General features: G+C 45.9%; 4 protein-coding genes and 1 pseudogene across 4 annotated transcripts; all 5 read left to right on the forward strand.

Annotated features, from left to right (window-relative positions):
- Positions 1–4,056: 4,056 nt before the first annotated feature.
- LOC131910707 (pre-mRNA-splicing factor 38A-like) lies at positions 4,057–5,985 on the forward strand. Its single transcript, XM_059262605.1, has one exon. The coding sequence runs from the start codon at positions 4,131–4,133 to the stop codon at positions 5,070–5,072; it is 942 nt and encodes a 313-aa protein (XP_059118588.1). The 5' UTR covers positions 4,057–4,130; the 3' UTR covers positions 5,073–5,985.
- Positions 5,986–16,761: 10,776 nt separating this feature from the next.
- On the forward strand, positions 16,762–18,616 carry LOC131910708 (pre-mRNA-splicing factor 38A-like; annotated as a pseudogene).
- Positions 18,617–29,326: 10,710 nt separating this feature from the next.
- LOC131910709 (pre-mRNA-splicing factor 38A-like) lies at positions 29,327–31,255 on the forward strand. The gene has a single exon (XM_059262606.1). It carries the CDS (start codon positions 29,401–29,403, stop codon positions 30,340–30,342), a length of 942 nt encoding a protein of 313 aa, XP_059118589.1. The 5' UTR covers positions 29,327–29,400; the 3' UTR covers positions 30,343–31,255.
- Positions 31,256–41,943: 10,688 nt separating this feature from the next.
- LOC131910710 (pre-mRNA-splicing factor 38A-like) lies at positions 41,944–43,869 on the forward strand. Its single transcript, XM_059262607.1, has one exon. It carries the CDS (start codon positions 42,018–42,020, stop codon positions 42,954–42,956), a length of 939 nt encoding a protein of 312 aa, XP_059118590.1. The 5' UTR covers positions 41,944–42,017; the 3' UTR covers positions 42,957–43,869.
- Positions 43,870–54,617: 10,748 nt separating this feature from the next.
- On the forward strand, positions 54,618–56,538 carry LOC131910711 (pre-mRNA-splicing factor 38A-like). The gene has a single exon (XM_059262608.1). The coding sequence runs from the start codon at positions 54,684–54,686 to the stop codon at positions 55,623–55,625; it is 942 nt and encodes a 313-aa protein (XP_059118591.1). The 5' UTR covers positions 54,618–54,683; the 3' UTR covers positions 55,626–56,538.
- Positions 56,539–64,562: the final 8,024 nt, after the last annotated feature.

Raw genomic sequence — 64,562 nt, forward strand, 5'->3', positions numbered from 1 at the left:
GGCCTCTGTATCTAGTGGCTGTCTGTTCTCTGACCCCAGATAAATTTATTAGGGTGCACAATATTTTGGAGAATACAATACCACCACAGCTGTCTAAAGAGTGCATAGCATCCAAGGCAATCCCAGTCTGAGACAGAGAGGAGTTAGCAGATTCCTCATGTTCATCATCCACCCTCACTCAAATCAGAACTTGCACAGCCCAGGTTTATTAGGGTCATTAGATGAAAATGGTGATTCTTGCATGTTCTACCCTAGATACCATGGAGTAGACAGGATACAGCACAGCCTGACTGAGGTGCTGGGAGAGGGGAGAGCAATTCCTCTGAGTGCAGGAGGATGGCTGCCTGATACTTCCACTGCAGTCTGAAGGCATTATGGAGCTCCTTTTGCAAACACCCCTGTGTGTGCTTAGGGGGCTCACAGGACACTTTAGAATTTCAAGAGCCATATTATTTTTGAAGAGCTTCAATATAAAATGATCCACAGATGATCAAATCCAGCCATTTATATGAATACCTTTGTCGTTTTGAGCAAATGTATAAGACATTGCAACCATGTCCAATTGAAGTGTGAGGATGTTTCTGTCACTCAAAACAGTTCCTTCTCACCCCTTTACACTGGCTATTGTCCTGAACCATGTTTCCTGGCAACCCCCTAGCTGCTTTCTGGTTCTGGGGTAAGAAAAGGACCACAATTTAGACATTTTAAATCTCTGTGTATGCTGTCACAGAAATGGAATTATTTGCCTGTGCCACAAGTGTGCTTGACATGTCACGTCGCCTGTGTCTCGAAGACTCTTCCACTGTGACATCAGGTAGTGTGGGAAGAATGAGATGCCCATTCTCATCTCCATCTTCCCTGAGACTGTCTGCACAGTGAGTGCCCTCTCACCCTGTCCTGACCTGCTGACTCTCTGTTCACCTTGTGAACTCCAGCAGTGTGAGGATAAGAAGGCACGGGAAAGTGCCTTGTTCCTGGGAACTACCGAGGTTCTCAAGGGACACAATTCATACCCCTCTGCCTCACATAGGTTAATGTTCTCTTTGGCCACAAATTGTACCTAATGGTTCCCATTGTCTGTAAAATCATGTGAGGAGGTGGGATGGCTCCTCTGGCTGTCGCTTTTCAGCATGGGGAAGTGGGAACAGTTTCATACTGGTCACACAGTGTACACTGCAAGATTTTCAGGGTGCACACACTCATTGAGGATGTTGAAAATCTTCTGTTCTCTTACTGGAAGAATGAGCCAGTGCCTCCCTGCCTAGTTCTTGTACAGTTGCTGTGAAACATGTCTGGATGTTGTAGCTCAAAACCTACTGTGGGATTAGAACTCAAGCTCCTTCCACACCAGCCTGTGCTCCCTCCTTCTGTAATCATCCCCATGTGAGCACAGTAACAAGTATCCAGGCAGAAGAGCATGCTTTATGTTATTATTTATTTATTTATTTATTTATTTATTTATCTATCTAATTTGAGAAAGGTTGCACTATATTATATTGATTGTCCTAAAGTTCACTTCACAACCAGCATGGCCTGAAACATCACCCAGTCCTTCAACCTAGGCCTGAGATTAAAAGAGTGGGCAACTACTCCCTGACCCAGGAAAACAAGTACCCTCCCAGTCCTTTCATTGCTGTTTTAAACCAATCAACCATCATCAGTGATGATTCCTGCAGTGCCCTTTTCAAACACCAGGGGGCAGGAGAGACATGAGGATTTTTAGCCAGTCTCTCTGGCTTGGTAGAGAGAAGAGCCCTTCCTAGGAGTAAAGATGAAATGTGACCCTTACTTCCAGGGGAGCCTGAAGGCATTACTGATCTCCTGCTATAAACACACTTCTGTGGAGGTATGCATTTCTGAGGATGAACAGGACACTCCACCAAGGAGGTTTTATACTCTCAGTAGCCCTTACCATTGGAGAATTTGTTGTCAGTTAAATATTCTTTTAACATCATGACTTGGTTAATTTGCATAAGGGTAAGAGATAAGCAACAAGCCACTTCAAGGATGAGGACAATTATTTCATTGGAAAATTCAGCTTTTGATCCTTTATGTCTCTGGTCTCTGCTCCCTACAACCACTTGACTACCTTTTGATGGAACAGTTTGGAAACTCCACAGAATTTAAAAACATCAGAGCCCTGGTCCTCCTATCACAGAAAAGGAATCATTTGTATCTCATCCTACTACTAGGTACAAGCTATTCAAGCCTGTTGTCTCTTGTTTTACAGTGTCATTCCTTATATGCAGGCAACACATTTTACCCACTACCCAGTTCAGGACCACCTGAGTGATCTAATTGAACTACTACTCTCTATCAAGTCCTTGTGAACATCTCAAACACAGGTTTTTGAGAGCAGTATTTTCTTTTCAATGGGCTAAAGACATCAGTGAAGAACTGCTGAATCTTTTAACATATGCATGTTTAACTTTTAATGCAAATGCCAAACTGTCTTCCATGACTGTCATTTTGCATCTCCTCCAGACAAGTGTGAGGGTGCCAGTGTCTTCATATCTTTTCGACCACTTGGCATTATGGCTCCTGAGGCTGATTGTATTGAATGGGTGTGAGGGAGCATCTGATTGCAGATGTTTCAATGAAAATTGAGCCTCTGTTCCCTGCTTCCACTTGCTCCTGTTCACTCCATACTTCCTTCCATAGAAATGCACCTCAGCATCTTTATTTCACATATCTGCTATGGCCTTGGAAATTACCAGCAGAGGGTCTCTGAATGAAGGTGCAGTGAATAACCAAGCACAGGGGTTCCACCCCTCCCCCAGCTGTCTTAGTTATTGTTCTAGTGCTGTGAAGAGACACCATGACCAAGAAGACATCTTGTAGTAGAAATTATTTAATTCGGAGCTTCCTTACAGTTTTCAAAGGATGAGTCCATGGCCACTATCCTGGTGGGCAGCATGGCAGCAGGCAGGCATGGTGCTGTGGGCTCTTGCTGCAGCTGAGAGATTGCACCCTGATCCACCAGCAGGAGCCAGAGAGTTAGACTGGGCCTGGCATGGGTTTTTTGAAACCTTAAACCCCATCCCCATTGAAATACCTTCTCCAAAAAGACCATGCCTCCTAAAGAGTCCACCAACCGGGAACCAAACACTCAAATATATGAGTCTATAGGGGTCATTGACATTCTAACCAGCACACCAGCTGAGCTGTGAAAAAGTCTCCTATCAACAAGAAGCAACAGGAAGCCCAGGATACATGGAGAAACTACTGAGAGTAGGGAGAATAGCCGCCATTAATGGCTGGGACAAGAGACTGGGCAGGAATGCATTGGAGCTGCTACAGAGTAACAGTAGGAAGTTTGAATTATTAGAGGAGGCTGGGAAAGGCATGGCTGTGTCATGCTAGGAAAAACACAAAAGAACTAAGGAGGGAGTGCCCGCCACTGAACAGGCTCTGGGTGCATGTGTGTGGAACATGGAAATCAGTGAGTCTGTGGAGAATGCCCAGCGGGCCTGGAGCCGCACTCACCACGCGGAAGATTGCCAGGGCTGGCAAAATCCCCACGCTTCCCACCGATTCCAGTCCAGGCACTCGGGGAGTTCCTGCACAGTGCTCCAATGTCTGAGCTAGACCCCTCCCGGGTCCCCCAGCCACACCACAGACCGCCAGCATGCTGCTGGCCCCAGCAGGAATAGAAGTCAGAGGAGAAAACTTTTCCCACCCCCAGCCGTGACCCCGCCCACAGCTTGGTTCCGATTGGCTTTCTCAACCGCCTCACCACGCCCACCGAGGGCTCCTGAAGTACTTCAGCCGTCTCTGAGACCAGTCTTGGGTAGTCCCGGGAAAGGGTTCAGCTCCGCAATTTCCGGTTCCAAGCTGGTGGCCTCAGGTCTTAGAAGGGTTTCCTCTGCCTCTAGACGTCTTTTTTTTTTTTTTTTTTTTTTGGTTTTTTTGAGACAGGGTTTCTCTGTGTAGCTTTGAGCCTTTCCTGGAACTCACTTGGTAGCCCAGGCTGGCCTTGAACTCACAGAGATCCGCCTGGCTCTGCCTCCCGAGTGCTGGGATTAAAGGCGTGCGCCACCACCGCCTGGCCTAGACGTCTTTTTTTAAAACCTGGATGTGACGATTTGTATTGAAGAAGCCGAGAGAAATAGAATCGAAAGCGTTTTAAGATGGCGAACCGTACGGTCAAGGATGCCCACAGCATCCATGGCACCAACCCTCAGTATCTGGTGGAGAAGATCATTCGCACGCGGATCTATGAATCAAAGTACTGGAAAGAAGAGTGCTTTGGACTTACCGCTGAACTTGTAGTGGACAAAGCCATGGAGTTAAGGTTTGTGGGTGGTGTCTACGGTGGAAACATAAAGCCAACTCCTTTTCTGTGTTTAACCTTGAAGATGCTTCAGATTCAACCTGAGAAGGATATCATTGTTGAGTTCATAAAAAATGAAGATTTCAAGTATGTCCGGATGTTGGGGGCACTTTACATGAGGCTGACAGGAACTGCAATGGATTGCTACAAGTACTTGGAGCCTTTGTACAATGACTATCGAAAAATCAAGAGCCAGAACCGGAATGGGGAGTTTGAACTGATGCACGTAGATGAGTTCATTGATGAACTTCTGCACAGTGAGAGAGTCTGTGATATCATTTTGCCCCGGCTGCAGAGACGCTCTGTGCTGGAGGAAGCTGAACAACTGGAGCCCCGAGTTAGTGCTCTAGAAGAGGACATGGATGATGTGGAATCCAGTGAGGAGGAGGAAGAAGAAGATGAGAAGCTGGAAAGAGTCCCATCACCTGACCATCGACGACGAAGAAGCTACCGAGACCTGGACAAGCCACGGCGTTCTCCTGCACTGCGCTACAGGAGGAGTCGGAGTCGGTCTCCCAGGAGGCGAAGTAGATCCCCCAAAAGAAGAAGCCCTTCTCCACGCCGAGAAAGGCATAGGAGCAAGAGTCCACGACGCCATCGAAGCAGGTCCCGAGACAGACGACACAGATCCCGCTCTAAATCCCCAGGTCACCACCGTAGTCACAGACATAGGAGTCACTCCAAGTCTCCTGAAAGGTCTAAGAAAAGCCACAAGAAGAGCCGGAGAGGAAATGAGTAATGGATTCATTTTGACTTCTGCCCAGATGGCCTCCTGTGGATAGGAGAAGAATAGGTTTAGTGAAAGGATCAAGATCTCCTCTTCAGGCAGCTATGCGTATTTTGGGTTTTTAAAACATCAAGTCGTTTGGTTGGTTTCTGTTTTGTTTTTATTTTAATATTACAGAGGTGGTGCTAAGTTTTGTATCTCTTTGAATTATAATCAACATCTTTGAAGGATGTTTTTGACCAAATCAAGGTCAGGTTTTGACCTAACCAACTATGGTTATTCATACTTAAAAAGGGTCAAGAGGATCTGGGAGTTGGGGAGATTCATGAGAATGAAGAGATATAGCCACGTGGTGATCCTTTTCTTATTTGTAATTAAACCAGACACAGTTGTCATTTTTCTTTAGTTTCTGCTTTCTCTATGAAATCCTGAGAGTTCTGTGGTTGATACTGCTGCGACCCAGCTAGTAAAGCGTAGTAATTCCTAACTTCTCATTAACTACTATGGTGGTATTTTGTTTGTACTGAAATGTGATTTTAATTGTATGTTAATAAATAAAGTTGCCTGGGGGTTCAGAGCTATTAGAGCCATAGCAAGAGCGTGGCGGTGGTGGCGCACACCTTTAATCCCAGCACTTGGTAGACAGAGCTAGGTAGATCTCTGTGTGTAAAAGGAGACAGCCAACATTGGAGACACACGCCTTTAATCTCAATACCATAGAGGACCTGGAGGGCTGTACATACAGGCAGTGATGACGCAGTCATGTGTTTGGGTTTACAACCAATGAGAAGGCAGAACAGAAAGATTATATAAGACAAACACAGAGGAAGTAGGTCCCTTTCGGAGAGCTCTTTTGACTGAAGAGGATCGCTGAAGCAGGAAGGTTGAGGCTCTTAGCTCTGACCTCTTGGCTTTCTTCTCTGAATCGGCTCTGTGTTTCTTATTTAATAAGATGGTTGGTTACATCTACATTTGGCGCCCAACGTGACAAGAATCCATTAAAAACCACTTAACTTGGCTTGACAGCAGGTCTGGTTTCCCGCCTGGGCGGCCGGCTCCCTAGCCCAGGCCCGGGTCGGCTTGGCCTCAGGCCAGACTGACAGTAGCCCCAAGCGGTTAGCTTAAAGCCAGTGCTACAAACAACTCAGGCCTGCCCTTTCGAACAGGGCCCCTGCCTGTAAAGCTACCGCACGTGGTTGGAGCTTAAGGAAGCCAGAGCCAAGCCTTGACTAGGCTCAAGCGGGAACACGTGGCTGGATTCAAGCTCTTAGGAAGAACTTGTGCTATTCTCTCTCTCTCTCTCTCTCTCTCTCTCTCTCTCTCTCTCTCTCTCTCTCCCCTTCTCTCTCTCTCTCTGTCATGTATGAATATGTACACACAACTGTCCAATATACACAGATTTGAGACTCTTTTTTCATTCTACATATTTACTATGGTCTTCCTCATCATCCACAAAAGGCTTCTGAGTGATGCCTCACTGGGTGACAGAGCACATGGGGACCTTCCCTCAAGTCATGCTACATAGCTTCCCAGGATTAGGAGAACACACCAGGTTGTCCAGGTAACATAAATAAACTGCTTCTGTAATTTTGAACATGAGGGATCTTACATAGCCCAGTCATTCCTTCGGTTGGAGAGAGAAAGAGAGAGAGAAAGGGAGAGAGAGAGAGAGAGAACGTCTTTTCCTAGTATGGGCTAAAAACACAAAAATACTGTCTGGAACAGAGAAAGTATTGGATGGAGACACTGAATCTGTAGATTTCTTTACTGATTAGGTGAGGCAAGTGAAACCATGGCTGCACCATGCCAGTGTGAATCTGCAAACCATTAAAGAGAAAAGTCTACTGTTCTGGGCTGTGGGTGCACTAGACCTCAGGGCTAGACAGAAGGAGCCAAGAGTAGCCAGTCCTCAGGTGTCCCTAAAGTCTGAGGTTGCTTACTGCCTCATCCAGGAATTCCTAGTGAGCTGCTTCAGAATCTTTACCCTGTACTCTTTCTGTATCCAGGCAGAGTTCCCTAGGGCTTTGAAACTCCTGTTCATAGGCCAGTATCTCAGCTTTATCATTGGCTCTGAGAGCCCAGAGAGTCCCTGTGTTAGAAAAAACAGGGCCTAAAAATGTTGCTCAGGTGGATATACATGTCTCTAAATGTCTCCAAATTTGATCTCAGTGAACTTGCTACTAGTGTGGGTACAGAGTGGCAGAGAGATGAATAGGAGATGGGCACTTAAGGAAATTACAGAAAAATAAACAGAAAAATATGATGAAAATGATATCATAGAACAAATGGACTTAACAGACACCTATATAAAATTCCATCTGAACACTACAGAGCACACATTCTTTTCAGCAACTCCTGGAACTTTCTACAAAATAGGTCATATATTAGGATACGAAGCGTATTTTGACAAATATAGAAAACTGAAATAATTTGTCCTATTTTATTACAATGGAATAAAATTTTCTACCCAGAGCAAAAGAAAGTATAGAATACACACAGTCTCATGGAGATTGAACAATAAACCTTTGAATGATGAATGTGTCCTTGAAGAAATAAAAAAGGACAGTGAATATTATAAAAATGAGTGGTTGGGGATTTAGCTCAGTGGTAGAGTGCTTGCCTAGCAAGCACAAAGCCCAGGGTTCGATCATCAGCTCTGAATAAAAGATTTTAAGAATGAAATGTAACTGAAAAGGAAACAAATGAAAACAAAAGACAGCAGACAAAGTCTCGAGGGAGACATAGCAGTCCATGGGGTGGGCATCTGCAGGCCTAAGTGCCAGGGTATAAATTTCCAATGTCCCAGCCCTTCTCCATCTGTGGGATCCTCTGCTCACACCTGCTTAGAGATCCAGAATCTCCAGTACACCCTTCTGCTTCCTGCTCCCCACTCCTTCACCCATGCTGGATCTGTGACAAGGGAGTTACCATGATTTGGGGTGAGGTTTGGGGTGAGGGTGACTGATATTCAGAATGACTTCAGAGTCCACGCTGTGCCTTCTGGAGGGGAGAGCAATAAAAAAGCAAAATGATAGGTGGCTTTATCAGCCTGATAAGCACAGACTCTCTCACCTCTGTCTGGTCAGTACAGGTCTCCTGTGACAATATCTTCCTCGGCCCCATAGAGATCCCACCTACACCTTTTGGGTACAAATTCCTACCTGGAGGAGGTTCACAACTGCTCCTGTTGTGTTGGGGACCGATTCCGGACAGCAGTGTCCTTACTTTATCAAACCTTACAAAGGCAGGAAGTTCCTGGCCTAACCCGCGGGCTGTACAACTTCCTGGAGTACCTGCTAATCAGCCAGCTGCAGGGGCCTGGGACCAAAGTGACCTCACCCTCCCTTAGGAATTTTCCATCCTTCTCTCCTTGCTTCCCCTGTTCCCCCTCCCTGCCTGAAGCCCTGTTTATAAGCCTCAACACCCAGTCAATAAACGGAGACCTCGACGCAACTCAGACTGACTTTGTCTTCCTTTACGCGCCTGGTCTCCTTTCTCTCTCGCCCCCATTGATCTTTCAGGAGGTGCCTCCTCGGGTCTCATCAAATAACCTGGCCCGTGGGACCGGGCACTGTTGGGAAACACAGTGCATCCCACAGCAGCACAAACTCAGGCTAAGGAGCTAGCTGAGCCGTTCTCAATCTGACCCTTTGTGGTGGGGAAGGGCATGTGATCCTTGCACATGGGTCCCATATCTCATATCCCACACATCAGATATGTACATTACAACTCATGACAGTAGAAAAATTACATTTATAAAGTAGCACTACAATCATTTTTGTTTTTTTTAATCCTAACCAAAACTTTCCTTCCCTCCCCTCTCCCCTGTTCCTCCCCACCTACTCTACCCTCCACTCCATGCATTCCTCCACCTTTTCTCTTCAAACACCAGCTGGCATCCCATGGATTTCAGTCAGCCCTGGTATATCACACTGCAGTGAGACCAGGAATCCCCTCCTCCCCCAAGCTTAGATGAAGCATTCCTGCAGGAGGAATGGGTCTTCAATGCAGGCAACAGAGTCAGACACCCCCTGCTCTCACTGCTAGGAGCCCCACAGGAAGACCAAGTCACACAACTGTAACATATATGTAGAGTGCCTAGGTCAGTCCCATGAAAGCTCTCTGCTTGTCAGCAACACAATAATTTTATGGTTGGGGGTCACCACAACAGCCTTAAAGGGTCACAGCATTAGGAAGGGTGAGAACCACTGAGCTAGCTGATCATGCCCCTGGATTAACTTCCTGACTTCCTGAAGGCCGTAGCCTGTGGGCTTCTGCTTCTCCTCCTGTGTTCAGTGTGAGACTCTGAAAGGGGAAGATGGGAACAGGGTCAGAGCTGCAAACCTTTGCAGAGTCAGAGACTGAGAGGGCAGGAGGCAATGGATCAGGGAGGGAGGAGCATATGAGTAATGACAGACAGCTGTGAGGGAGAATGCCTGAACTAAAGCCCACAGGTGGTCCTGCAGCACACACAGGTCAGTGATGCCCAAGGACACTCAGCGTCGAGGAGTAGAACAGTGTGAGGGACTCTGATGAATGCTGGGCCTGGAGGTCAGATAGACAAGGCAGATGGTCAGGAACAGAGGGACAAATGGGACATTTCCCTTCTCTATGTGTGGCTGTGGTTAGACTGTGGTGGTTGGTGCTGAGAACCCTTGGATAACAATGAAATTACTAACACCTTTAAGACATCATTTGGATCTTATGACTTATCACATTGGTCAGAGAATTACCCGGGTGCCCTCAAAAGGATTCTGAAAAGTTTCCTGTCCCAAAACAGAACTAGAGCCCTCCAGCCTCACAGCACAGTGCTGAAATGAGAGGCCCAGAGTCCCGTCAATGTGTCTGACCTTGGGCAAAGATGCATCTTGGCTTGTAAGGCAAAGAGTATGTGGTCTGGGCCTGTAGCATAGTCTTCAGGCCCTTCCAGAAACTGAGCCAAGAGAGTACCAGGGCAGAGTGTGTGAGCAAACCTTCATGCCTCTTCTTCCTAGATATTTTACTGTGAACTCACAAATTCCTGCCTCATCCCCCGCCTAGTCAGAGACACTCTAAGGAAGCCATACTTCCCTCAGCCTGAGACCCTTACCTGTAGATTTCTGGGTTCTAAGAGTCACTTGGCATTATAGTCAACAAGATCTAGTGCAATCATTCATGATTGCTCTTCTGTACAGTTTTGGTTCAGGTACCTGGACTCTGAACCACAGACAACTGTAAGAAGACACAGAGTTGTATCACATCCTCTTCTATCACACCCAGATCTGACTCATCCACAGGGCCATCAAGGTGACAGTATCTTTCTTACACATGCTCCCTAGGATTACTTTAAAAGATAGGTATGAACAGGGTGTAGTGGAACAAGTCTGATAATGCAGCACTCCTGTTGAGGCAGAAGAAATAGGAGACTCTCCAACTGACGTCTGGCAATCTGGCAAGAATCTGTTCATACAACAAAATCCTGAGGATGTTCAGGCAATGAAGGGTTGCTGGGGCAATAGGCTCAGGAAGTCCATCCCTTCCTCAGCATCTCTGGGTGGGTAATGGATACTGGGGAGGAAAGAGACATTTCCTTTAGTGATGTTGCTACCGGCAAACCACCCATACTCCTGTAAATAAACCCTCATCCAATTAGTTACTCTAATCAAACTGATTGGATGATCAACAACTATTTAAAAGACAATAAAGTAGAAGAGTGACCAGTTGACAGCAAAAAGGAGAAGATGAACAGTAAGAGTAGTAGAGGAATGAAAAGGAACTAAAACCTCATTCACACGTTTGAAAATGTCATCATGAAACCCATTATTATGGATCATTAGTATATACTAAGAGAAAACTTAGAGAAAAAAAGAATTCCAACACAATAATGTCTTTGCAGATTATCTACATCAAGACACCATTACTTTTGTAGAGAGATGTTTTTAAAAGGGAGTATTATAAGATCTTCCATTGTGCTGCAGGCCTAAGCATACTCAGCTTTATTCCTCTGCCAGGTGTAATAATACAAGGCTCTAGGAACCCCACTACGAAGACAGTGAACCTTGTTTACATTCCTGGTGGACTTCTATCCAGTGCACATCAGCAACCACACGTGATCCCATTCACCAACAGAGAAGGGGTTCTTAGCATGTAACTCCAGATGCCTCCCAAACCAGATGCATGGCAACTGTAAAGGGAAGACTTCTTGCCTGACTGTGTCTTGTCCTCTCCTTGGGTGCCTCTCTTTAACACTGTGCTGCAAACATCTGTTCTTTCAAATGCCCAATCTGAAAGTGGACTGCTGGGAAGAGGAGACTCTTGGATCTATTGAGCTGTGTGAAAACCACACATACATCTCTTGGGATTCAGCTCTTCTGAGTCATCACTCAGGTTGGGGTTGACTTTGGGATTTTCATGCTGCTGTAAGCAACATCTGTTACCCTCACACCATACCCCAATAAACTCATTGGTCACCCAAGAAATGAAAAAGATTGCCAGCTCTGCTTCAAAAAAAAAAAAAAAAAAAAAAAAACAACCAAAAAGAGGATAAACGTGCGCACAAATCTTCGGTTTTCACGTATTGGTCACAATCTAACCCCTTCTTGGGCTGGGCTTATCCACCCTCAGACTGAAAGGACACCATTCCACTAAATGTCATTTCAGAGACAGCTGCTCTTTGTGAATGAATTGTCATGATTGTGCCATGCCCCAAGTAGGGCCATATCTTCAAGTTTTATCTAAAGCTGTAACAGTGCCAGACATCAATGGTGGATTCAGTGAGCTTCATATTCTGAGAATCCATATGTCAAGGTGTGTCATGTAGGCAGTAATTCACTGAGGATAGAGGGTTGAGCTTTTGACCTTGGAAAGATGTAGGCAAAATCCTCTGATGCATGTATATGGCACTGCTCTGGCCTTTTTCACATCAGTTGTCACAAAAGGTGATGTGGATCAGATGGAGGAAGCACTCTCAGAAACACCATGCTGATTTGAAACTTTGGTCTGTCAAATTCTACAGTGTCCAAACATGATACTCTCTGTGAGGTGAGGTGCCAGGGAGATGGGAGCTTGTGGACATGACAAACCCAGAAGAGCCAGAAGGGCTTAGCTGGACACTTCCCTTCACCTTTGGTGGTGGAAAGAATCGAGGCTGTCTGTAGCATGAATCTTAAAAGTTCTTATTAATAAAATCAAACCCGAGGCCAGTTATTGGGGTCAGTGCTGGTAGATCAGAGAGACAGAACAAGTCACAGCTATCTCACCTCGCCAGATCCTCAGCTGGTCTTGTCTCCTCAGACTGGAAGCCTCTGTGTCCTCATCCCAAAGGCTCTCAGCTGAAATGTGCTTCTCGAAAGCCTGAATCCTTAACCAGCCAAATGCTTAACCAGCCAAATGCTTCTAGTTTCTGGTCTCCACGCATTACATATCTTTCTGTTTTTGCCATCACTCCCTGGGATTCAAGGCTCACTTCTCGGGATTAAAGGTGTGTGTCACCATGCCTGGCTCTTTCCAATGTGGCCTTGAACTCACAGAGATCCCAGATGGATTTCTCCCTCTGGAATGCTAGGATTAAAGGCGGTGAGTGCTACTATTTTCTGGCCTCTGTATCTAGTGGCTGTCTGTTCTCTGACCCCAGATAAATTTATTAGGGTGCACAATATTTTGGAGAATACAATACCACCACAGCTGTCTAAAGAGTGCATAGCATCCAAGGCAATCCCAGTCTGAGACAGAGAGGAGTTAGCAGATTCCTCATGTTCATCATCCACCCTCACTCAAATCAGAACTTGCACAGCCCAGGTTTATTAGGGTCATTAGATGAAAATGGTGATTCTTGCATGTTCTACCCTAGATACCATGGAGTAGACAGGATACAGCACAGCCTGACTGAGGTGCTGGGAGAGGGGAGAGCAATTCCTCTGAGTGCAGGAGGATGGCTGCCTGATACTTCCACTGCAGTCTGAAGGCATTATGGAGCTCCTTTTGCAAACACCCCTGTGTGTGCTTAGGGGGCTCACAGGACACTTTAGAATTTCAAGAGCCATATTATTTTTGAAGAGCTTCAATATAAAATGATCCACAGATGATCAAATCCAGCCATTTATATGAATACCTTTGTCGTTTTGAGCAAATGTATAAGACATTGCAACCATGTCCAATTGAAGTGTGAGGATGTTTCTGTCACTCAAAACAGTTCCTTCTCACCCCTTTACACTGGCTATTGTCCTGAACCATGTTTCCTGCCAACCCCCTAGCTGCTTTCTGGTTCTGGGGTAAGAAAAGGACCACAATTTAGACATTTTAAATCTCTGTGTATGCTGTCACAGAAATGGAATTATTTGCCTGTGCCACAAGTGTGCTTGACATGTCACGTCGCCTGTGTCTCGAAGACTCTTCCACTGTGACATCAGGTAGTGTGGGAAGAATCAGATGCCCATTCTCATCTCCATCTTCCCTGAGACTGTCTGCACAGTGAGTGCCCTCTCACCCTGTCCTGACCTGCTGACTCTCTGTTCACCTTGTGAACTCCAGCAGTGTGAGGATAAGAAGGCACGGGAAAGTGCCTTGTTCCTGGGAACTACTGAGGTTCTCAAGGGACACAATTCATACCCCTCTGCCTCACATAGGTTAATGTTCTCTTTGGCCACAAATTGTACCTAATGGTTCCCATTGTCTGTAAAATCATGTGAGTAGGTGGGATGGCTCCTCTGGCTGTTGCTTTTCAGCATGGGGAAGTGGGAACAGTTTCATACTGGTCACACAGTGTACACTGCAAGATTTTCAGGGTGCACACACTCATTGAGGATGTTGAAAATCTTCTGTTCTCTTACTGGAAGAATGAGCCAGTGCCTCCCTGCCTAGTTCTTGTACAGTTGCTGTGAAACATGTCTGGATGTTGTAGCTCAAAACCTACTGTGGGATTAGAACTCAAGCTCCTTCCACACCAGCCTGTGCTCCCTCCTTCTGTAATCATCCCCATGTGAGCACAGTAACAAGTATCCAGGCAGAAGAGCATGCTTTATGTTATTATTTATTTATTTATTTATTTATTTATCTAATTTGAGAAAGGTTGCACTATATTATATTGATTGTCCTAAAGTTCACTTCACAACCAGCATGGCCTGAAACATCACCCAGTCCTTCAACCTAGGCCTGAGATTAAAAGAGTGGGCAACTACTCCCTGACCCAGGAAAACAAGTACCCTCCCAGTCCTTTCATTGCTGTTTTAAACCAATCAACCATCATCAGTGATGATTCCTGCAGTGCCCTTTTCAAACACCAGGGGGCAGGAGAGTCATGAGGATTTTTAGCCAGTCTCTCTGGCTTGGTAGAGAGAAGAGCCCTTCCTAGGAGTAAAGATGAAATGTGACCCTTACTTCCATGGGAGCCTGAAGGCATTACTGATCTCCTGCTATAAACACACTTCTGTGGAGGTATGCATTTCTGAGGATGAACAGGACACTCCACCAAGGAGGTTTTATACTCTCAGTAGCCCTTACCATTGGAGAATTTGTTGTCAGTTAAATATTCTTTTAACATCATGACTTGGTTAATTTGCATAAGGGTAAGAGATAAGCAACAAGCCACTTCAAGGATGAGGACAATTATTTCATTGGAAAATTCAGCTTTTGATCCTTTATGTCTCTGGTCTCTGCTCCCTACAACCACTTGACTACCTTTTGATGGAACAGTTTGGAAACTCCACAGAATTTAAAAACATTAGAGCCCTGGTCCTCCTATCACAGAAAAGGAATCATTTGTATCTCATCCTACTACTAGGTACAAGCTATTCAAGCCTGTTGTCTCTTGTTTTACAGTGTCATTCCTTATATGCAGGCAACACATTTTACCCACTACCCAGTTCAGGACCACCTGAGTGATCTAATTGAACTACTACTCTCTATCAAGTCCTTGTGAACATCTCAAACACAGGTTTTTGAGAGCAGTATTTTCTTTTCAATGGGCTAAAGACATCAGTGAAGAACTGCTGAATCTTTTAACATATGCATGTTTAACTTTTAATGCAAATGCCAAACTGTCTTCCATGACTGTCATTTTGCATCTCCTCCAGACAAGTGTGAGGGTGCCAGTGTCTTCATATCTTTTCGACCACTTGGCATTATGGCTCCTGAGGCTGATTGTATTGAATGGGTGTGAGGGAGCATCTGATTGCAGATGTTTCAATGAAAATTGAGCCTCTGTTCCCTGCTTCCACTTGCTCCTGTTCACTCCATACTTCCTTCCATAGAAATGCACCTCAGCATCTTTATTTCACATATCTGCTATGGCCTTGGAAATTACCAGCAGAGGGTCTCTGAATGAAGGTGCAGTGAATAACCAAGCACAGGGGTTCCACCCCTCCCCCAGCTGTCTTAGTTATTGTTCTAGTGCTGTGAAGAGACACCATGACCAAGAAGACATCTTGTAGTAGAAATTATTTAATTCGGAGCTTCCTTACAGTTTTCAAAGGATGAGTCCATGGCCACTATCCTGGTGGGCAGCATGGCAGCAGGCAGGCATGGTGCTGTGGGCTCTTGCTGCAGCTGAGAGATTGCACCCTGATCCACCAGCAGGAGCCAGAGAGTTAGACTGGGCCTGGCATGGGTTTTTTGAAACCTTAAACCCCATCCCCATTGAAATACCTTCTCCAAAAAGACCATGCCTCCTAAAGAGTCCACCAACCGGGAACCAAACACTCAAATATATGAGTCTATAGGGGTCATTGACATTCTAACCAGCACACCAGCTGAGCTGTGAAAAAGTCTCCTATCAACAAGAAGCAACAGGAAGCCCAGGATACATGGAGAAACTACTGAGAGTAGGGAGAATAGCCGCCATTAATGGCTGGGACAAGAGACTGGGCAGGAATGCATTGGAGCTGCTACAGAGTAACAGTAGGAAGTTTGAATTATTAGAGGAGGCTGGGAAAGGCATGGCTGTGTCATGCTAGGAAAAACACAAAAGAACTAAGGAGGGAGTGCCCGCCACTGAACAGGCTCTGGGTGCATGTGTGTGGAACATGGAAATCAGTGAGTCTGTGGAGAATGCCCAGCGGGCCTGGAGCCGCACTCACCACGCGGAAGATTGCCAGGGCTGGCAAAATCCCCGCGCTTCCCACCGATTCCAGTCCAGGCACTCGGGGAGTTCCTGCACAGTGCTCCAATGTCTGAGCTAGACCCCTCCCGGGTCCCCCAGCCACACCACAGACCGCCAGCATGCTGCTGGCCCCAGCAGGAATAGAAGTCAGAGGAGAAAACTTTTCCCACCCCCAGCCGTGACCCCGCCCACAGCTTGGTTCCGATTGGCTTTCTCAACCGCCTCACCACGCCCACCGAGGGCTCCTGAAGTACTTCAGCCGTCTCTGAGACCAGTCTTGGGTAGTCCCGGGAAAGGGTTCAGCTCCGCAATTTCCGGTTCCAAGCTGGTGGCCTCAGGTCTTAGAAGGGTTTCCTCTGCCTCTAGACGTCTTTTTTTTTTTTTTTTTTTTTTTTTTTTGGTTTTTTTGAGACAGGGTTTCTCTGTGTAGCTTTGAGCCTTTCCTGGAACTCACTTGGTAGCCCAGGCTGGCCTTGAACTCACAGAGATCCGCCTGGCTCTGCCTCCCGAGTGCTGGGATTAAAGGCGTGCGCCACCACCGCCTGGCCTAGACGTCTTTTTTTAAAACCTGGATGTGACGATTTGTATTGAAGAAGCCGAGAGAAATAGAATCGAAGGCGTTTTAAGATGGCGAACCGTACGGTCAAGGATGCCCACAGCATCCATGGCACCAACCCTCAGTATCTGGTGGAGAAGATCATTCGCACGCGGATCTATGAATCAAAGTACTGGAAAGAAGAGTGCTTTGGACTTACCGCTGAACTTGTAGTGGACAAAGCCATGGAGTTAAGGTTTGTGGGTGGTGTCTACGGTGGAAACATAAAGCCAACTCCTTTTCTGTGTTTAACCTTGAAGATGCTTCAGATTCAACCTGAGAAGGATATCATTGTTGAGTTCATAAAAAATGAAGATTTCAAGTATGTCCGGATGTTGGGGGCACTTTACATGAGGCTGACAGGAACTGCAATGGATTGCTACAAGTACTTGGAGCCTTTGTACAATGACTATCGAAAAATCAAGAGCCAGAACCGGAATGGGGAGTTTGAACTGATGCACGTAGATGAGTTCATTGATGAACTTCTGCACAGTGAGAGAGTCTGTGATATCACTTTGCCCCGGCTGCAGAGACGCTCTGTGCTGGAGGAAGCTGAACAACTGGAGCCCTGAGTTAGTGCTCTAGAAGAGGACATGGATGATGTGGAATCCAGTGAGGAGGAGGAAGAAGAAGATGAGAAGCTGGAAAGAGTCCCATCACCTGACCATCGACGACGAAGAAGCTACCGAGACCTGGACAAGCCACGGCGTTCTCCTGCACTGCGCTACAGGAGGAGTCGGAGTCGGTCTCCCAGGAGGCGAAGTAGATCCCCCAAAAGAAGAAGCCCTTCTCCACGCCGAGAAAGGCATAGGAGCAAGAGTCCACGACGCCATCGAAGCAGGTCCCGAGACAGACGACACAGATCCCGCTCTAAATCCCCAGGTCACCACCGTAGTCACAGACATAGGAGTCACTCCAAGTCTCCTGAAAGGTCTAAGAAAAGCCACAAGAAGAGCCGGAGAGGAAATGAGTAATGGATTCATTTTGACTTCTGCCCAGATGGCCTCCTGTGGATAGGAGAAGAATAGGTTTAGTGAAAGGATCAAGATCTCCTCTTCAGGCAGCTATGCGTATTTTGGGTTTTTAAAACATCAAGTCGTTTGGTTGGTTTCTGTTTTGTTTTTATTTTAATATTACAGAGGTGGTGCTAAGTTTTGTATCTCTTTGAATTATAATCAACATCTTTGAAGGATGTTTTTGACCAAATCAAGGTCAGGTTTTGACCTAACCAACTATGGTTATTCATACTTAAAAAGGGTCAAGAGGATCTGGGAGTTGGGGAGATTCATGAGAATGAAGAGATATAGCCACGTGGTGATCCTTTTCTTATTTGTAATTAAACCAGACACAGTTGTCATTTTTCTTTAGTTTCTGCTTTCTCTATGAAATCCTGAGAGTTCTGTGGTTGATACTGCTGCGACCCAGCTAGTAAAGCGTAGTAATTCCTAACTTCTCATTAACTACTATGGTGGTATTTTGTTTGTACTGAAATGTGATTTTAATTGTATGTTAATAAATAAAGTTGCCTGGGGGTTCAGAGCTATTAGAGCCATAGCAAGAGCGTGGCGGTGGTGGCGCACACCTTTAATCCCAGCACTTGGTAGACAGAGCTAGGTAGATCTCTGTGTGTAAAAGGAGACAGCCAACATTGGAGACACACGCCTTTAATCTCAATACCATAGAGGACCTGGAGGGCTGTACATACAGGCAGTGATGACGCAGTCATGTGTTTGGGTTTACAACCAATGAGAAGGCAGAACAGAAAGATTATATAAGACAAACACAGAGGAAGTAGGTCCCTTTCGGAGAGCTCTTTTGACTGAAGAGGATCGCTGAAGCAGGAAGGTTGAGGCTCTTAGCTCTGACCTCTTGGCTTTCTTCTCTGAATCGGCTCTGTGTTTCTTATTTAATAAGATGGTTGGTTACATCTACATTTGGCGCCCAACGTGACAAGAATCCATTAAAAACCACTTAACTTGGCTTGACAGCAGGTCTGGTTTCCCGCCTGGGCGGCCGGCTCCCTAGCCCAGGCCCGGGTCGGCTTGGCCTCAGGCCAGACTGACAGTAGCCCCAAGCGGTTAGCTTAAAGCCAGTGCTACAAACAACTCAGGCCTGCCCTTTCGAACAGGGCCCCTGCCTGTAAAGCTACCGCACGTGGTTGGAGCTTAAGGAAGCCAGAGCCAAGCCTTGACTAGGCTCAAGCGGGAACACGTGGCTGGATTCAAGCTCTTAGGAAGAACTTGTGCTATTCTCTCTCTCTCTCTCTCTCTCTCTCTCTCTCTCTCTCTCTCTCTCCCTTCTCTCTCTCTCTCTGTCATGTATGAATATGTACACACAACTGTCCAATATACACAGATTTGAGACTCTTTTTTCATTCTACATATTTACTATGGTCTTCCTCATCATCCACAAAAGGCTTCTGAGTGATGCCTCACTGGGTGACAGAGCACATGGGGACCTTCCCTCAAGTCATGCTACATAGCTTCCCAGGATTAGGAGAACACACCAGGTTGTCCAGGTAACATAAATAAACTGCTTCTGTAATTTTGAACATGAGGGATCTTACATAGCCCAGTCATTCCTTCGGTTGGAGAGAGAAAGAGAGAGAGAAAGGGAGAGAGAGAGAGAGAGAACGTCTTTTCCTAGTATGGGCTAAAAACACAAAAATACTGTCTGGAACAGAGAAAGTATTGGATGGAGACACTGAATCTGTAGATTTCTTTACTGATTAGGTGAGGCAAGTGAAACCATGGCTGCACCATGCCAGTGTGAATCTGCAAACCATTAAAGAGAAAAGTCTACTGTTCTGGGCTGTGGGTGCACTAGACCTCAGGGCTAGACAGAAGGAGCCAAGAGTAGCCAGTCCTCAGGTGTCCCTAAAGTCTGAGGTTGCTTACTGCCTCATCCAGGAATTCCTAGTGAGCTGCTTCAGAATCTTTACCCTGTACTCTTTCTGTATCCAGGCAGAGTTCCCTAGGGCTTTGAAACTCCTGTTCATAGGCCAGTATCTCAGCTTTATCATTGGCTCTGAGAGCCCAGAGAGTCCCTGTGTTAGAAAAAACAGGGCCTAAAAATGTTGCTCAGGTGGATATACATGTCTCTAAATGTCTCCAAATTTGATCTCAGTGAACTTGCTACTAGTGTGGGTACAGAGTGGCAGAGAGATGAATAGGAGATGGGCACTTAAGGAAATTACAGAAAAATAAACAGAAAAATATGATGAAAATGATATCATAGAACAAATGGACTTAACAGACACCTATATAAAATTCCATCTGAACACTACAGAGCACACATTCTTTTCAGCAACTCCTGGAACTTTCTACAAAATAGGTCATATATTAGGATACGAAGCGTATTTTGACAAATATAGAAAACTGAAATAATTTGTCCTATTTTATTACAATGGAATAAAATTTTCTACCCAGAGCAAAAGAAAGTATAGAATACACACAGTCTCATGGAGATTGAACAATAAACCTTTGAATGATGAATGTGTCCTTGAAGAAATAAAAAAGGACAGTGAATATTATAAAAATGAGTGGTTGGGGATTTAGCTCAGTGGTAGAGTGCTTGCCTAGCAAGCACAAAGCCCAGGGTTCGATCATCAGCTCTGAATAAAAGATTTTAAGAATGAAATGTAACTGAAAAGGAAACAAATGAAAACAAAAGACAGCAGACAAAGTCTCGAGGGAGACATAGCAGTCCATGGGGTGGGCATCTGCAGGCCTAAGTGCCAGGGTATAAATTTCCAATGTCCCAGCCCTTCTCCATCTGTGGGATCCTCTGCTCACACCTGCTTAGAGATCCAGAATCTCCAGTACACCCTTCTGCTTCCTGCTCCCCACTCCTTCACCCATGCTGGATCTGTGACAAGGGAGTTACCATGATTTGGGGTGAGGTTTGGGGTGAGGGTGACTGATATTCAGAATGACTTCAGAGTCCACGCTGTGCCTTCTGGAGGGGAGAGCAATAAAAAAGCAAAATGATAGGTGGCTTTATCAGCCTGATAAGCACAGACTCTCTCACCTCTGTCTGGTCAGTACAGGTCTCCTGTGACAATATCTTCCTCGGCCCCATAGAGATCCCACCTACACCTTTTGGGTACAAATTCCTACCTGGATGAGGTTCACAACTGCTCCTGTTGTGTTGGGGACCGATTCCGGACAGCAGTGTCCTTACTTTATCAAACCTTACAAAGGCAGGAAGTTCCTGGCCTAACCCGCGGGCTGTACAACTTCCTGGAGTACCTGCTAATCAGCCAGCTGCAGGGGCCTGGGACCAAAGTGACCTCACCCTCCCTTAGGAATTTTCCATCCTTCTCTCCTTGCTTCCCCTGTTCCCCCTCCCTGCCTGAAGCCCTGTTTATAAGCCTCAACACCCAGTCAATAAACGGAGACCTCGACGCAACTCAGAATGTCTCTGTCTTCCTTTACGCGCCTGGTCTCCTTTCTCTCTCGCCCCCATTGATCTTTCAGGAGGTGCCTCCTCGGGTCTCATCAAATAACCTGGCCCGTGGGACCGGGCACTGTTGGGAAACACAGTGCATCCCACAGCAGCACAAACTCAGGCTAAGGAGCTAGCTGAGCCGTTCTCAATCTGACCCTTTGTGGTGGGGAAGGGCATGTGATCCTTGCACATGGGTCCCATATCTCATATCCCACACATCAGATATGTACATTACAACTCATGACAGTAGAAAAATTACATTTATAAAGTAGCACTACAATCATTTTTGTTTTTTTTAATCCTAACCAAAACTTTCCTTCCCTCCCCTCTCCCCTGTTCCTCCCCACCTACTCTACCCTCCACTCCATGCATTCCTCCACCTTTTCTCTTCAAACACCAGCTGGCATCCCATGGATTTCAGTCAGCCCTGGTATATCACACTGCAGTGAGACCAGGAATCCCCTCCTCCCCCAAGCTTAGATGAAGCATTCCTGCAGGAGGAATGGGTCTTCAATGCAGGCAACAGAGTCAGACACCCCCTGCTCTCACTGCTAGGAGCCCCACAGGAAGACCAAGTCACACAACTGTAACATATATGTAGAGTGCCTAGGTCAGTCCCATGAAAGCTCTCTGCTTGTCAGCAACACAATAATTTTATGGTTGGGGGTCACCACAACAGCCTTAAAGGGTCACAGCATTAGGAAGGGTGAGAACCACTGAGCTAGCTGATCATGCCCCTGGATTAACTTCCTGACTTCCTGAAGGCCGTAGCCTGTGGGCTTCTGCTTCTCCTCCTGTGTTCAGTGTGAGACTCTGAAAGGGGAAGATGGGAACAGGGTCAGAGCTGCAAACCTTTGCAGAGTCAGAGACTGAGAGGGCAGGAGGCAATGGATCAGGGAGGGAGGAGCATATGAGTAATGACAGACAGCTGTGAGGGAGAATGCCTGAACTAAAGCCCACAGGTGGTCCTGCAGCACACACAGGTCAGTGATGCCCAAGGACACTCAGCGTCGAGGAGTAGAACAGTGTGAGGGACTCTGATGAATGCTGGGCCTGGAGGTCAGATAGACAAGGCAGATGGTCAGGAACAGAGGGACAAATGGGACATTTCCCTTCTCTATGTGTGGCTGTGGTTAGACTGTGGTGGTTGGTGCTGAGAACCCTTGGATAACAATGAAATTACTAACACCTTTAAGACATCATTTGGATCTTATGACTTATCACATTGGTCAGAGAATTACCCGGGTGCCCTCAAAAGGATTCTGAAAAGTTTCCTGTCCCAAAACAGAACTAGAGCCCTCCAGCCTCACAGCACAGTGCTGAAATGAGAGGCCCAGAGTCCCGTCAATGTGTCTGACCTTGGGCAAAGATGCATCTTGGCTTGTAAGGCAAAGAGTATGTGGTCTGGGCCTGTAGCATAGTCTTCAGGCCCTTCCAGAAACTGAGCCAAGAGAGTACCAGGGCAGAGTGTGTGAGCAAACCTTCATGCCTCTTCTTCCTAGATATTTTACTGTGAACTCACAAATTCCTGCCTCATCCCCCGCCTAGTCAGAGACACTCTAAGGAAGCCATACTTCCCTCAGCCTGAGACCCTTACCTGTAGATTTCTGGGTTCTAAGAGTCACTTGGCATTATAGTCAACAAGATCTAGTGCAATCATTCATGATTGCTCTTCTGTACAGTTTTGGTTCAGGTACCTGGACTCTGAACCACAGACAACTGTAAGAAGACACAGAGTTGTATCACATCCTCTTCTATCACACCCAGATCTGACTCATCCACAGGGCCATCAAGGTGACAGTATCTTTCTTACACATGCTCCCTAGGATTACTTTAAAAGATAGGTGTGAACAGGGTGTAGTGGAACAAGTCTGATAATGCAGCACTCCTGTTGAGGCAGAAGAAATAGGAGACTCTCCAACTGACGTCTGGCAATCTGGCAAGAATCTGTTCATACAACAAAATCCTGAGGATGTTCAGGCAATGAAGGGTTGCTGGGGCAATAGGCTCAGGAAGTCCATCCCTTCCTCAGCATCTCTGGGTGGGTAATGGATACTGGGGAGGAAAGAGACATTTCCTTTAGTGATGTTGCTACCGGCAAACCACCCATACTCCTGTAAATAAACCCTCATCCAATTAGTTACTCTAATCAAACTGATTGGATGATCAACAACTATTTAAAAGACAATAAAGTAGAAGAGTGACCAGTTGACAGCAAAAAGGAGAAGATGAACAGTAAGAGTAGTAGAGGAATGAAAAGGAACTAAAACCTCATTCACACGTTTGAAAATGTCATCATGAAACCCATTATTATGGATCATTAGTATATACTAAGAGAAAACTTAGAGAAAAAAAGAATTCCAACACAATAATGTCTTTGCAGATTATCTACATCAAGACACCATTACTTTTGTAGAGAGATGTTTTTAAAAGGGAGTATTATAAGATCTTCCATTGTGCTGCAGGCCTAAGCATACTCAGCTTTATTCCTCTGCCAGGTGTAATAATACAAGGCTCTAGGAACCCCACTACGAAGACAGTGAACCTTGTTTACATTCCTGGTGGACTTCTATCCAGTGCACATCAGCAACCACACGTGATCCCATTCACCAACAGAGAAGGGGTTCTTAGCATGTAACTCCAGATGCCTCCCAAACCAGATGCATGGCAACTGTAAAGGGAAGACTTCTTGCCTGACTGTGTCTTGTCCTCTCCTTGGGTGCCTCTCTTTAACACTGTGCTGCAAACATCTGTTCTTTCAAATGCCCAATCTGAAAGTGGACTGCTGGGAAGAGGAGACTCTTGGATCTATTGAGCTGTGTGAAAACCACACATACATCTCTTGGGATTCAGCTCTTCTGAGTCATCACTCAGGTTGGGGTTGACTTTGGGATTTTCATGCTGCTGTAAGCAACATCTGTTACCCTCACACCATACCCCAATAAACTCATTGGTCACCCAAGAAATGAAAAAGATTGCCAGCTCTGCTTCAAAAAAAAAAAAAAAAAAAAACAACCAAAAAGAGGATAAACGTGCGCACAAATCTTCGGTTTTCACGTATTGGTCACAATCTAACCCCTTCTTGGGCTGGGCTTATCCACCCTCAGACTGAAAGGACACCATTCCACTAAATGTCATTTCAGAGACAGCTGCTCTTTGTGAATGAATTGTCATGATTGTGCCATGCCCCAAGTAGGGCCATATCTTCAAGTTTTATCTAAAGCTGTAACAGTGCCAGACATCAATGGTGGATTCAGTGAGCTTCATATTCTGAGAATCCATATGTCAAGGTGTGTCATGTAGGCAGTAATTCACTGAGGATAGAGGGTTGAGCTTTTGACCTTGGAAAGATGTAGGCAAAATCCTCTGATGCATGTATATGGCACTGCTCTGGCCTTTTTCACATCAGTTGTCACAAAAGGTGATGTGGATCAGATGGAGGAAGCACTCTCAGAAACACCATGCTGATTTGAAACTTTGGTCTGTCAAATTCTACAGTGTCCAAACATGATACTCTCTGTGAGGTGAGGTGCCAGGGAGATGGGAGCTTGTGGACATGACAAACCCAGAAGAGCCAGAAGGGCTTAGCTGGACACTTCCCTTCACCTTTGGTGGTGGAAAGAATCGAGGCTGTCTGTAGCATGAATCTTAAAAGTTCTTATTAATAAAATCAAAACCGAGGCCAGTTATTGGGGTCAGTGCTGGTAGATCAGAGAGACAGAACAAGTCACAGCTATCTCACCTCGCCAGATCCTCAGCTGGTCTTGTCTCCTCAGACTGGAAGCCTCTGTGTCCTCATCCCAAAGGCTCTCAGCTGAAATGTGCTTCTCGAAAGCCTGAATCCTTAACCAGCCAAATGCTTAACCAGCCAAATGCTTCTAGTTTCTGGTCTCCACGCATTACATATCTTTCTGTTTTTGCCATCACTCCCTGGGATTCAAGGCTCACTTCTCGGGATTAAAGGTGTGTGTCACCATGCCTGGCTCTTTCCAATGTGGCCTTGAACTCACAGAGATCCCAGATGGATTTCTCCCTCTGGAATGCTAGGATTAAAGGCGGTGAGTGCTACTATTTTCTGGCCTCTGTATCTAGTGGCTGTCTGTTCTCTGACCCCAGATAAATTTATTAGGGTGCACAATATTTTGGAGAATACAATACCACCACAGCTGTCTAAAGAGTGCATAGCATCCAAGGCAATCCCAGTCTGAGACAGAGAGGAGTTAGCAGATTCCTCATGTTCATCATCCACCCTCACTCAAATCAGAACTTGCACAGCCCAGGTTTATTAGGGTCATTAGATGAAAATGGTGATTCTTGCATGTTCTACCCTAGATACCATGGAGTAGACAGGATACAGCACAGCCTGACTGAGGTGCTGGGAGAGGGGAGAGCAATTCCTCTGAGTGCAGGAGGATGGCTGCCTGATACTTCCACTGCAGTCTGAAGGCATTATGGAGCTCCTTTTGCAAACACCCCTGTGTGTGCTTAGGGGGCTCACAGGACACTTTAGAATTTCAAGAGCCATATTATTTTTGAAGAGCTTCAATATAAAATGATCCACAGATGATCAAATCCAGCCATTTATATGAATACCTTTGTCGTTTTGAGCAAATGTATAAGACATTGCAACCATGTCCAATTGAAGTGTGAGGATGTTTCTGTCACTCAAAACAGTTCCTTCTCACCCCTTTACACTGGCTATTGTCCTGAACCATGTTTCCTGCCAACCCCCTAGCTGCTTTCTGGTTCTGGGGTAAGAAAAGGACCACAATTTAGACATTTTAAATCTCTGTGTATGCTGTCACAGAAATGGAATTATTTGCCTGTGCCACAAGTGTGCTTGACATGTCACGTCGCCTGTGTCTCGAAGACTCTTCCACTGTGACATCAGGTAGTGTGGGAAGAATGAGATGCCCATTCTCATCTCCATCTTCCCTGAGACTGTCTGCACAGTGAGTGCCCTCTCACCCTGTCCTGACCTGCTGACTCTCTGTTCACCTTGTGAACTCCAGCAGTGTGAGGATAAGAAGGCACGGGAAAGTGCCTTGTTCCTGGGAACTACTGAGGTTCTCAAGGGACACAATTCATACCCCTCTGCCTCACATAGGTTAATGTTCTCTTTGGCCACAAATTGTACCTAATGGTTCCCATTGTCTGTAAAATCATGTGAGGAGGTGGGATGGCTCCTCTGGCTGTTGCTTTTCAGCATGGGGAAGTGGGAACAGTTTCATACTGGTCACACAGTGTACACTGCAAGATTTTCAGGGTGCACACACTCATTGAGGATGTTGAAAATCTTCTGTTCTCTTACTGGAAGAATGAGCCAGTGCCTCCCTGCCTAGTTCTTGTACAGTTGCTGTGAAACATGTCTGGATGTTGTAGCTCAAAACCTACTGTGGGATTAGAACTCAAGCTCCTTCCACACCAGCCTGTGCTCCCTCCTTCTGTAATCATCCCCATGTGAGCACAGTAACAAGTATCCAGGCAGAAGAGCATGCTTTATGTTATTATTTATTTATTTATTTATTTATTTATTTATTTATTTATTTATCTAATTTGAGAAAGGTTGCACTATATTATATTGATTGTCCTAAAGTTCACTTCACAACCAGCATGGCCTGAAACATCACCCAGTCCTTCAACCTAGGCCTGAGATTAAAAGAGTGGGCAACTACTCCCTGACCCAGGAAAACAAGTACCCTCCCAGTCCTTTCATTGCTGTTTTAAACCAATCAACCATCATCAGTGATGATTCCTGCAGTGCCCTTTTCAAACACCAGGGGGCAGGAGAGTCATGAGGATTTTTAGCCAGTCTCTCTGGCTTGGTAGAGAGAAGAGCCCTTCCTAGGAGTAAAGATGAAATGTGACCCTTACTTCCAGGGGAGCCTGAAGGCATTACTGATCTCCTGCTATAAACACACTTCTGTGGAGGTATGCATTTCTGAGGATGAACAGGACACTCCACCAAGGAGGTTTTATACTCTCAGTAGCCCTTACCATTGGAAAATTTGTTGTCAGTTAAATATTCTTTTAACATCATGACTTGGTTAATTTGCATAAGGGTAAGAGATAAGCAACAAGCCACTTCAAGGATGAGAACAATTATTTCATTGGAAAATTCAGCTTTTGATCCTTTATGTCTCTGGTCTCTGCTCCCTACAACCACTTGACTACTTTCTGATGGAACAGTTTGAAAACTCCACAGAATTTAAAAACATCAGAGCCCTGGTCCTCCTATCACAGAAAAGGAATCATTTGTATCTCATCCTACTACTAGGTACAAGCTATTCAAGCCTGTTGTCTCTTGTTTTACAGTGTCATTCCTTATATGCAGGCAACACATTTTACCCACTACCCAGTTCAGGACCACCTGAGTGATCTAATTGAACTACTACTCTCTATCAAGTCCTTGTGAACATCTCAAACACAGGTTTTTGAGAGCAGTATTTTCTTTTCAATGGGCTAAAGACATCAGCGAAGAACTGCTGAATCTTTTAACATACGCATGTTTAACTTTTAATGCAAATGCCAAACTGTCTTCCATGACTGTCATTTTGCATCTCCTCCAGACAAATGTGAGGGTGCCAGTGTCTCCATATCTTTTCGACCACTTGGCATTATGGCTCCTGAGGCTGATTGTATTGAATGGGTGTGAAGGAACGTCTCATTGCAGATGTTTCAATGAAAATTGAGCCTCTGTTCCCTGCTTCCACTTGCTCCTGTTCACTCCATACTTCCTTCCATAGAAATGCACCTCAGCATCTTTATTTCACATGTCTGCTATGGCCTTGGAAATTACCAGCAGAGGGTCTCTGAATGAAGGTGCAGTGAATAACCAAGCACATGGGTTCCACCCCTCCCCCAGCTGTCTTAGTTATTGTTCTAGTGCTGTGAAGAGACACCATGACCAAGAAGACATCTTGTAGTAGAAATTATTTAATTCGGAGCTTCCTTACAGTTTTCAAAGGATGAGTCCATGGCCACTATCCTGGTGGGCAGCATGGCAGCAGGCAGGCATGGTGCTGTGGGCTCTTGCTGCAGCTGAGAGATTGCACCCTGATCCACCAGCAGGAGCCAGAGAGTTAGACTGGGCCTGGCATGGGTTTTTTGAAACCTTAAACCCCATCCCCATTGAAATACCTTCTCCAAAAAGACCATGCCTCCTAAAGAGTCCACCAACCGGGAACCAAACACTCAAATATATGAGTCTATAGGGGTCATTGACATTCTAACCAGCACACCAGCTGAGCTGTGAAAAAGTCTCCTATCAACAAGAAGCAACAGGAAGCCCAGGATACATGGAGAAACTACTGAGAGTAGGGAGAATAGCCGCCATTAATGGCTGGGACAAGAGACTGGGCAGGAATGCATTGGAGCTGCTACAGAGTAACAGTAGGAAGTTTGAATTATTAGAGGAGGCTGGGAAAGGCATGGCTGTGTCATGCTAGGAAAAACACAAAAGAACTAAGGAGGGAGTGCCCGCCACTGAACAGGCTCTGGGTGCATGTGTGTGGAACATGGAAATCAGTGAGTCTGTGGAGAATGCTCAGCGGGCCTGGAGCCGCACTCACCACGCGGAAGATTGCCAGGGCTGGCAAAATCCCCACGCTTCCCACCGATTCCAGTCCAGGCACTCGGGGAGTTCCTGCACAGTGCTCCAATGTCTGAGCTAGACCCCTCCCGGGTCCCCCAGCCACACCACAGACCGCCAGCATGCTGCTGGCCCCAGCAGGAATAGAAGTCAGAGGAGAAAACTTTTCCCACCCCCAGCCGTGACCCCGCCCACAGCTTGGTTCCGATTGGCTTTCTCAACCGCCTCACCACGCCCACCGAGGGCTCCTGAAGTACTTCAGCCGTCTCTGAGACCAGTCTTGGGTAGTCCCGGGAAAGGGTTCAGCTCCGCAATTTCCGGTTCCAAGCTGGTGGCCTCAGGTCTTAGAAGGGTTTCCTCTGCCTCTAGACGTCTTTTTTTTTTTTTTTTTTTTTTTTTTTTTGGTTTTTTTGAGACAGGGTTTCTCTGTGTAGCTTTGAGCCTTTCCTGGAACTCACTTGGTAGCCCAGGCTGGCCTTGAACTCACAGAGATCCGCCTGGCTCTGCCTCCCGAGTGCTGGGATTAAAGGCGTGCGCCACCACCGCCTGGCCTAGACGTCTTTTTTTAAAACCTGGATGTGACGATTTGTATTGAAGAAGCCGAGAGAAATAGAATCGAAAGCGTTTTAAGATGGCGAACCGTACGGTCAAGGATGCCCACAGCATCCATGGCACCAACCCTCAGTATCTGGTGGAGAAGATCATTCGCACGCGGATCTATGAATCAAAGTACTGGAAAGAAGAGTGCTTTGGACTTACCGCTGAACTTGTAGTGGACAAAGCCATGGAGTTAAGGTTTGTGGGTGGTGTCTACGGTGGAAACATAAAGCCAACTCCTTTTCTGTGTTTAACCTTGAAGATGCTTCAGATTCAACCTGAGAAGGATATCATTGTTGAGTTCATAAAAAATGAAGATTTCAAGTATGTCCGGATGTTGGGGGCACTTTACATGAGGCTGACAGGAACTGCAATGGATTGCTACAAGTACTTGGAGCCTTTGTACAATGACTATCGAAAAATCAAGAGCCAGAACCGGAATGGGGAGTTTGAACTGATGCACGTAGATGAGTTCATTGATGAACTTCTGCACAGTGAGAGAGTCTGTGATATCATTTTGCCCCGGCTGCAGAGACGCTCTGTGCTGGAGGAAGCTGAACAACTGGAGCCCCGAGTTAGTGCTCTAGAAGAGGACATGGATGATGTGGAATCCAGTGAGGAGGAGGAAGAAGAAGATGAGAAGCTGGAAAGAGTCCCATCACCTGACCATCGACGACGAAGAAGCTACCGAGACCTGGACAAGCCACGGCGTTCTCCTGCACTGCGCTACAGGAGGAGTCGGAGTCGGTCTCCCAGGAGGCGAAGTAGATCCCCCAAAAGAAGAAGCCCTTCTCCACGCCGAGAAAGGCATAGGAGCAAGAGTCCACGACGCCATCGAAGCAGGTCCCGAGACAGACGACACAGATCCCGCTCTAAATCCCCAGGTCACCACCGTAGTCACAGACATAGGAGTCACTCCAAGTCTCCTGAAAGGTCTAAGAAAAGCCACAAGAAGAGCCGGAGAGGAAATGAGTAATGGATTCATTTTGACTTCTGCCCAGATGGCCTCCTGTGGATATGAGAAGAATAGGTTTAGTGAAAGGATCAAGATCTCCTCTTCAGGCAGCTATGCGTATTTTGGGTTTTTAAAACATCAAGTCGTTTGGTTGGTTTCTGTTTTGTTTTTATTTTAATATTACAGAGGTGGTGCTAAGTTTTGTATCTCTTTGAATTATAATCAACATCTTTGAAGGATGTTTTTGACCAAATCAAGGTCAGGTTTTGACCTAACCAACTATGGTTATTCATACTTAAAAAGGGTCAAGAGGATCTGGGAGTTGGGGAGATTCATGAGAATGAAGAGATATAGCCACGTGGTGATCCTTTTCTTATTTGTAATTAAACCAGACACAGTTGTCATTTTTCTTTAGTTTCTGCTTTCTCTATGAAATCCTGAGAGTTCTGTGGTTGATACTGCTGCGACCCAGCTAGTAAAGCGTAGTAATTCCTAACTTCTCATTAACTACTATGGTGGTATTTTGTTTGTACTGAAATGTGATTTTAATTGTATGTTAATAAATAAAGTTGCCTGGGGGTTCAGAGCTATTAGAGCCATAGCAAGAGCGTGGCGGTGGTGGCGCACACCTTTAATCCCAGCACTTGGTAGACAGAGCTAGGTAGATCTCTGTGTGTAAAAGGAGACAGCCAACATTGGAGACACACGCCTTTAATCTCAATACCATAGAGGACCTGGAGGGCTGTACATACAGGCAGTGATGACGCAGTCATGTGTTTGGGTTTACAACCAATGAGAAGGCAGAACAGAAAGATTATATAAGACAAACACAGAGGAAGTAGGTCCCTTTCGGAGAGCTCTTTTGACTGAAGAGGATCGCTGAAGCAGGAAGGTTGAGGCTCTTAGCTCTGACCTCTTGGCTTTCTTCTCTGAATCGGCTCTGTGTTTCTTATTTAATAAGATGGTTGGTTACATCTACATTTGGCGCCCAACGTGACAAGAATCCATTAAAAACCACTTAACTTGGCTTGACAGCAGGTCTGGTTTCCCGCCTGGGCGGCCGGCTCCCTAGCCCAGGCCCGGGTCGGCTTGGCCTCAGGCCAGACTGACAGTAGCCCCAAGCGGTTAGCTTAAAGCCAGTGCTACAAACAACTCAGGCCTGCCCTTTCGAACAGGGCCCCTGCCTGTAAAGCTACCGCACGTGGTTGGAGCTTAAGGAAGCCAGAGCCAAGCCTTGACTAGGCTCAAGCGGGAACACGTGGCTGGATTCAAGCTCTTAGGAAGAACTTGTGCTATTCTCTCTCTCTCTCTCTCTCTCTCTCTCTCTCTCTCTCCCCTTCTCTCTCTCTCTCTGTCATGTATGAATATGTACACACAACTGTCCAATATACACAGATTTGAGACTCTTTTTTCATTCTACATATTTACTATGGTCTTCCTCATCATCCACAAAAGGCTTCTGAGTGATGCCTCACTGGGTGACAGAGCACATGGGGACCTTCCCTCAAGTCATGCTACATAGCTTCCCAGGATTAGGAGAACACACCAGGTTGTCCAGGTAACATAAATAAACTGCTTCTGTAATTTTGAACATGAGGGATCTTACATAGCCCAGTCATTCCTTCGGTTGGAGAGAGAAAGAGAGAGAAAGGGAGAGAGAGAGAGAGAGAACGTCTTTTCCTAGTATGGGCTAAAAACACAAAAATACTGTCTGGAACAGAGAAAGTATTGGATGGAGACACTGAATCTGTAGATTTCTTTACTGATTAGGTGAGGCAAGTGAAACCATGGCTGCACCATGCCAGTGTGAATCTGCAAACCATTAAAGAGAAAAGTCTACTGTTCTGGGCTGTGGGTGCACTAGACCTCAGGGCTAGACAGAAGGAGCCAAGAGTAGCCAGTCCTCAGGTGTCCCTAAAGTCTGAGGTTGCTTACTGCCTCATCCAGGAATTCCTAGTGAGCTGCTTCAGAATCTTTACCCTGTACTCTTTCTGTATCCAGGCAGAGTTCCCTAGGGCTTTGAAACTCCTGTTCATAGGCCAGTATCTCAGCTTTATCATTGGCTCTGAGAGCCCAGAGAGTCCCTGTGTTAGAAAAAACAGGGCCTAAAAATGTTGCTCAGGTGGATATACATGTCTCTAAATGTCTCCAAATTTGATCTCAGTGAACTTGCTACTAGTGTGGGTACAGAGTGGCAGAGAGATGAATAGGAGATGGGCACTTAAGGAAATTACAGAAAAATAAACAGAAAAATATGATGAAAATGATATTATAGAACAAATGGACTTAACAGACACCTATATAAAATTCCATCTGAACACTACAGAGCACACATTCTTTTCAGCAACTCCTGGAACTTTCTACAAAATAGGTCATATATTAGGATACGAAGCGTATTTTGACAAATATAGAAAACTGAAATAATTTGTCCTATTTTATTACAATGGAATAAAATTTTCTACCCAGAGCAAAAGAAAGTATAGAATACACACAGTCTCATGGAGATTGAACAATAAACCTTTGAATGATGAATGTGTCCTTGAAGAAATAAAAAAGGACAGTGAATATTATAAAAATGAGTGGTTGGGGATTTAGCTCAGTGGTAGAGTGCTTGCCTAGCAAGCACAAAGCCCAGGGTTCGATCATCAGCTCTGAATAAAAGATTTTAAGAATGAAATGTAACTGAAAAGGAAACAAATGAAAACAAAAGACAGCAGACAAAGTCTCGAGGGAGACATAGCAGTCCATGGGGTGGGCATCTGCAGGCCTAAGTGCCAGGGTATAAATTTCCAATGTCCCAGCCCTTCTCCATCTGTGGGATCCTCTGCTCACACCTGCTTAGAGATCCAGAATCTCCAGTACACCCTTCTGCTTCCTGCTCCCCACTCCTTCACCCATGCTGGATCTGTGACAAGGGAGTTACCATGATTTGGGGTGAGGTTTGGGGTGAGGGTGACTGATATTCAGAATGACTTCAGAGTCCACGCTGTGCCTTCTGGAGGGGAGAGCAATAAAAAAGCAAAATGATAGGTGGCTTTATCAGCCTGATAAGCACAGACTCTCTCACCTCTGTCTGGTCAGTACAGGTCTCCTGTGACAATATCTTCCTCGGCCCCATAGAGATCCCACCTACACCTTTTGGGTACAAATTCCTACCTGGATGAGGTTCACAACTGCTCCTGTTGTGTTGGGGACCGATTCCGGACAGCAGTGTCCTTACTTTATCAAACCTTACAAAGGCAGGAAGTTCCTGGCCTAACCCGCGGGCTGTACAACTTCCTGGAGTACCTGCTAATCAGCCAGCTGCAGGGGCCTGGGACCAAAGTGACCTCACCCTCCCTTAGGAATTTTCCATCCTTCTCTCCTTGCTTCCCCTGTTCCCCCTCCCTGCCTGAAGCCCTGTTTATAAGCCTCAACACCCAGTCAATAAACGGAGACCTCGACGCAACTCAGACTGACTTTGTCTTCCTTTACGCGCCTGGTCTCCTTTCTCTCTCGCCCCCATTGATCTTTCAGGAGGTGCCTCCTCGGGTCTCATCAAATAACCTGGCCCGTGGGACCGGGCACTGTTGGGAAACACAGTGCATCCCACAGCAGCACAAACTCAGGCTAAGGAGCTAGCTGAGCCGTTCTCAATCTGACCCTTTGTGGTGGGGAAGGGCATGTGATCCTTGCACATGGGTCCCATATCTCATATCCCACACATCAGATATGTACATTACAACTCATGACAGTAGAAAAATTACATTTATAAAGTAGCACTACAATCATTTTTGTTTTTTTTAATCCTAACCAAAACTTTCCTTCCCTCCCCTCTCCCCTGTTCCTCCCCACCTACTCTACCCTCCACTCCATGCATTCCTCCACCTTTTCTCTTCAAACACCAGCTGGCATCCCATGGATTTCAGTCAGCCCTGGTATATCACACTGCAGTGAGACCAGGAATCCCCTCCTCCCCCAAGCTTAGATGAAGCATTCCTGCAGGAGGAATGGGTCTTCAATGCAGGCAACAGAGTCAGACACCCCCTGCTCTCACTGCTAGGAGCCCCACAGGAAGACCAAGTCACACAACTGTAACATATATGTAGAGTGCCTAGGTCAGTCCCATGAAAGCTCTCTGCTTGTCAGCAACACAATAATTTTATGGTTGGGGGTCACCACAACAGCCTTAAAGGGTCACAGCATTAGGAAGGGTGAGAACCACTGAGCTAGCTGATCATGCCCCTGGATTAACTTCCTGACTTCCTGAAGGCCGTAGCCTGTGGGCTTCTGCTTCTCCTCCTGTGTTCAGTGTGAGACTCTGAAAGGGGAAGATGGGAACAGGGTCAGAGCTGCAAACCTTTGCAGAGTCAGAGACTGAGAGGGCAGGAGGCAATGGATCAGGGAGGGAGGAGCATATGAGTAATGACAGACAGCTGTGAGGGAGAATGCCTGAACTAAAGCCCACAGGTGGTCCTGCAGCACACACAGGTCAGTGATGCCCAAGGACACTCAGCGTCGAGGAGTAGAACAGTGTGAGGGACTCTGATGAATGCTGGGCCTGGAGGTCAGATAGACAAGGCAGATGGTCAGGAACAGAGGGACAAATGGGACATTTCCCTTCTCTATGTGTGGCTGTGGTTAGACTGTGGTGGTTGGTGCTGAGAACCCTTGGATAACAATGAAATTACTAACACCTTTAAGACATCATTTGGATCTTATGACTTATCACATTGGTCAGAGAATTACCCGGGTGCCCTCAAAAGGATTCTGAAAAGTTTCCTGTCCCAAAACAGAACTAGAGCCCTCCAGCCTCACAGCACAGTGCTGAAATGAGAGGCCCAGAGTCCCGTCAATGTGTCTGACCTTGGGCAAAGATGCATCTTGGCTTGTAAGGCAAAGAGTATGTGGTCTGGGCCTGTAGCATAGTCTTCAGGCCCTTCCAGAAACTGAGCCAAGAGAGTACCAGGGCAGAGTGTGTGAGCAAACCTTCATGCCTCTTCTTCCTAGATATTTTACTGTGAACTCACAAATTCCTGCCTCATCCCCCGCCTAGTCAGAGACACTCTAAGGAAGCCATACTTCCCTCAGCCTGAGACCCTTACCTGTAGATTTCTGGGTTCTAAGAGTCACTTGGCATTATAGTCAACAAGATCTAGTGCAATCATTCATGATTGCTCTTCTGTACAGTTTTGGTTCAGGTACCTGGACTCTGAACCACAGACAACTGTAAGAAGACACAGAGTTGTATCACATCCTCTTCTATCACACCCAGATCTGACTCATCCACAGGGCCATCAAGGTGACAGTATCTTTCTTACACATGCTCCCTAGGATTACTTTAAAAGATAGGTGTGAACAGGGTGTAGTGGAACAAGTCTGATAATGCAGCACTCCTGTTGAGGCAGAAGAAATAGGAGACTCTCCAACTGACGTCTGGCAATCTGGCAAGAATCTGTTCATACAACAAAATCCTGAGGATGTTCAGGCAATGAAGGGTTGCTGGGGCAATAGGCTCAGGAAGTCCATCCCTTCCTCAGCATCTCTGGGTGGGTAATGGATACTGGGGAGGAAAGAGACATTTCCTTTAGTGATGTTGCTACCGGCAAACCACCCATACTCCTGTAAATAAACCCTCATCCAATTAGTTACTCTAATCAAACTGATTGGATGATCAACAACTATTTAAAAGACAATAAAGTAGAAGAGTGACCAGTTGACAGCAAAAAGGAGAAGATGAACAGTAAGAGTAGTAGAGGAATGAAAAGGAACTAAAACCTCATTCACACGTTTGAAAATGTCATCATGAAACCCATTATTATGGATCATTAGTATATACTAAGAGAAAACTTAGAGAAAAAAAGAATTCCAACACAATAATGTCTTTGCAGATTATCTACATCAAGACACCATTACTTTTGTAGAGAGATGTTTTTAAAAGGGAGTATTATAAGATCTTCCATTGTGCTGCAGGCCTAAGCATACTCAGCTTTATTCCTCTGCCAGGTGTAATAATACAAGGCTCTAGGAACCCCACTACGAAGACAGTGAACCTTGTTTACATTCCTGGTGGACTTCTATCCAGTGCACATCAGCAACCACACGTGATCCCATTCACCAACAGAGAAGGGGTTCTTAGCATGTAACTCCAGATGCCTCCCAAACCAGATGCATGGCAACTGTAAAGGGAAGACTTCTTGCCTGACTGTGTCTTGTCCTCTCCTTGGGTGCCTCTCTTTAACACTGTGCTGCAAACATCTGTTCTTTCAAATGCCCAATCTGAAAGTGGACTGCTGGGAAGAGGAGACTCTTGGATCTATTGAGCTGTGTGAAAACCACACATACATCTCTTGGGATTCAGCTCTTCTGAGTCATCACTCAGGTTGGGGTTGACTTTGGGATTTTCATGCTGCTGTAAGCAACATCTGTTACCCTCACACCATACCCCAATAAACTCATTGGTCACCCAAGAAATGAAAAAGATTGCCAGCTCTGCTTCAAAAAAAAAAAAAAAAAAAAACAACCAAAAAGAGGATAAACGTGCGCACAAATCTTCGGTTTTCACGTATTGGTCACAATCTAACCCTTCTTGGGCTGGGCTTATCCACCCTCAGACTGAAAGGACACCATTCCACTAAATGTCATTTCAGAGACAGCTGCTCTTTGTGAATGAATTGTCATGATTGTGCCATGCCCCAAGTAGGGCCATATCTTCAAGTTTTATCTAAAGCTGTAACAGTGCCAGACATCAATGGTGGATTCAGTGAGCTTCATATTCTGAGAATCCATATGTCAAGGTGTGTCATGTAGGCAGTAATTCACTGAGGATAGAGGGTTGAGCTTTTGACCTTGGAAAGATGTAGGCAAAATCCTCTGATGCATGTATATGGCACTGCTCTGGCCTTTTTCACATCAGTTGTCACAAAAGGTGATGTGGATCAGATGGAGGAAGCACTCTCAGAAACACCATGCTGATTTGAAACTTTGGTCTGTCAAATTCTACAGTGTCCAAACATGATACTCTCTGTGAGGTGAGGTGCCAGGGAGATGGGAGCTTGTGGACATGACAAACCCAGAAGAGCCAGAAGGGCTTAGCTGGACACTTCCCTTCACCTTTGGTGGTGGAAAGAATCGAGGCTGTCTGTAGCATGAATCTTAAAAGTTCTTATTAATAAAATCAAAACCGAGGCCAGTTATTGGGGTCAGTGCTGGTAGATCAGAGAGACAGAACAAGTCACAGCTATCTCACCTCGCCAGATCCTCAGCTGGTCTTGTCTCCTCAGACTGGAAGCCTCCGTGTCCTCATCCCAAAGGCTCTCAGCTGAAATGTGCTTCTCGAAAGCCTGAATCCTTAACCAGCCAAATGCTTAACCAGCCAAATGCTTCTAGTTTCTGGTCTCCACGCATTACATATCTTTCTGTTTTTGCCATCACTCCCTGGGATTCAAGGCTCACTTCTCGGGATTAAAGGTGTGTGTCACCATGCCTGGCTCTTTCCAATGTGGCCTTGAACTCACAGAGATCCCAGATGGATTTCTCCCTCTGGAATGCTAGGATTAAAGGCGGTGAGTGCTACTATTTTCTGGCCTCTGTATCTAGTGGCTGTCTGTTCTCTGACCCCAGATAAATTTATTAGGGTGCACAATATTTTGGAGAATACAATACCACCACAGCTGTCTAAAGAGTGCATAGCATCCAAGGCAATCCCAGTCTGAGACAGAGAGGAGTTAGCAGATTCCTCATGTTCATCATCCACCCTCACTCAAATCAGAACTTGCACAGCCCAGGTTTATTAGGGTCATTAGATGAAAATGGTGATTCTTGCATGTTCTACCCTAGATACCATGGAGTAGACAGGATACAGCACAGCCTGACTGAGGTGCTGGGAGAGGGGAGAGCAATTCCTCTGAGTGCAGGAGGATGGCTGCCTGATACTTCCACTGCAGTCTGAAGGCATTATGGAGCTCCTTTTGCAAACACCCCTGTGTGTGCTTAGGGGGCTCACAGGACACTTTAGAATTTCAAGAGCCATATTATTTTTGAAGAGCTTCAATATAAAATGATCCACAGATGATCAAATCCAGCCATTTATATGAATACCTTTGTCGTTTTGAGCAAATGTATAAGACATTGCAACCATGTCCAATTGAAGTGTGAGGATGTTTCTGTCACTCAAAACAGTTCCTTCTCACCCCTTTACACTGGCTATTGTCCTGAACCATGTTTCCTGCCAACCCCCTAGCTGCTTTCTGGTTCTGGGGTAAGAAAAGGACCACAATTTAGACATTTTAAATCTCTGTGTATGCTGTCACAGAAATGGAATTATTTGCCTGTGCCACAAGTGTGCTTGACATGTCACGTCGCCTGTGTCTCGAAGACTCTTCCACTGTGACATCAGGTAGTGTGGGAAGAATGAGATGCCCATTCTCATCTCCATCTTCCCTGAGACTGTCTGCACAGTGAGTGCCCTCTCACCCTGTCCTGACCTGCTGACTCTCTGTTCACCTTGTGAACTCCAGCAGTGTGAGGATAAGAAGGCACGGGAAAGTGCCTTGTTCCTGGGAACTACTGAGGTTCTCAAGGGACACAATTCATACCCCTCTGCCTCACATAGGTTAATGTTCTCTTTGGCCACAAATTGTACCTAATGGTTCCCATTGTCTGTAAAATCATGTGAGTAGGTGGGATGGCTCCTCTGGCTGTTGCTTTTCAGCATGGGGAAGTGGGAACAGTTTCATACTGGTCACACAGTGTACACTGCAAGATTTTCAGGGTGCACACACTCATTGAGGATGTTGAAAATCTTCTGTTCTCTTACTGGAAGAATGAGCCAGTGCCTCCCTGCCTAGTTCTTGTACAGTTGCTGTGAAACATGTCTGGATGTTGTAGCTCAAAACCTACTGTGGGATTAGAACTCAAGCTCCTTCCACACCAGCCTGTGCTCCCTCCTTCTGTAATCATCCCCATGTGAGCAAAGTAACAAGTATCCAGGCAGAAGAGCATGCTTTATGTTATTATTTATTTATTTATTTATTTATTTATTTATTTATCTAATTTGAGAAAGGTTGCACTATATTATATTGATTGTCCTAAAGTTCACTTCACAACCAGCATGGCCTGAAACATCACCCAGTCCTTCAACCTAGGCCTGAGATTAAAAGAGTGGGCAACTACTCCCTGACCCAGGAAAACAAGTACCCTCCCAGTCCTTTCATTGCTGTTTTAAACCAATCAACCATCATCAGTGATGATTCCTGCAGTGCCCTTTTCAAACACCAGGGGGCAGGAGAGTCATGAGGATTTTTAGCCAGTCTCTCTGGCTTGGTAGAGAGAAGAGCCCTTCCTAGGAGTAAAGATGAAATGTGACCCTTACTTCCAGGGGAGCCTGAAGGCATTACTGATCTCCTGCTATAAACACACTTCTGTGGAGGTATGCATTTCTGAGGATGAACAGGACACTCCACCAAGGAGGTTTTATACTCTCAGTAGCCCTTACCATTGGAAAATTTGTTGTCAGTTAAATATTCTTTTAACATCATGACTTGGTTAATTTGCATAAGGGTAAGAGATAAGCAACAAGCCACTTCAAGGATGAGAACAATTATTTCATTGGAAAATTCAGCTTTTGATCCTTTATGTCTCTGGTCTCTGCTCCCTACAACCACTTGACTACTTTCTGATGGAACAGTTTGAAAACTCCACAGAATTTAAAAACATCAGAGCCCTGGTCCTCCTATCACAGAAAAGGAATCATTTGTATCTCATCCTACTACTAGGTACAAGCTATTCAAGCCTGTTGTCTCTTGTTTTACAGTGTCATTCCTTATATGCAGGCAACACATTTTACCCACTACCCAGTTCAGGACCACCTGAGTGATCTAATTGAACTACTACTCTCTATCAAGTTCTTGTGAACATCTCAAACACAGGTTTTTGAGAGCAGTATTTTCTTTTCAATGGGCTAAAGACATCAGCGAAGAACTGCTGAATCTTTTAACATATGCATGTTTAACTTTTAATGCAAATGCCAAACTGTCTTCCATGACTGTCATTTTGCATCTCCTCCAGACAAATGTGAGGGTGCCAGTGTCTCCATATCTTTTCGACCACTTGGCATTATGGCTCCTGAGGCTGATTGTATTGAATGGGTGTGAAGGAACGTCTCATTGCAGATGTTTCAATGAAAATTGAGCCTCTGTTCCCTGCTTCCACTTGCTCCTGTTCACTCCATACTTCCTTCCATAGAAATGCACCTCAGCATCTTTATTTCACATGTCTGCTATGGCCTTGGAAATTACCAGCAGAGGGTCTCTGAATGAAGGTGCAGTGAATAACCAAGCACATGGGTTCCACCCCTCCCCCAGCTGTCTTAGTTATTGTTCTAGTGCTGTGAAGAGACACCATGACCAAGAAGACATCTTGTAGTAGAAATTATTTAATTCGGAGCTTCCTTACAGTTTTCAAAGGATGAGTCCATGGCCACTATCCTGGTGGGCAGCATGGCAGCAGGCAGGCATGGTGCTGTGGGCTCTTGCTGCAGCTGAGAGATTGCACCCTGATCCACCAGCAGGAGCCAGAGAGTTAGACTGGGCCTGGCATGGGTTTTTTGAAACCTTAAACCCCATCCCCATTGAAATACCTTCTCCAAAAAGACCATGCCTCCTAAAGAGTCCACCAACCGGGAACCAAACACTCAAATATATGAGTCTATAGGGGTCATTGACATTCTAACCAGCACACCAGCTGAGCTGTGAAAAAGTCTCCTATCAACAAGAAGCAACAGGAAGCCCAGGATACATGGAGAAACTACTGAGAGTAGGGAGAATAGCCGCCATTAATGGCTGGGACAAGAGACTGGGCAGGAATGCATTGGAGCTGCTACAGAGTAACAGTAGGAAGTTTGAATTATTAGAGGAGGCTGGGAAAGGCATGGCTGTGTCATGCTAGGAAAAACACAAAAGAACTAAGGAGGGAGTGCCCGCCACTGAACAGGCTCTGGGTGCATGTGTGTGGAACATGGAAATCAGTGAGTCTGTGGAGAATGCCCAGCGGGCCTGGAGCCGCACTCACCACGCGGAAGATTGCCAGGGCTGGCAAAATCCCCGCGCTTCCCACCGATTCCAGTCCAGGCACTCGGGGAGTTCCTGCACAGTGCTCCAATGTCTGAGCTAGACCCCTCCCGGGTCCCCCAGCCACACCACAGACCGCCAGCATGCGCAGGCCCCAGCAGGAATAGAAGTCAGAGGAGAAAACTTTTCCCACCCCCAGCCGTGACCCCGCCCACAGCTTGGTTCCGATTGGCTTTCTCAACCGCCTCGCCACGCCCACCGAGGGCTCCTGAAGTACTTCAGCCATCTCTGAGACCAGTCTTGGGTAGTCCCGGGAAAGGGTTCAGCTCCGCAATTTCCGGTTCCAAGCTGGTGGCCTCAGGTCTTAGAAGGGTTTCCTCCCCCTCTAGACGTCTTTTTTTTTTTTTTTTTTTTTTTTTTGGTTTTTTTGAGACAGGGTTTCTCTGTGTAGCTTTGAGCCTTTCCTGGAACTCACTTGGTAGCCCAGGCTGGCCTTGAACTCACAGAGATCCGCCTGGCTCTGCCTCCCGAGTGCTGGGATTAAAGGCGTGCGCCACCACCGCCTGGCCTAGACGTCTTTTTTTAAAACCTGGATGTGACGATTTGTATTGAAGAAGCCGAGAGAAATAGAATCGAAAGCGTTTTAAGATGGCGAACCGTACGGTCAAGGATGCCCACAGCATCCATGGCACCAACCCTCAGTATCTGGTGGAGAAGATCATTCGCACGCGGATCTATGAATCAAAGTACTGGAAAGAAGAGTGCTTTGGACTTACCGCTGAACTTGTAGTGGACAAAGCCATGGAGTTAAGGTTTGTGGGTGGTGTCTACGGTGGAAACATAAAGCCAACTCCTTTTCTGTGTTTAACCTTGAAGATGCTTCAGATTCAACCTGAGAAGGATATCATTGTTGAGTTCATAAAAAATGAAGATTTCAAGTATGTCCGGATGTTGGGGGCACTTTACATGAGGCTGACAGGAACTGCAATGGATTGCTACAAGTACTTGGAGCCTTTGTACAATGACTATCGAAAAATCAAGAGCCAGAACCGGAATGGGGAGTTTGAACTGATGCACGTAGATGAGTTCATTGATGAACTTCTGCACAGTGAGAGAGTCTGTGATATCATTTTGCCCCGGCTGCAGAGACGCTCTGTGCTGGAGGAAGCTGAACAACTGGAGCCCCGAGTTAGTGCTCTAGAAGAGGACATGGATGATGTGGAATCCAGTGAAGAGGAGGAAGAAGTTGAGAAGCTGGAAAGAGTCCCATCACCTGACCATCGACGACGAAGAAGCTACCGAGACCTGGACAAGCCACGGCGTTCTCCTGCACTGCGCTACAGGAGGAGTCGGAGTCGGTCTCCCAGGAGGCGAAGTAGATCCCCCAAAAGAAGAAGCCCTTCTCCACGCCGAGAAAGGCATAGGAGCAAGAGTCCACGACGCCATCGAAGCAGGTCCCGAGACAGACGACACAGATCCCGCTCTAAATCCCCAGGTCACCACCGTAGTCACAGACATAGGAGTCACTCCAAGTCTCCTGAAAGGTCTAAGAAAAGCCACAAGAAGAGCCGGAGAGGAAATGAGTAATGGATTCATTTTGACTTCTGCCCAGATGGCCTCCTGTGGATATGAGAAGAATAGGTTTAGTGAAAGGATCAAGATCTCCTCTTCAGGCAGCTATGCGTATTTTGGGTTTTTAAAACATCAAGTCGTTTGGTTGGTTTCTGTTTTGTTTTTATTTTAATATTACAGAGGTGGTGCTAAGTTTTGTATCTCTTTGAATTATAATCAACATCTTTGAAGGATGTTTTTGACCAAATCAAGGTCAGGTTTTGACCTAACCAACTATGGTTATTCATACTTAAAAAGGGTCAAGAGGATCTGGGAGTTGGGGAGATTCATGAGAATGAAGAGATATAGCCACGTGGTGATCCTTTTCTTATTTGTAATTAAACCAGACACAGTTGTCATTTTTCTTTAGTTTCTGCTTTCTCTATGAAATCCTGAGAGTTCTGTGGTTGATACTGCTGCGACCCAGCTAGTAAAGCGTAGTAATTCCTAACTTCTCATTAACTACTATGGTGGTATTTTGTTTGTACTGAAATGTGATTTTAATTGTATGTTAATAAATAAAGTTGCCTGGGGGTTCAGAGCTATTAGAGCCATAGCAAGAGCGTGGCGGTGGTGGCGCACACCTTTAATCCCAGCACTTGGTAGACAGAGCTAGGTAGATCTCTGTGTGTAAAAGGAGACAGCCAACATTGGAGACACACGCCTTTAATCTCAATACCATAGAGGACCTGGAGGGCTGTACATACAGGCAGTGATGACGCAGTCATGTGTTTGGGTTTACAACCAATGAGAAGGCAGAACAGAAAGATTATATAAGACAAACACAGAGGAAGTAGGTCCCTTTCGGAGAGCTCTTTTGACTGAAGAGGATCGCTGAAGCAGGAAGGTTGAGGCTCTTAGCTCTGACCTCTTGGCTTTCTTCTCTGAATCGGCTCTGTGTTTCTTATTTAATAAGATGGTTGGTTACATCTACATTTGGCGCCCAACGTGACAAGAATCCATTAAAAACCACTTAACTTGGCTTGACAGCAGGTCTGGTTTCCCGCCTGGGCGGCCGGCTCCCTAGCCCAGGCCCGGGTCGGCTTGGCCTCAGGCCAGACTGACAGTAGCCCCAAGCGGTTAGCTTAAAGCCAGTGCTACAAACAACTCAGGCCTGCCCTTTCGAACAGGGCCCCTGCCTGTAAAGCTACCGCACGTGGTTGGAGCTTAAGGAAGCCAGAGCCAAGCCTTGACTAGGCTCAAGCGGGAACACGTGGCTGGATTCAAGCTCTTAGGAAGAACTTGTGCTATTCTCTCTCTCTCTCTCTCTCTCTCTCTCTCTCTCTCTCTCTCTCTCTCTCTCTCTCTCCCTTCTCTCTCTCTCTCTCCCCTTCTCTCTCTCTCTCTGTCATGTATGAATATGTACACACAACTGTCCAATATACACAGATTTGAGACTCTTTTTTCATTCTACATATTTACTATGGTCTTCCTCATCATCCACAAAAGGCTTCTGAGTGATGCCTCACTGGGTGACAGAGCACATGGGGACCTTCCCTCAAGTCATGCTACATAGCTTCCCAGGATTAGGAGAACACACCAGGTTGTCCAGGTAACATAAATAAACTGCTTCTGTAATTTTGAACATGAGGGATCTTACATAGCCCAGTCATTCCTTCGGTTGGAGAGAGAAAGAGAGAGAGAAAGGGAGAGAGAGAGAGAGAGAACGTCTTTTCCTAGTATGGGCTAAAAACACAAAAATACTGTCTGGAACAGAGAAAGTATTGGATGGAGACACTGAATCTGTAGATTTCTTTACTGATTAAGTGAGGCAAGTGAAACCATGGCTGCACCATGCCAGTGTGAATCTGCAAACCATTAAAGAGAAAAGTCTACTGTTCTGGGCTGTGGGTGCACTAGACCTCAGGGCTAGACAGAAGGAGCCAAGAGTAGCCAGTCCTCAGGTGTCCCTAAAGTCTGAGGTTGCTTACTGCCTCATCCAGGAATTCCTAGTGAGCTGCTTCAGAATCTTTACCCTGTACTCTTTCTGTATCCAGGCAGAGTTCCCTAGGGCTTTGAAACTCCTGTTCATAGGCCAGTATCTCAGCTTTATCATTGGCTCTGAGAGCCCAGAGAGTCCCTGTGTTAGAAAAAACAGGGCCTAAAAATGTTGCTCAGGTGGATATACATGTCTCTAAATGTCTCCAAATTTGATCTCAGTGAACTTGCTACTAGTGTGGGTACAGAGTGGCAGAGAGATGAATAGGAGATGGGCACTTAAGGAAATTACAGAAAAATAAACAGAAAAATATGATGAAAATGATATCATAGAACAAATGGACTTAACAGACACCTATATAAAATTCCATCTGAACACTACAGAGCACACATTCTTTTCAGCAACTCCTGGAACTTTCTACAAAATAGGTCATATATTAGGATACGAAGCATATTTTGACAAATATAGAAAACTGAAATAATTTGTCCTATTTTATTACAATGGAATAAAATTTTCTACCCAGAGCAAAAGAAAGTATAGAATACACACAGTCTCATGGAGATTGAACAATAAACCTTTGAATGATGAATGTGTCCTTGAAGAAATAAAAAAGGACAGTGAATATTATAAAAATGAGTGGTTGGGGATTTAGCTCAGTGGTAGAGTGCTTGCCTAGCAAGCACAAAGCCCAGGGTTCGATCATCAGCTCTGAATAAAAGATTTTAAGAATGAAATGAAACTGAAAAGGAAACAAATGAAAACAAAAGACAGCAGACAAAGTCTCGAGGGAGACATAGCAGTCCATGGGGTGGGCATCTGCAGGCCTAAGTGCCAGGGTATAAATTTCCAATGTCCCAGCCCTTCTCCATCTGTGGGATCCTCTGCTCACACCTGCTTAGAGATCCAGAATCTCCAGTACACCCTTCTGCTTCCTGCTCCCCACTCCTTCACCCATGCTGGATCTGTGACAAGGGAGTTACCATGATTTGGGGTGAGGTTTGGGGTGAGGGTGACTGATATTCAGAATGACTTCAGAGTCCACGCTGTGCCTTCTGGAGGGGAGAGCAATAAAAAAGCAAAATGATAGGTGGCTTTATCAGCCTGATAAGCACAGACTCTCTCACCTCTGTCTGGTCAGTACAGGTCTCCTGTGACAATATCTTCCTCGGCCCCATAGAGATCCCACCTACACCTTTTGGGTACAAATTCCTACCTGGATGAGGTTCACAACTGCTCCTGTTGTGTTGGGGACCGATTCCGGACAGCAGTGTCCTTACTTTATCAAACCTTACAAAGGCAGGAAGTTCCTGGCCTAACCCGCGGGCTGTACAACTTCCTGGAGTACCTGCTAATCAGCCAGCTGCAGGGGCCTGGGACCAAAGTGACCTCACCCTCCCTTAGGAATTTTCCATCCTTCTCTCCTTGCTTCCCCTGTTCCCCCTCCCTGCCTGAAGCCCTGTTTATAAGCCTCAACACCCAGTCAATAAACGGAGACCTCGACGCAACTCAGAATGTCTCTGTCTTCCTTTACGCGCCTGGTCTCCTTTCTCTCTCGCCCCCATTGATCTTTCAGGAGGTGCCTCCTCGGGTCTCATCAAATAACCTGGCCCGCGGGACCGGGCACTGTTGGGAAACACAGTGCATCCCACAGCAGCACAAACTCAGGCTAAGGAGCTAGCTGAGCCGTTCTCAATCTGACCCTTTGTGGTGGGGAAGGGCATGTGATCCTTGCACATGGGTCCCATATCTCATATCCCACACATCAGATATGTACATTACAACTCATGACAGTAGAAAAATTACATTTATAAAGTAGCACTACAATCATTTTTGTTTTTTTTAATCCTAACCAAAACTTTCCTTCCCTCCCCTCTCCCCTGTTCCTCCCCACCTACTCTACCCTCCACTCCATGCATTCCTCCACCTTTTCTCTTCAAACACCAGCTGGCATCCCATGGATTTCAGTCAGCCCTGGTATATCACACTGCAGTGAGACCAGGAATCCCCTCCTCCCCCAAGCTTAGATGAAGCATTCCTGCAGGAGGAATGGGTCTTCAATGCAGGCAACAGAGTCAGACACCCCCTGCTCTCACTGCTAGGAGCCCCACAGGAAGACCAAGTCACACAACTGTAACATATATGTAGAGTGCCTAGGTCAGTCCCATGAAAGCTCTCTGCTTGTCAGCAACACAATAATTTTATGGTTGGGGGTCACCACAACAGCCTTAAAGGGTCACAGCATTAGGAAGGGTGAGAACCACTGAGCTAGCTGATCATGCCCCTGGATTAACTTCCTGACTTCCTGAAGGCCGTAGCCTGTGGGCTTCTGCTTCTCCTCCTGTGTTCAGTGTGAGACTCTGAAAGGGGAAGATGGGAACAGGGTCAGAGCTGCAAACCTTTGCAGAGTCAGAGACTGAGAGGGCAGGAGGCAATGGATCAGGGAGGGAGGAGCATATGAGTAATGACAGACAGCTGTGAGGGAGAATGCCTGAACTAAAGCCCACAGGTGGTCCTGCAGCACACACAGGTCAGTGATGCCCAAGGACACTCAGCGTCGAGGAGTAGAACAGTGTGAGGGACTCTGATGAATGCTGGGCCTGGAGGTCAGATAGACAAGGCAGATGGTCAGGAACAGAGGGACAAATGGGACATTTCCCTTCTCTATGTGTGGCTGTGGTTAGACTGTGGTGGTTGGTGCTGAGAACCCTTGGATAACAATGAAATTACTAACACCTTTAAGACATCATTTGGATCTTATGACTTATCACATTGGTCAGAGAATTACCCGGGTGCCCTCAAAAGGATTCTGAAAAGTTTCCTGTCCCAAAACAGAACTAGAGCCCTCCAGCCTCACAGCACAGTGCTGAAATGAGAGGCCCAGAGTCCCGTCAATGTGTCTGACCTTGGGCAAAGATGCATCTTGGCTTGTAAGGCAAAGAGTATGTGGTCTGGGCCTGTAGCATAGTCTTCAGGCCCTTCCAGAAACTGAGCCAAGAGAGTACCAGGGCAGAGTGTGTGAGCAAACCTTCATGCCTCTTCTTCCTAGATATTTTACTGTGAACTCACAAATTCCTGCCTCATCCCCCACCTAGTCAGAGACACTCTAAGGAAGCCATACTTCCCTCAGCCTGAGACCCTTACCTGTAGATTTCTGGGTTCTAAGAGTCACTTGGCATTATAGTCAACAAGATCTAGTGCAATCATTCATGATTGCTCTTCTGTACAGTTTTGGTTCAGGTACCTGGACTCTGAACCACAGACAACTGTAAGAAGACACAGAGTTGTATCACATCCTCTTCTATCACACCCAGATCTGACTCATCCACAGGGCCATCAAGGTGACAGTATCTTTCTTACACATGCTCCCTAGGATTACTTTAAAAGATAGGTGTGAACAGGGTGTAGTGGAACAAGTCTGATAATGCAGCACTCCTGTTGAGGCAGAAGAAATAGGAGACTCTCCAACTGACGTCTGGCAATCTGGCAAGAATCTGTTCATACAACAAAATCCTGAGGATGTTCAGGCAATGAAGGGTTGCTGGGGCAATAGGCTCAGGAAGTCCATCCCTTCCTCAGCATCTCTGGGTGGGTAATGGATACTGGGGAGGAAAGAGACATTTCCTTTAGTGATGTTGCTACCGGCAAACCACCCATACTCCTGTAAATAAACCCTCATCCAATTAGTTACTCTAATCAAACTGATTGGATGATCAACAACTTTTTAAAAGACAATAAAGTAGAAGAGTGACCAGTTGACAGCAAAAAGGAGAAGATGAACAGTAAGAGTAGTAGAGGAATGAAAAGGAACTAAAACCTCATTCACACGTTTGAAAATGTCATCATGAAACCCATTATTATGGATCATTAGTATATACTAAGAGAAAACTTAGAGAAAAAAAGAATTCCAACACAATAATGTCTTTGCAGATTATCTACATCAAGACACCATTACTTTTGTAGAGAGATGTTTTTAAAAGGGAGTATTATAAGATCTTCCATTGTGCTGCAGGCCTAAGCATACTCAGCTTTATTCCTCTGCCAGGTGTAATAATACAAGGCTCTAGGAACCCCACTACGAAGACAGTGAACCTTGTTTACATTCCTGGTGGACTTCTATCCAGTGCACATCAGCAACCACACGTGATCCCATTCACCAACAGAGAAGGGGTTCTTAGCATGTAACTCCAGATGCCTCCCAAACCAGATGCATGGCAACTGTAAAGGGAAGACTTCTTGCCTGACTGTGTCTTGTCCTCTCCTTGGGTGCCTCTCTTTAACACTGTGCTGCAAACATCTGTTCTTTCAAATGCCCAATCTGAAAGTGGACTGCTGGGAAGAGGAGACTCTTGGATCTATTGAGCTGTGTGAAAACCACACATACATCTCTTGGGATTCAGCTCTTCTGAGTCATCACTCAGGTTGGGGTTGACTTTGGGATTTTCATGCTGCTGTAAGCAACATCTGTTACCCTCACACCATACCCCAATAAACTCATTGGTCACCCAAGAAATGAAAAAGATTGCCAGCTCTGCTTCAAAAAAAAAAAAAAAAAAAAAACAACCAAAAAGAGGATAAACGTGCGCACAAATCTTCGGTTTTCACGTATTGGTCACAATCTAACCCCTTCTTGGGCTGGGCTTATCCACCCTCAGACTGAAAGGACACCATTCCACTAAATGTCATTTCAGAGACAGCTGCTCTTTGTGAATGAATTGTCATGATTGTGCCATGCCCCAAGTAGGGCCATATCTTCAAGTTTTATCTAAAGCTGTAACAGTGCCAGACATCAATGGTGGATTCAGTGAGCTTCATATTCTGAGAATCCATATGTCAAGGTGTGTCATGTAGGCAGTAATTCACTGAGGATAGAGGGTTGAGCTTTTGACCTTGGAAAGATGTAGGCAAAATCCTCTGATGCATGTATATGGCACTGCTCTGGCCTTTTTCACATCAGTTGTCACAAAAGGTGATGTGGATCAGATGGAGGAAGCACTCTCAGAAACACCATGCTGATTTGAAACTTTGGTCTGTCAAATTCTACAGTGTCCAAACATGATACTCTCTGTGAGGTGAGGTGCCAGGGAGATGGGAGCTTGTGGACATGACAAACCCAGAAGAGCCAGAAGGGCTTAGCTGGACACTTCCCTTCACCTTTGGTGGTGGAAAGAATCGAGGCTGTCTGTAGCATGAATCTTAAAAGTTCTTATTAATAAAATCAAAACCGAGGCCAGTTATTGGGGTCAGTGCTGGTAGATCAGAGAGACAGAACAAGTCACAGCTATCTCACCTCGCCAGATCCTCAGCTGGTCTTGTCTCCTCAGACTGGAAGCCTCTGTGTCCTCATCCCAAAGGCTCTCAGCTGAAATGTGCTTCTCGAAAGCCTGAATCCTTAACCAGCCAAATGCTTAACCAGCCAAATGCTTCTAGTTTCTGGTCTCCACGCATTACATATCTTTCTGTTTTTGCCATCACTCCCTGGGATTCAAGGCTCACTTCTCGGGATTAAAGGTGTGTGTCACCATGCCTGGCTCTTTCCAATGTGGCCTTGAACTCACAGAGATCCCAGATGGATTTCTCCCTCTGGAATGCTAGGATTAAAGGCGGTGAGTGCTACTATTTTCTGGCCTCTGTATCTAGTGGCTGTCTGTTCTCTGACCCCAGATAAATTTATTAGGGTGCACAATATTTTGGAGAATACAATACCACCACAGCTGTCTAAAGAGTGCATAGCATCCAAGGCAATCCCAGTCTGAGACAGAGAGGAGTTAGCAGATTCCTCATGTTCATCATCCACCCTCACTCAAATCAGAACTTGCACAGCCCAGGTTTATTAGGGTCATTAGATGAAAATGGTGATTCTTGCATGTTCTACCCTAGATACCATGGAGTAGACAGGATACAGCACAGCCTGACTGAGGTGCTGGGAGAGGGGAGAGCAATTCCTCTGAGTGCAGGAGGATGGCTGCCTGATACTTCCACTGCAGTCTGAAGGCATTATGGAGCTCCTTTTGCAAACACCCCTGTGTGTGCTTAGGGGGCTCACAGGACACTTTAGAATTTCAAGAGCCATATTATTTTTGAAGAGCTTCAATATAAAATGATCCACAGATGATCAAATCCAGCCATTTATATGAATACCTTTGTCGTTTTGAGCAAATGTATAAGACATTGCAACCATGTCCAATTGAAGTGTGAGGATGTTTCTGTCACTCAAAACAGTTCCTTCTCACCCCTTTACACTGGCTATTGTCCTGAACCATGTTTCCTGCCAACCCCCTAGCTGCTTTCTGGTTCTGGGGTAAGAAAAGGACCACAATTTAGACATTTTAAATCTCTGTGTATGCTGTCACAGAAATGGAATTATTTGCCTGTGCCACAAGTGTGCTTGACATGTCACGTCGCCTGTGTCTCGAAGACTCTTCCACTGTGACATCAGGTAGTGTGGGAAGAATCAGATGCCCATTCTCATCTCCATCTTCCCTGAGACTGTCTGCACAGTGAGTGCCCTCTCACCCTGTCCTGACCTGCTGACTCTCTGTTCACCTTGTGAACTCCAGCAGTGTGAGGATAAGAAGGCACGGGAAAGTGCCTTGTTCCTGGGAACTACTGAGGTTCTCAAGGGACACAATTCATACCCCTCTGCCTCACATAGGTTAATGTTCTCTTTGGCCACAAATTGTACCTAATGGTTCCCATTGTCTGTAAAATCATGTGAGGAGGTGGGATGGCTCCTCTGGCTGTCGCTTTTCAGCATGGGGAAGTGGGAACAGTTTCATACTGGTCACACAGTGTACACTGCAAGATTTTCAGGGTGCACACACTCATTGAGGATGTTGAAAATCTTCTGTTCTCTTACTGGAAGAATGAGCCAGTGCCTCCCTGCCTAGTTCTTGTACAGTTGCTGTGAAACATGTCTGGATGTTGTAGCTCAAAACCTACTGTGGGATTAGAACTCAAGCTCCTTCCACACCAGCCTGTGCTCCCTCCTTCTGTAATCATCCCCATGTGAGCACAGTAACAAGTATCCAGGCAGAAGAGCATGCTTTATGTTATTATTTATTTATTTATTTATTTATTTATTTATTTATTTATCTAATTTGAGAAAGGTTGCACTATATTATATTGATTGTCCTAAAGTTCACTTCACAACCAGCATGGCCTGAAACATCACCCAGTCCTTCAACCTAGGCCTGAGATTAAAAGAGTGGGCAACTACTCCCTGACCCAGGAAAACAAGTACCCTCCCAGTCCTTTCATTGCTGTTTTAAACCAATCAACCATCATCAGTGATGATTCCTGCAGTGCCCTTTTCAAACACCAGGGGGCAGGAGAGTCATGAGGATTTTTAGCCAGTCTCTCTGGCTTGGTAGAGAGAAGAGCCCTTCCTAGGAGTAAAGATGAAATGTGACCCTTACTTCCAGGGGAGCCTGAAGGCATTACTGAGTTCCTGCTATAAACACACTTCTGTGGAGGTATGCATTTCTGAGGATGAACAGGACACTTCACCAAGGAGGTTTTATACTCTCAGTAGCCCTTACCATTGGAAAATTTGTTGTCAGTTAAATATTCTTTTAACATCATGACTTGGTTAATTTGCATAAGGGTAAGAGATAAGCAACAAGCCACTTCAAGGATGAGAACAATTATTTCATTGGAAAATTCAGCTTTTGATCCTTTATGTCTCTGGTCTCTGCTCCCTACAACCACTTGACTACTTTCTGATGGAACAGTTTGAAAACTCCACAGAATTTAAAAACATCAGAGCCCTGGTCCTCCTATCACAGAAAAGGAATCATTTGTATCTCATCCTACTACTAGGTACAAGCTATTCAAGCCTGTTGTCTCTTGTTTTACAGTGTCATTCCTTATATGCAGGCAACACATTTTACCCACTACCCAGTTCAGGACCACCTGAGTGATCTAATTGAACTACTACTCTCTATCAAGTCCTTGTGAACATCTCAAACACAGGTTTTTGAGAGCAGTATTTTCTTTTCAATGGGCTAAAGACATCAGCGAAGAACTGCTGAATCTTTTAACATACGCATGTTTAACTTTTAATGCAAATGCCAAACTGTCTTCCATGACTGTCATTTTGCATCTCCTCCAGACAAATGTGAGGGTGCCAGTGTCTCCATATCTTTTCGACCACTTGGCATTATGGCTCCTGAGGCTGATTGTATTGAATGGGTGTGAAGGAGCATCTCATTGCAGATGTTTCAATGAAAATTGAGCCTCTGTTCCCTGCTTCCACTTGCTCCTGTTCACTCCATACTTCCTTCCATAGAAATGCACCTCAGCATCTTTATTTCACATGTCTGCTATGGCCTTGGAAATTACCAGCAGAGGGTCTCTGAATGAAGGTGCAGTGAATAACCAAGCACATGGGTTCCACCCCTCCCCCAGCTGTCTTAGTTATTGTTCTAGTGCTGTGAAGAGACACCATGACCAAGAAGACATCTTGTAGTAGAAATTATTTAATTCGGAGCTTCCTTACAGTTTTCAAAGGATGAGTCCATGGCCACTATCCTGGTGGGCAGCATGGCAGCAGGCAGGCATGGTGCTGTGGGCTCTTGCTGCAGCTGAGAGATTGCACCCTGATCCACCAGCAGGAGCCAGAGAGTTAGACTGGGCCTGGCATGGGTTTTTTGAAACCTTAAACCCCATCCCCATTGAAATACCTTCTCCAAAAAGACCATGCCTCCTAAAGAGTCCACCAACCGGGAACCAAACACTCAAATATATGAGTCTATAGGGGTCATTGACATTCTAACCAGCACACCAGCTGAGCTGTGAAAAAGTCTCCTATCAACAAGAAGCAACAGGAAGCCCAGGATACATGGAGAAACTACTGAGAGTAGGGAGAATAGCCGCCATTAATGGCTGGGACAAGAGACTGGGCAGGAATGCATTGGAGCTGCTACAGAGTAACAGTAGGAAGTTTGAATTATTAGAGGAGGCTGGGAAAGGCATGGCTGTGTCATGCTAGGAAAAACACAAAAGAACTAAGGAGGGAGTGCCCGCCACTGAACAGGCTCTGGGTGCATGTGTGTGGAACATGGAAATCAGTGAGTCTGTGGAGAATGCCCAGCGGGCCTGGAGCCGCACTCACCACGCGGAAGATTGCCAGGGCTGGCAAAATCCCCGCGCTTCCCACCGATTCCAGTCCAGGCACTCGGGGAGTTCCTGCACAGTGCTCCAATGTCTGAGCTAGACCCCTCCCGGGTCCCCCAGCCACACCACAGACCGCCAGCATGCTGCTGGCCCCAGCAGGAATAGAAGTCAGAGGAGAAAACTTTTCCCACCCCCAGCCGTGACCCCGCCCACAGCTTGGTTCCGATTGGCTTTCTCAACCGCCTCGCCACGCCCACCGAGGGCTCCTGAAGTACTTCAGCCGTCTCTGAGACCAGTCTTGGGTAGTCCCGGGAAAGGGTTCAGCTCCGCAATTTCAGGTTCCAAGCTGGTGGCCTCAGGTCTTAGAAGGGTTTCCTCTGCCTCTAGACGTCTTTTTTTTTTTTTTTTTTTTTTTTTTTTTTGGTTTTTTTGAGACAGGGTTTCTCTGTGTAGCTTTGAGCCTTTCCTGGAACTCACTTGGTAGCCCAGGCTGGCCTTGAACTCACAGAGATCCGCCTGGCTCTGCCTCCCGAGTGCTGGGATTAAAGGCGTGCGCCACCACCGCCTGGCCTAGACGTCTTTTTTTAAAACCTGGATGTGACGATTTGTATTGAAGAAGCCGAGAGAAATAGAATCGAAAGCGTTTTAAGATGGCGAACCGTACGGTCAAGGATGCCCACAGCATCCATGGCACCAACCCTCAGTATCTGGTGGAGAAGATCATTCGCACGCGGATCTATGAATCAAAGTACTGGAAAGAAGAGTGCTTTGGACTTACCGCTGAACTTGTAGTGGACAAAGCCATGGAGTTAAGGTTTGTGGGTGGTGTCTACGGTGGAAACATAAAGCCAACTCCTTTTCTGTGTTTAACCTTGAAGATGCTTCAGATTCAACCTGAGAAGGATATCATTGTTGAGTTCATAAAAAATGAAGATTTCAAGTATGTCCGGATGTTGGGGGCACTTTACATGAGGCTGACAGGAACTGCAATGGATTGCTACAAGTACTTGGAGCCTTTGTACAATGACTATCGAAAAATCAAGAGCCAGAACCGGAATGGGGAGTTTGAACTGATGCACGTAGATGAGTTCATTGATGAACTTCTGCACAGTGAGAGAGTCTGTGATATCATTTTGCCCCGGCTGCAGAGACGCTCTGTGCTGGAGGAAGCTGAACAACTGGAGCCCCGAGTTAGTGCTCTAGAAGAGGACATGGATGATGTGGAATCCAGTGAGGAGGAGGAAGAAGAAGATGAGAAGCTGGAAAGAGTCCCATCACCTGACCATCGACGACGAAGAAGCTACCGAGACCTGGACAAGCCACGGCGTTCTCCTGCACTGCGCTACAGGAGGAGTCGGAGTCGGTCTCCCAGGAGGCGAAGTAGATCCCCCAAAAGAAGAAGCCCTTCTCCACGCCGAGAAAGGCATAGGAGCAAGAGTCCACGACGCCATCGAAGCAGGTCCCGAGACAGACGACACAGATCCCGCTCTAAATCCCCAGGTCACCACCGTAGTCACAGACATAGGAGTCACTCCAAGTCTCCTGAAAGGTCTAAGAAAAGCCACAAGAAGAGCCGGAGAGGAAATGAGTAATGGATTCATTTTGACTTCTGCCCAGATGGCCTCCTGTGGATATGAGAAGAATAGGTTTAGTGAAAGGATCAAGATCTCCTCTTCAGGCAGCTATGCGTATTTTGGGTTTTTAAAACATCAAGTCGTTTGGTTGGTTTCTGTTTTGTTTTTATTTTAATATTACAGAGGTGGTGCTAAGTTTTGTATCTCTTTGAATTATAATCAACATCTTTGAAGGATGTTTTTGACCAAATCAAGGTCAGGTTTTGACCTAACCAACTATGGTTATTCATACTTAAAAAGGGTCAAGAGGATCTGGGAGTTGGGGAGATTCATGAGAATGAAGAGATATAGCCACGTGGTGATCCTTTTCTTATTTGTAATTAAACCAGACACAGTTGTCATTTTTCTTTAGTTTCTGCTTTCTCTATGAAATCCTGAGAGTTCTGTGGTTGATACTGCTGCGACCCAGCTAGTAAAGCGTAGTAATTCCTAACTTCTCATTAACTACTATGGTGGTATTTTGTTTGTACTGAAATGTGATTTTAATTGTATGTTAATAAATAAAGTTGCCTGGGGGTTCAGAGCTATTAGAGCCATAGCAAGAGCGTGGCGGTGGTGGCGCACACCTTTAATCCCAGCACTTGGTAGACAGAGCTAGGTAGATCTCTGTGTGTAAAAGGAGACAGCCAACATTGGAGACACACGCCTTTAATCTCAATACCATAGAGGACCTGGAGGGCTGTACATACAGGCAGTGATGACGCAGTCATGTGTTTGGGTTTACAACCAATGAGAAGGCAGAACAGAAAGATTATATAAGACAAACACAGAGGAAGTAGGTCCCTTTCGGAGAGCTCTTTTGACTGAAGAGGATCGCTGAAGCAGGAAGGTTGAGGCTCTTAGCTCTGACCTCTTGGCTTTCTTCTCTGAATCGGCTCTGTGTTTCTTATTTAATAAGATGGTTGGTTACATCTACATTTGGCGCCCAACGTGACAAGAATCCATTAAAAACCACTTAACTTGGCTTGACAGCAGGTCTGGTTTCCCGCCTGGGCGGCCGGCTCCCTAGCCCAGGCCCGGGTCGGCTTGGCCTCAGGCCAGACTGACAGTAGCCCCAAGCGGTTAGCTTAAAGCCAGTGCTACAAACAACTCAGGCCTGCCCTTTCGAACAGGGCCCCTGCCTGTAAAGCTACCGCACGTGGTTGGAGCTTAAGGAAGCCAGAGCCAAGCCTTGACTAGGCTCAAGCGGGAACACGTGGCTGGATTCAAGCTCTTAGGAAGAACTTGTGCTATTCTCTCTCTCTCTCTCTCTCTCTCTCTCTCTCTCTCTCTCTCTCTCTCTCTCTCTCCCCTTCTCTCTCTCTCTCTCCCCTTCTCTCTCTCTCTCTGTCATGTATGAATATGTACACACAACTGTCCAATATACACAGATTTGAGACTCTTTTTTCATTCTACATATTTACTATGGTCTTCCTCATCATCCACAAAAGGCTTCTGAGTGATGCCTCACTGGGTGACAGAGCACATGGGGACCTTCCCTCAAGTCATGCTACATAGCTTCCCAGGATTAGGAGAACACACCAGGTTGTCCAGGTAACATAAATAAACTGCTTCTGTAATTTTGAACATGAGGGATCTTACATAGCCCAGTCATTCCTTCGGTTGGAGAGAGAAAGAGAGAGAGAAAGGGAGAGAGAGAGAGAGAGAACGTCTTTTCCTAGTATGGGCTAAAAACACAAAAATACTGTCTGGAACAGAGAAAGTATTGGATGGAGACACTGAATCTGTAGATTTCTTTACTGATTAAGTGAGGCAAGTGAAACCATGGCTGCACCATGCCAGTGTGAATCTGCAAACCATTAAAGAGAAAAGTCTACTGTTCTGGGCTGTGGGTGCACTAGACCTCAGGGCTAGACAGAAGGAGCCAAGAGTAGCCAGTCCTCAGGTGTCCCTAAAGTCTGAGGTTGCTTACTGCCTCATCCAGGAATTCCTAGTGAGCTGCTTCAGAATCTTTACCCTGTACTCTTTCTGTATCCAGGCAGAGTTCCCTAGGGCTTTGAAACTCCTGTTCATAGGCCAGTATCTCAGCTTTATCATTGGCTCTGAGAGCCCAGAGAGTCCCTGTGTTAGAAAAAACAGGGCCTAAAAATGTTGCTCAGGTGGATATACATGTCTCTAAATGTCTCCAAATTTGATCTCAGTGAACTTGCTACTAGTGTGGGTACAGAGTGGCAGAGAGATGAATAGGAGATGGGCACTTAAGGAAATTACAGAAAAATAAACAGAAAAATATGATGAAAATGATATCATAGAACAAATGGACTTAACAGACACCTATATAAAATTCCATCTGAACACTACAGAGCACACATTCTTTTCAGCAACTCCTGGAACTTTCTACAAAATAGGTCATATATTAGGATACGAAGCATATTTTGACAAATATAGAAAACTGAAATAATTTGTCCTATTTTATTACAATGGAATAAAATTTTCTACCCAGAGCAAAAGAAAGTATAGAATACACACAGTCTCATGGAGATTGAACAATAAACCTTTGAATGATGAATGTGTCCTTGAAGAAATAAAAAAGGACAGTGAATATTATAAAAATGAGTGGTTGGGGATTTAGCTCAGTGGTAGAGTGCTTGCCTAGCAAGCACAAAGCCCAGGGTTCGATCATCAGCTCTGAATAAAAGATTTTAAGAATGAAATGAAACTGAAAAGGAAACAAATGAAAACAAAAGACAGCAGACAAAGTCTCGAGGGAGACATAGCAGTCCATGGGGTGGGCATCTGCAGGCCTAAGTGCCAGGGTATAAATTTCCAATGTCCCAGCCCTTCTCCATCTGTGGGATCCTCTGCTCACACCTGCTTAGAGATCCAGAATCTCCAGTACACCCTTCTGCTTCCTGCTCCCCACTCCTTCACCCATGCTGGATCTGTGACAAGGGAGTTACCATGATTTGGGGTGAGGTTTGGGGTGAGGGTGACTGATATTCAGAATGACTTCAGAGTCCACGCTGTGCCTTCTGGAGGGGAGAGCAATAAAAAAGCAAAATGATAGGTGGCTTTATCAGCCTGATAAGCACAGACTCTCTCACCTCTGTCTGGTCAGTACAGGTCTCCTGTGACAATATCTTCCTCGGCCCCATAGAGATCCCACCTACACCTTTTGGGTACAAATTCCTACCTGGATGAGGTTCACAACTGCTCCTGTTGTGTTGGGGACCGATTCCGGACAGCAGTGTCCTTACTTTATCAAACCTTACAAAGGCAGGAAGTTCCTGGCCTAACCCGCGGGCTGTACAACTTCCTGGAGTACCTGCTAATCAGCCAGCTGCAGGGGCCTGGGACCAAAGTGACCTCACCCTCCCTTAGGAATTTTCCATCCTTCTCTCCTTGCTTCCCCTGTTCCCCCTCCCTGCCTGAAGCCCTGTTTATAAGCCTCAACACCCAGTCAATAAACGGAGACCTCGACGCAACTCAGAATGTCTCTGTCTTCCTTTACGCGCCTGGTCTCCTTTCTCTCTCGCCCCCATTGATCTTTCAGGAGGTGCCTCCTCGGGTCTCATCAAATAACCTGGCCCGCGGGACCGGGCACTGTTGGGAAACACAGTGCATCCCACAGCAGCACAAACTCAGGCTAAGGAGCTAGCTGAGCCGTTCTCAATCTGACCCTTTGTGGTGGGGAAGGGCATGTGATCCTTGCACATGGGTCCCATATCTCATATCCCACACATCAGATATGTACATTACAACTCATGACAGTAGAAAAATTACATTTATAAAGTAGCACTACAATCATTTTTGTTTTTTTTAATCCTAACCAAAACTTTCCTTCCCTCCCCTCTCCCCTGTTCCTCCCCACCTACTCTACCCTCCACTCCATGCATTCCTCCACCTTTTCTCTTCAAACACCAGCTGGCATCCCATGGATTTCAGTCAGCCCTGGTATATCACACTGCAGTGAGACCAGGAATCCCCTCCTCCCCCAAGCTTAGATGAAGCATTCCTGCAGGAGGAATGGGTCTTCAATGCAGGCAACAGAGTCAGACACCCCCTGCTCTCACTGCTAGGAGCCCCACAGGAAGACCAAGTCACACAACTGTAACATATATGTAGAGTGCCTAGGTCAGTCCCATGAAAGCTCTCTGCTTGTCAGCAACACAATAATTTTATGGTTGGGGGTCACCACAACAGCCTTAAAGGGTCACAGCATTAGGAAGGGTGAGAACCACTGAGCTAGCTGATCATGCCCCTGGATTAACTTCCTGACTTCCTGAAGGCCGTAGCCTGTGGGCTTCTGCTTCTCCTCCTGTGTTCAGTGTGAGACTCTGAAAGGGGAAGATGGGAACAGGGTCAGAGCTGCAAACCTTTGCAGAGTCAGAGACTGAGAGGGCAGGAGGCAATGGATCAGGGAGGGAGGAGCATATGAGTAATGACAGACAGCTGTGAGGGAGAATGCCTGAACTAAAGCCCACAGGTGGTCCTGCAGCACACACAGGTCAGTGATGCCCAAGGACACTCAGCGTCGAGGAGTAGAACAGTGTGAGGGACTCTGATGAATGCTGGGCCTGGAGGTCAGATAGACAAGGCAGATGGTCAGGAACAGAGGGACAAATGGGACATTTCCCTTCTCTATGTGTGGCTGTGGTTAGACTGTGGTGGTTGGTGCTGAGAACCCTTGGATAACAATGAAATTACTAACACCTTTAAGACATCATTTGGATCTTATGACTTATCACATTGGTCAGAGAATTACCCGGGTGCCCTCAAAAGGATTCTGAAAAGTTTCCTGTCCCAAAACAGAACTAGAGCCCTCCAGCCTCACAGCACAGTGCTGAAATGAGAGGCCCAGAGTCCCGTCAATGTGTCTGACCTTGGGCAAAGATGCATCTTGGCTTGTAAGGCAAAGAGTATGTGGTCTGGGCCTGTAGCATAGTCTTCAGGCCCTTCCAGAAACTGAGCCAAGAGAGTACCAGGGCAGAGTGTGTGAGCAAACCTTCATGCCTCTTCTTCCTAGATATTTTACTGTGAACTCACAAATTCCTGCCTCATCCCCCACCTAGTCAGAGACACTCTAAGGAAGCCATACTTCCCTCAGCCTGAGACCCTTACCTGTAGATTTCTGGGTTCTAAGAGTCACTTGGCATTATAGTCAACAAGATCTAGTGCAATCATTCATGATTGCTCTTCTGTACAGTTTTGGTTCAGGTACCTGGACTCTGAACCACAGACAACTGTAAGAAGACACAGAGTTGTATCACATCCTCTTCTATCACACCCAGATCTGACTCATCCACAGGGCCATCAAGGTGACAGTATCTTTCTTACACATGCTCCCTAGGATTACTTTAAAAGATAGGTGTGAACAGGGTGTAGTGGAACAAGTCTGATAATGCAGCACTCCTGTTGAGGCAGAAGAAATAGGAGACTCTCCAACTGACGTCTGGCAATCTGGCAAGAATCTGTTCATACAACAAAATCCTGAGGATGTTCAGGCAATGAAGGGTTGCTGGGGCAATAGGCTCAGGAAGTCCATCCCTTCCTCAGCATCTCTGGGTGGGTAATGGATACTGGGGAGGAAAGAGACATTTCCTTTAGTGATGTTGCTACCGGCAAACCACCCATACTCCTGTAAATAAACCCTCATCCAATTAGTTACTCTAATCAAACTGATTGGATGATCAACAACTTTTTAAAAGACAATAAAGTAGAAGAGTGACCAGTTGACAGCAAAAAGGAGAAGATGAACAGTAAGAGTAGTAGAGGAATGAAAAGGAACTAAAACCTCATTCACACGTTTGAAAATGTCATCATGAAACCCATTATTATGGATCATTAGTATATACTAAGAGAAAACTTAGAGAAAAAAAGAATTCCAACACAATAATGTCTTTGCAGATTATCTACATCAAGACACCATTACTTTTGTAGAGAGATGTTTTTAAAAGGGAGTATTATAAGATCTTCCATTGTGCTGCAGGCCTAAGCATACTCAGCTTTATTCCTCTGCCAGGTGTAATAATACAAGGCTCTAGGAACCCCACTACGAAGACAGTGAACCTTGTTTACATTCCTGGTGGACTTCTATCCAGTGCACATCAGCAACCACACGTGATCCCATTCACCAACAGAGAAGGGGTTCTTAGCATGTAACTCCAGATGCCTCCCAAACCAGATGCATGGCAACTGTAAAGGGAAGACTTCTTGCCTGACTGTGTCTTGTCCTCTCCTTGGGTGCCTCTCTTTAACACTGTGCTGCAAACATCTGTTCTTTCAAATGCCCAATCTGAAAGTGGACTGCTGGGAAGAGGAGACTCTTGGATCTATTGAGCTGTGTGAAAACCACACATACATCTCTTGGGATTCAGCTCTTCTGAGTCATCACTCAGGTTGGGGTTGACTTTGGGATTTTCATGCTGCTGTAAGCAACATCTGTTACCCTCACACCATACCCCAATAAACTCATTGGTCACCCAAGAAATGAAAAAGATTGCCAGCTCTGCTTCAAAAAAAAAAAACAAAAAAAAAACAACCAAAAAGAGGATAAACGTGCGCACAAATCTTCGGTTTTCACGTATTGGTCACAATCTAACCCCTTCTTGGGCTGGGCTTATCCACCCTCAGACTGAAAGGACACCATTCCACTAAATGTCATTTCAGAGACAGCTGCTCTTTGTGAATGAATTGTCATGATTGTGCCATGCCCCAAGTAGGGCCATATCTTCAAGTTTTATCTAAAGCTGTAACAGTGCCAGACATCAATGGTGGATTCAGTGAGCTTCATATTCTGAGAATCCATATGTCAAGGTGTGTCATGTAGGCAGTAATTCACTGAGGATAGAGGGTTGAGCTTTTGACCTTGGAAAGATGTAGGCAAAATCCTCTGATGCATGTATATGGCACTGCTCTGGCCTTTTTCACATCAGTTGTCACAAAAGGTGATGTGGATCAGATGGAGGAAGCACTCTCAGAAACACCATGCTGATTTGAAACTTTGGTCTGTCAAATTCTACAGTGTCCAAACATGATACTCTCTGTGAGGTGAGGTGCCAGGGAGATGGGAGCTTGTGGACATGACAAACCCAGAAGAGCCAGAAGGGCTTAGCTGGACACTTCCCTTCACCTTTGGTGGTGGAAAGAATCGAGGCTGTCTGTAGCATGAATCTTAAAAGTTCTTATTAATAAAATCAAAACCGAGGCCAGTTATTGGGGTCAGTGCTGGTAGATCAGAGAGACAGAACAAGTCACAGCTATCTCACCTCGCCAGATCCTCAGCTGGTCTTGTCTCCTCAGACTGGAAGCCTCTGTGTCCTCATCCCAAAGGCTCTCAGCTGAAATGTGCTTCTCGAAAGCCTGAATCCTTAACCAGCCAAATGCTTAACCAGCCAAATGCTTCTAGTTTCTGGTCTCCACGCATTACATATCTTTCTGTTTTTGCCATCACTCCCTGGGATTCAAGGCTCACTTCTCGGGATTAAAGGTGTGTGTCACCATGCCTGGCTCTTTCCAATGTGGCCTTGAACTCACAGAGATCCCAGATGGATTTCTCCCTCTGGAATGCTAGGATTAAAGGCGGTGAGTGCTACTATTTTCTGGCCTCTGTATCTAGTGGCTGTCTGTTCTCTGACCCCAGATAAATTTATTAGGGTGCACAATATTTTGGAGAATACAATACCACCACAGCTGTCTAAAGAGTGCATAGCATCCAAGGCAATCCCAGTCTGAGACAGAGAGGAGTTAGCAGATTCCTCATGTTCATCATCCACCCTCACTCAAATCAGAACTTGCACAGCCCAGGTTTATTAGGGTCATTAGATGAAAATGGTGATTCTTGCATGTTCTACCCTAGATACCATGGAGTAGACAGGATACAGCACAGCCTGACTGAGGTGCTGGGAGAGGGGAGAGCAATTCCTCTGAGTGCAGGAGGATGGCTGCCTGATACTTCCACTGCAGTCTGAAGGCATTATGGAGCTCCTTTTGCAAACACCCCTGTGTGTGCTTAGGGGGCTCACAGGACACTTTAGAATTTCAAGAGCCATATTATTTTTGAAGAGCTTCAATATAAAATGATCCACAGATGATCAAATCCAGCCATTTATATGAATACCTTTGTCGTTTTGAGCAAATGTATAAGACATTGCAACCATGTCCAATTGAAGTGTGAGGATGTTTCTGTCACTCAAAACAGTTCCTTCTCACCCCTTTACACTGGCTATTGTCCTGAACCATGTTTCCTGCCAACCCCCTAGCTGCTTTCTGGTTCTGGGGTAAGAAAAGGACCACAATTTAGACATTTTAAATCTCTGTGTATGCTGTCACAGAAATGGAATTATTTGCCTGTGCCACAAGTGTGCTTGACATGTCACGTCGCCTGTGTCTCGAAGACTCTTCCACTGTGACATCAGGTAGTGTGGGAAGAATCAGATGCCCATTCTCATCTCCATCTTCCCTGAGACTGTCTGCACAGTGAGTGCCCTCTCACCCTGTCCTGACCTGCTGACTCTCTGTTCACCTTGTGAACTCCAGCAGTGTGAGGATAAGAAGGCACGGGAAAGTGCCTTGTTCCTGGGAACTACTGAGGTTCTCAAGGGACACAATTCATACCCCTCTGCCTCACATAGGTTAATGTTCTCTTTGGCCACAAATTGTACCTAATGGTTCCCATTGTCTGTAAAATCATGTGAGTAGGTGGGATGGCTCCTCTGGCTGTTGCTTTTCAGCATGGGGAAGTGGGAACAGTTTCATACTGGTCACACAGTGTACACTGCAAGATTTTCAGGGTGCACACACTCATTGAGGATGTTGAAAATCTTCTGTTCTCTTACTGGAAGAATGAGCCAGTGCCTCCCTGCCTAGTTCTTGTACAGTTGCTGTGAAACATGTCTGGATGTTGTAGCTCAAAACCTACTGTGGGATTAGAACTCAAGCTCCTTCCACACCAGC

Source organism: Peromyscus eremicus, chromosome 5 (genome assembly GCF_949786415.1).
Source record: "Peromyscus eremicus chromosome 5, PerEre_H2_v1, whole genome shotgun sequence".
NCBI lineage: Eukaryota > Metazoa > Chordata > Mammalia > Rodentia > Cricetidae > Peromyscus > Peromyscus eremicus.

Bases quoted from the DNA above. Each gene is read 5' to 3' on its own strand.
- LOC131910709 (XM_059262606.1), top strand. From the start codon at position 29,401: ATGGCGAACCGTACGGTCAAGGATGCCCACAGCATCCATGGCACCAAC.
- LOC131910710 (XM_059262607.1), top strand. From the start codon at position 42,018: ATGGCGAACCGTACGGTCAAGGATGCCCACAGCATCCATGGCACCAAC.
- LOC131910707 (XM_059262605.1), top strand. From the start codon at position 4,131: ATGGCGAACCGTACGGTCAAGGATGCCCACAGCATCCATGGCACCAAC.
- LOC131910711 (XM_059262608.1), top strand. From the start codon at position 54,684: ATGGCGAACCGTACGGTCAAGGATGCCCACAGCATCCATGGCACCAAC.